The 60,948-nt window shown below is 35.7% G+C and overlaps 3 protein-coding genes and 1 pseudogene across 3 annotated transcripts; all 4 read left to right on the plus strand.

The window, feature by feature from the left end:
• Window positions 1-14,145: 14,145 nt before the first annotated feature.
• Window positions 14,146-15,159, plus strand: LOC116640739 (olfactory receptor 4L1-like). The gene is made up of 2 exons (XM_032417938.1): window positions 14,146-14,391; window positions 14,467-15,159. The coding sequence occupies exons 1-2, from the start codon at window positions 14,146-14,148 to the stop codon at window positions 15,157-15,159; spliced, it is 939 nt and encodes a 312-aa protein (XP_032273829.1).
• Window positions 15,160-34,382: 19,223 nt separating this feature from the next.
• On the plus strand, window positions 34,383-35,309 carry LOC116640802 (olfactory receptor 4N5). Its single transcript, XM_032418049.1, has one exon. It carries the CDS (start codon window positions 34,383-34,385, stop codon window positions 35,307-35,309), a length of 927 nt encoding a protein of 308 aa, XP_032273940.1.
• Window positions 35,310-44,481: 9,172 nt separating this feature from the next.
• LOC116640471 (olfactory receptor 4K13-like) lies at window positions 44,482-45,423 on the plus strand. The gene has a single exon (XM_032417519.1). The coding sequence runs from the start codon at window positions 44,482-44,484 to the stop codon at window positions 45,421-45,423; it is 942 nt and encodes a 313-aa protein (XP_032273410.1).
• Window positions 45,424-52,183: 6,760 nt separating this feature from the next.
• Window positions 52,184-53,116, plus strand: LOC116640515 (annotated as a pseudogene).
• Window positions 53,117-60,948: the final 7,832 nt, after the last annotated feature.

The following is a 60,948-nucleotide window of genomic DNA, read 5'->3' on the forward strand; positions in this document are numbered from 1 at the left end:
AACATTAATGGTGACTAGGGGTGACTACATATATTGTGTGAGCACTGACTAATGTATAGAACTGCTGAATCAATATATTGTACACCTGAAATGAATATAATATTGTATGTTTATTGTATTTCAATAAGAAAAGTAAATGAGAAGGGCATGAACCAATAAAATTTTAAATTTAATTCACTCTACCAAGTAAGGAGTCATCATTATTGGAGATATTAGATGTAGACAAAAGAAGAAAGCAATTGGAAGTAAAAGAAAACAACCGAGGACAACTGAGTCTCGTGACCCATTAGTAGGAAAACGATGATTATAGTAACTAAGGATATTTTCCTCCTGAATTGTGTATTATGGTAAAATTGTGTATTTATGGTATTTATTAAGAAATTTCAAAATCCTTTTTTTCTTTTATTTTTCCTCACCAAGGAGATGTTGGTGATTAATTTTACTATTTAGTCTCTAGGTTATAGAATATTCCTGTGGGATTATGACTAAACTAGAGGAGATCCCAACACTACACTGAGATGGATATAGTAATTTATGAGAATATTTAGCTTTATGCTTGGAGGAAAAAGGGGAGAATGTCTTAATTTGTATGTACGATAAATGAATCTTTAGGTTGAAGCAACTGTCATTGACTGGAAGTTTAAGTAAAGGTGGATTGATGTGCATGGATGCTGAGCAACCAAGTGGGAAGATGATTCTGAATATTTCTCTTTTGACTCTCAGCCCCTTATTAGCTCCTCTGTAGTCCTCTCTCTATAGGAGATAGCTACAAGCCTGAAAATTACATTTCCTGAACTCCCTTGCAAACTTATTCTTATCAGGTTCTATCAGTGGGAGATATTAACATGATACTGGACAGCAGGAAAAAGGGAGAAGCTTTACATTCCTCTGCTTTGGGCTCAGGCAGCAGCAGTATTGGGCAACTGTGGACTCCAGAATTATTTTGGGGGGTTCAGCAGCATCAGTAAGGTTGAAGGATCCAAGGCTCCTCTAAAGCTTCATCAAGTGCATAGCTCTTATCTTCTTAGTCAGTAATAGGATAGAGGTTTCAACATCACTAATGGTGACACTGATCCAGCAGCATTTAGGGATTCTGGGTAATGTCTCTTCCTCTTTTGCTCATCTAGCCTTCAAGGTGGTAGTTGTTTATACTTACCCTCAGTAATATCATTTTCTCCTATCTGCTCCTCATTTCTGAGCTGCAAATTTTTATTTTCAACTTTCTACTGAGCCATTCCCTGTGCATCTTGAAGACATATCAAGCCCAAAACGTAAAAACTAAATACGTTACCTACCTTCCCAAACCTGTTATTTTTCCTGCACTCCCTATTTGAATTAATAAGATCTTGATCAGATTAATGGTCCAATCCAGAAGCCAAAATTTACATCCTATTACATATATATATTGGTGCACTTAATGGTGTCATCATTCTTCTGAGGATCTGTTCACTTTTCCTCACTTTCTGTTTTACATCTGTTCTTGAGATTGCATAATTGCTACAGATATATCTTCAAGTTCACTGGTTCTTTCTTCTGACTGCTCACATCAACTGGTGAGCTCCTCTAGTGACTTCTACATTTGAGTGAGTTATTGTACTTTTCAACTCCAGAATCTCCACTCCAAAAAAATAATTTCTGGGGCACCTGGATGGCTCAGTCATCAAGCATCTGCCTTCGGCTCAGGTCATGATCCCAGGGTCCTGGGATTGAGCCCCGCATCGGGCTCCCTGCTCAGTGGGGAGCCTGCTTCTCCCTCTCCCTCTGCCCCTGCTTGTATTCCATCTCTCGCTGTCTGTCTCTCTAATAAATAAATAAAATCTTTAAAAAAATAAAAAAATAATTTCTATCTATTTTGATACTCTCTACTTAGTGAGATATTGTCATACCTTCCTCTACCTCTCTAGGCATGCTTTCCTTTAGTTCTCAGGATATATTTATAATAGCTACTTTGAAGTTTTCTTTTTCTGCTAAGTGCAATATTGGAGTCCCCACAAAAGCAGTTCCTATTGACCTTTTATTTCATGTATGGGATATAGTTTTGTGTTTCTTCACATGTCTCATCAGCTTTGGTTAAAACTGGACTATTTTTTTTTTTAAAGATTTTATTTATTTATTTGAGAGAGAGAGAATGAGAGACAGAGAGCATGAGAGGGAGGAGGGTCCGAGGGAGAAGCAGATTCCCTGCTGAGCAGGGAGCCTGATGCGGGACTCAATCCCGGGACTCCAGGATCATGACCTGAGCCGAAGGCAGTCGCTTAACCAACTTGAGACCCAGGCACCCAAAGCTGGACTATTTTTTAATTTCTTATTTTTTAAAGATTTTATTTATGAGTGAGAGAGAGAATGCACGAGCAGGGGGGAGCAGCAGAGGGAGAAGGACAAACAAACTTCCTACTGAGCAGGGAGCCCTACATGATGTTCAATCCCAGGTCCCTGGAATCATGACCTGAGCTGAAGGAAGACACTTAATTGACTGAGCCACCCAGGCACCCCAAAACTGGAAATTTTTTATAATGTATTGTAGCAATTCTGGTTACTGATCCCTCTCCTTTCCAATACTGATGTTATTAGAATTGTTTGATTGGTTGGTTGTTTAGTTCCTTGGCTGAATTAACTCTGAAGTATATTGCCTCTGCAGTGTAGCCTATGTCCCTTCTCAGATTTCTTTCTTGTTTTTAATCTTCAGCTTGGTTACCTTTGGGGCATGATAAGACACTTACTGGTCGGTGGTTTTGCTTAAGTCTCCTAGGTCAGGTAGAATTTTATCCTTAACTAGTAGACATGTGTGTGGCTTAGAGGCTGCTATCACAGTTCAGAGTTTACATTTTTGCCCCACATTTATTCAGAGACTAATAGCTCAATGCTCTGTCTCCACTGTTTCCTGAGAAGTGCACAGACTTGGGCACTCACACTGTCTTCCAGACTAACAGGAATTTGTGTGGCTTTTTTTTTAAAGCTTGGCTTCCTAGGAGTTGCTCTTGGTTTGGTGTTGCTTATTTTTCAGACAGTATTTAGTTAGAGGGTGTTCTTAATCTTTTTGTGTCACTGAGGCTTCCACCCTTTGTTGGTAAAACTATGTGTGGCTTGGAGAATCTTTTCATTTCTGCCCCTTGCTTTTGTCTGATTTCTCTTAAGTGGGTACAGCCACTGAGTGCACACAGTCTCCCTTATCCCCAGGGTTGATTGTGATCCCAGTAGGGTTTTTCTTGTGCCTGTCACTGTTTCTATTTTAAACTTCAGTTTGCTATGCAATTTGGTTTGTTGATACCAGTGCTTTCTTAACTGCTCTTCACCAAGAGCTCCACTGTTTCTGACATTGCACTGTTACGTGGAACTCTCCAAGCTCTCTTCCAAATAAAGCCAGGCCCCCTCAGATAGAGCTATGGAGTTTTTCATCCTTATGGCATGCCTGTCCTTCTGTGCAGAGCCTGAGTACCACCGCACAGGAGCTGAGGGCAGAGGTAGCAGCCCAATGCTCCTTAAGTGACATCCTCCTGTGTGAGTGGGCACTAGGGGAGCAAAGGTCCTGGTCACCTCAACTTGCCCCTTCTGCATGAACTTCCACTCTAAGTAAGCTGGAGGGTAGGGGTACTAAGGGGGGCCCTGGTGTTCTTATCCTGCCATGTCTAGAATAGATTTGTTGTTGTTGTTATTATTATTTATTGCTGTACTAAGAACATTTTTTTAAATGATTGGTATTTTTACATTTTATTTTATTTTTAAAATATTTTATTTATTTATTTGAGAGAGAGAGCGAGAGCATGAGAAGGGGGAGGGGCAGAGGGAGAGGGAGAAGCAGACTCCCTGCTGAACAGGGAGCCTGATACGGGACTCGATCCCAGGACCCTGGGATCATGACCTGAACCGAAGGCAGATGCTTAACCAACTGAGCCACCCAGGTGCCCCTGTGCTAAGAATATTTAATATGAGAACCACCCTCCTACAAATTTTTAAGTGCACAATATAGTATTGTTACTTTTAGGGACACTGTTGTACAGCAGCAATTCCAGAAATAATTGATCTTGCATAGCTGAAACTATACCCATTGAGCAGCAACTCCCCGTTTACTCCTCTGTCCAGCTTCTGGCCACCACCATTCTACTTCTGTTTCCATGAGTCTGACTGCTTTAAATACCTTATATAAGTGGAATCTCTGTTGTACAAGTAGGTGCAGAATGGGGAAAGATAGCCTCATCATTTCCTTGGTACTCACCTGGAATAGAACATCTTCAACACTTAAGTCCTTACCATTCCAGGGTAAAACCTAAGAACACAGTGCTAGCCTGGATCGTGCAGAGAGGGAATCCCTATTTTCTTCACCACACGTGCCTAGAGCAGATTACCCAGAGTAGAGCAGAAAAGGGCTTCTACAATATGGAGCTCGGAAAGGAGACATGATGTGGGGGGAGGCTTAAATGCTAGACTGCTATTCTTAAGATTTAGTAGATTTTCTTATATGATCATTTATCTATTTTATATGATTTGGACAATTTCTGGAGACTATACAGTATTGTTCTCTATAAGTTTCACGAGTGAAGTGTTTGTTTTGTTGGCGAGAAAGTCCACTAGGCTCCTCACTCTGCCAGTCCAAAAGTTCCTAATTTATTTGATTCTGATGTAGAACATCTGCAGACAGTATTATGGAACTCACCACTTACTCTTCAATGTGTCATCATTTGTGCACGCTCCGTTACCAAATTTTCACGATTCCACCTGATACTTTAATCAGAACCTCTTCTCCATTACCCTCCATGGCCTTATGTCAGACTTTCATCATTTTTTACCTAGATTATTAAAATAACACGGTAATTACTTCACAGTGCTACTACCACACCTTGTGAAAGCTCAATTCTTTTCAGTCTCTATTTTAGCATTTCAAGCACTCCTCACTAATTACAGAATATATTCCAAACTACCTTGATTGATATTCAAGACCCTTCAGAGTTCTTATTCTAACCTAACTTTCTGTCCTCACCAAAAACTCTCCCTTCTTCACCACCCAAGTTATCACATACTTCAAACATACTAGCTATTTTCTCTTCATTCAATATATCAGAATACTCTATGTGTCCATACCTCCCTACATATAATTATCTCTGCCTAGAATTTTCTTCTTGCTTCTTTGTGCAGCCAATCAATGCCTACCATTAAAAACAAAGTTGCCTTTTTGGGGAAAGATAGCCTCTTTTAGGAGAAATTTGCAAACTCCATAAAACAAGGTTTGCTTTTTGCCGGCCAACAGACACATGAAAAAGTGTTCAATATCGCTCGGCATCAGGGAAATCCAAATCAAAACCTCAATGAGATACCACCTCACACCAGTCAGAATGGCTAAAATTAACAAGTCAGGAAATGACAGATGTTGGCGGGGATGCGGAGAAAGGGGAACCCTCCTACACTGTTGGTGGGAATGCAAGCTGGTGCAGCCACTCTGGAAAACAGTATGGAGGTTCCTCAAAAAGTTGAAAATAGAGCTACCATATGATCCAGCAATTGCACTCCTGGGTATTTACCCCAAAGATACAAAAGTAGGAACCCGAAAGGGTACGTGCACCCCGATGTTTATAGCAGCAATGTCCACAATAGCTAAACTGTGGAAAGAGCCAAGATGTCCATCAACAGATAAATGGATAAAGAAGATGTGGTATATATACACAATGGAATATTATGCGGCCATCAAAAGGAATGAGATCTTGCCATTTGCAACGACGTGGATGGAACTGGAGGGTATTATGCTGAGCGAAATAAGTCAAACAGAGAAAGACATGTATCATATGACCTCACTGATATGAGGAATTCTTAATCTCAGGAAACAAACTGAGGGTTGCTGGAGTGGGGGGTGGGGTGGGAGGGATGGGGTGACTGGGTGATGGACACTGGGGAGGGTATGTGTTCTGGTAAGCGCTGTGAATTGTGCAAGACTGTTGAATCTCAGATCTGTACCTCTGAAACAAATAATGCAATATATGTTAAGAAAGAAAAAAAGAAGAAGAAGAATGTAGCAGGAGGGGAAGAATGAAGGGGGGGAAATCGGAGGGGGAGAAGAACCATGAGAGACGATGGACTCTGAAAAACAAACTGAGGGTTCTAGAGGGGAGGGGGGTGGGAGGATGGGTTAGCCTGGTGATGGGTATTGAGGAGGGCACGTTCTGCATGGAGCACTGGGTGTTATGCACAAACAATGAATCATGGAACACTATGTCTAAAACTAATGATGTAATGTATGGGGATTAACATAACAATAAAAAAATTTAAAAAAAAACAACAAGGTTTGCTTTTTGCATACCTGTATCATCACATTTAGCAATGGGTTATTTGGGTTCTGTATTGAATAATAAGATTCTGAGATCCTTGAGGACAGGTTCCTGACATACAGTATGGGCCCAAGAAAGTCTGAGACTTGCTGAGTTCAGTACCTATTTCAAGGCCTCACTTTAGCCACTTGAGAACTAGTTGTAAAGAGTTTCCTTATATCTTAGATATCTGCACTAGGAACTTACACTGCTAGAAAACAAATTTAAAGTTAGAGCACCAAAATTTTGTCCCCAGAATTTTCCTTAGAGGAAATCAAAGGACAGTATATTCAACACTAGAGAGTTGAAGGATATTAGAGAACAGAAAGCAAATTCACTCAATAAATTAGCCAAAAGTAAGAAATTAAATTCAGGGTCAATGCTAAATATAATCCCTACCACCAAGGAATATGCAGTAATGCAGTAGAAATTGGGACTATTAAACATTTGAGGACAGGAAAGGAATACTTGAGGAATCACAGAATTTTACCCTGGCCAGTAATAGAGGGTGAATATTCATTCAAGAAGTAAAGAACTATTACTGTGGAAAGTATGGGACCTGGAGGAGTAGTAATTGGGTCAATATCCACTGTTGAACCGAAAGAGAAGATTGAATTAAACAGTCATTACAATTTACTTAAACCCATTGTCCCAAAGGAGGGTGAATACATTTTTAGCTGGCTGTAACCAATTCATCAAGTATACAGAAAAAATGTGAACATCTATTGATGTGTCTTAACTTGAAAAGATAAGTAAGCTTCATTAATATTTAATATTCAGATTATTTTTGGTACTCAAAATTAATCTGTATAATACCTGGTCACATTACTTATTATACTTAAGTTTGTCTGAAAAAGAATTAGTTAACCAAAAGACAGAGGGATTTAGAGCAGTTCTCTTTGCAGTTATTTGCTTTGAACATATTTCTATGTCTTACAGATTAGGTGTGCCAAAACTGGGAGAAGGGGATACCGAAGGATTATGTTATTTTATTTTAATTTGATTTGTTCTCCAAAACTTTATAAGGAACTTAAATAGATTTGTGTCAATAAGCCTTGCATTGAAGATAATTCTAGTTATTAAAACTCACATAAACGATTATAAAATTATAGGGTTGACAATTTCACCCATAATATGAACTCTTTGTCAGCTAAATCACAAAGTAAAAGAACAAGAAGCTATGAGAACTGACAATAAACTGGCTAAAAACATTCCAAATTATTAAGAAACATTAATTTACAATATGGATTTACTTCCATTATTAATAATGAACTTGACAATCTATACTGTACCTTGATATATTAGCTAGTGATCATGACAAGCAAAACATTTAAAAAGTAAATATAAAATACATAAAATTCTATAAATTTTTTGCAGTATTAATACTCACCAGCTAATAAATGAAGGGTTTAAATTTTTCACTAAAAGTGTTCTTGAATGTTTCTTACTAATAGCAAAAGGACAAAAGCCACATTCTACTGAGAAAATACTTGTTTTCAGCTACTGTAAAAATGGCTTACATAAGCAGTATGACAATAAATAAAATGCATTTCTTATCAGCAAAGAGTATCAAAAAGTAAACAGAAAACTACTTCTAATGATTTCAAAATAAATGATTTTTTTAAATGATTAAATGTGGTAGAATCAGATTTGTCTTATGGGAAGGAATTTTGCGTTATACAAAAGTATGGATGATTTTAACATCTGTATCTAATAATCTTTCATCAACTGTAATGACTCCTATAATAAACACAATGTCTATGACAAAAACCACATTAAGCCATGGGTTAAGTGGTGAATTTGACTGGAATTAAATATGAACTTCCATAGAAGTGACAGCAATATCAACCAATTTGAAGGTTATTCATGACAATCTTTGTTGGCAAGTTATTGAAACAAACATGGAAGCCTGTGGTACAAAGTACACCAAGATCATCAATTATGATTAGTTTTATAAAAGCAATACCTCATAGAACAAGATTTTATGGTAATATTTTATAGTGAAAGGGGCAATGATTATGGAACTATTTTGTGCCATATAGATATTCTTTGAAAATCATATAATTTTTAAATGTTAATGAGCATAAAACAGTTGTATCATCAATGTATCATTTCAAATTTTAAATTAGCATAATTTATTTGAACTTTGTCTTTTAAAATTTCTACTTCCTGAATATATTAATGTTGTACATAATATATGCTGTCAGTAAATCTATAACATGTAGAGATCTATTTTTATGTTGAGGACGTTATGTTCAGAGAAGCATTGAGATTATTCATCTAAACATTTACCCAAAGTTGTTAGAAGGAAGGTAAGAGGATAGCTTGGAGTAATATGAGGGAAAACAAGCATCCATTAATTCAAAGATGTCTAGAATTCCTGTAGTACAACCAATCAACCAACACTCTCCCACCCAGTGTAATCAAGCCAATGCTCAGAGAGAACCACAGCATATTGCAGGGCCAGAAATTAAGTGTAAACATCTCTCCTGGTCTTGCTAGGACAGTAGCCTCAGTGCCCTAACAACTCCCACTGAAATATAGATTCCCAGAGCCCCAACACATCTGTCTCCAAAGCGATTCACATCTTTATAAACGAAGTAGAAGATAGTATATACATTCATATACAGAGCATTGCAGAGAGTGAAAAGCAGATTTATAATTTTGATTATCCCCTTGAACATATAATTCTTCATACTGTGTCTTTAGAACAAGTAAGTAGAAACATCACACAGAGCTAATTTGTTAGAGGTTTAATATACTGAAGATGGTATTTTAATTAATTTTGTGTTGGCTGGAAGGAAAATGCCATGGCTTTTGAGACATGAAATCCTCTCTCACTGGAAGATCACATTACTATTTCACAGTGACCGACAGCCAAGAATTTTTATACAAATTTAAAGAATATATGGTCTCAACATGATATTGACGAGTAAAACTTGGCAGTAGATGGTTAGTGATTAAAAATGATGATGAAAATTAAGAAAAGCAAATTGTGAGCATCTAGTTAACTCATACTAGCAATGAAATCAATGTAATAGTTAGAAACTCAATTTTTTCTTTTAATCATTTCAGGTGCTGATAGGACATGTAATGAGAGAGCTGGAGAAGGAGCAGGCGAGGGAGAATTAATGACCAGAACTAGATACGTATAGAACTGACCTTCTGTATAGAACTGACCATTACACCACAAATACAAATGAAATCTTAAAGAAATAAAAAGGGAGAAGTCCTGGGGCACCTGGATGGCTTAGTTGGTTAAGCATCCAACTCTTGATTTCAGCTCAGGATCTCCAGGTTGTGAGATTGAGCCCCACATTAAGCCCCACATTGGGCTCCGTGCTAGGTGGGGAGTCTGCTTTGGACTCTCCCTCTGCCCCCCCCTCCGCCCCCTGCTCTCTCTCTCACAAATAAATAAAAATAAATAAATAAATATTTTTTTAAAAAAGGGAGAGGTCCCTACAAAATGTTCATATGCAAGGGAATGAACAAAAATGTGAATAATTCAGGAAACTCAATTATGAGTACTTAAAATAGTATGGAAAATATCAACAAACTTCTTTAACAAAATCAGAGAATGGCAAGCTTCCAAATACATAAGATAGTCAAAAATATAAATCAAATAGGGGACATTAAGAAATTTAAACCTGGGGTACCTGGATGGCTCAGTCAGTTAAGCGTCTGCCTTCGGCTCAGATCATGATTCTGGGGTCCTGGGATTGTGCTCTGTGGGGGGCCTATTTCTCCCTCTCCCTCTGCCTCCGGCTCTCCCTGATTGTGCTCACTCTCTCTGTCAAATAAATAAATAAATTCTTTAAAAAAAAATCTAAACTTAAGTTGGATCAGATATGATATATGTCATCAACTATCTGGTAATGAAATATATTTGGGTAAAAGCAGCTGGATAGTACTAGAAAACTGTTTAAAAAAATGAAACTAACATATTAACAATAATTTTAACTTAATAATAAAAGCAAAAAATGTAGAGTAGTTTGAGTTTCATTGACTATAATTCATATACTCTGAAATTTACCAATTTTAAATACACATTTCAGTGATTATTATTATATTCACATAGTTATGCATCCATCACCACAATCTTATTTTAGGACATTTCATCACCACAGAAAGAAAACTCTGCCAACTTAAACTCACTCCCCAGTTCAAGGTGACCACTAATGTACCTTCTGTCTCTATAGATTTGTGTTCACCAGACATTTCATATAAATAAAATCATACATGCGGCCTTTTGAGTCTTGCTTCTTTTACTTAGCATAATGTTTTTGAGATCCTTCAGTACTTTAGCATAAGTATGCATAAATTTTGAAAAACATAAAACCTGTCAAAATTGAAATTTTTCTTTTTTCTTAAAGTGCCAACAATGAAAGAAAAAATATTTACTTGATTCAATTATATATTTTTTAAGTTTTTATTTAAATTCCAGTTAGTTAACATACAGTGTAATATTACTCTCAGGTGTAAACATAGCAATTCCAACACTTCCACACAACATCAGGTACTCATCAAGACAAGTGTATGCCTTAATCTCCATCACCAGTTTAACTCATCCCCCCACCCACCTCCTCTCTGGTAACCCTCAGTTTGCTATACTTAAATGACTCAATTATTTTTAGATTAAGTAATATATATTGTATACACATGAGCAAGAGCAGAAATGCTCATATCCAACTACTTAATAAAATAAGTCTTGGCTTGTTCCTTTCCTAATGGGGATTTATATGGAAAATTCTCTGGATTGTAATCTTGGATTTACATGAATGATTCAGATTCAGTGCATACCATCTTGGTGCTCATTCTGTGCCTGGCCAGAATCTTACACATACACCCTCTCACCTAATACCACATCTCTTTAGGGTGGTCCTACAACTAATATATGGGAAATTTACTTAATTATGTGGACCTAGACTTTTCATTTGCTAAATAATATGTAAGAAATAAATGACTACAAAGTCCCTCCTAGTCTAATATATAATTATTTTTCCTTCAATTTCCTCAAAAGCACATCATAAATTGAGTAAAAGTATAATAAAATGTGCAATTGCTTATTGAAGAGGAAGAAAATTTTCTTCACTAATAGAATTTTTGTCTAAACTATATCATTTCTTTCCCTTCATTTATGTTGCTTTTATTCACTCATCATATAAGAACAGGTATATTAAGTGGAGAACTAAAGGAATAGTTTTAGAAATTTGCTTGGGAAAGGAAAGAGAGGAGTGAGAGAAAAAAATGCTGGGAAAGCTATCAACATAAATGAATGCCAGTTTTCTCTCTAAAATAAAATGAAAGGGCAAAATAAAGCTATAAAGTAGGTTTTATTCATATTAATTGCATTACACTTAACTGTATTAATTTTTTTTAAGATTTTATTTATTTATTTGACAGAGAGAGACACAGCGAGAGAGGGAACACAAGCAGGGGGAGTGGAGAGGGAGAAGCAGGCTTCCCACAGAGCAGGGAGCCCGACGTGGGGCTCGATCCCAGGACCCTGGAATCATGACCTGAGCTGAAGGCAGACGCTTAACGACTGAGCTACCCAGGTGCCCCATTAACTGTATTCATTTTATATCCAAGTTTTTCTGTTGTCATTGTTTCATAGGGCATGAAATTCCATGTATCAAATGTATTCGTTCCCAAATTGTAGCTGGCATATTCATTTCATCTAATAATCATCAAGACTTGCATTTCTCCAAAGTGCACCTAATTATTAAAATTACCGTCACAAAGGTCTCCAAAGCAAAATTCCTGCTCACTCACCCAATAATCATGAAACACAGCCGTTCAAAGAGGGTGTGCTGAGTAGCTGTCCTCTGTGTGCTCTTCCAGACCCACTGTCATCATTCAACATCTACTCTGTCTACTCCTGGAGGTTGACTGACAAGAACATCACTTTCATCTTTATTCTCCCTAATTTGTACGCATTATCCAGTTCTTAATAATATCTTAGACAGGAAAGCAGTGGAGGGAATTAAGGCTGGAAAATGGTGGTAGGACATTTTGACAAGGGCCTGAGTAGAAATAAAAAGAAGGAGAAAGTTACAGTTCATTGGGGAAAAGAGAACAGACATTCCCATGCACCTTCCTATCCGCATTCAGTCCCTTTTCTAAATGTACCACTCCTCCTACCCACAGCTCTTAATGTTTTCTTCCTATAAATCCTCACATATGCCCTAAGCCTTGTCCTTTTTGTTTACTGACCATGAGGATGATGTTTATTTTTTAAGCATTTTGAAGACAACAACAAGTGAGCCTGAAGATGTAGCTGGAAGTGTCACTTGGAATTGGTCTCCATCGTTTTAAAATTCTTAATGATATGTCACATACACCATGTACTCACTTAAATACTTTTATTTGGTTTATTGTTATTTTTTTGTCTGATAATTATGTATCTCTAGATTGTCTCTAGAGGTGGAGCAGTGATTCATTCCGTATAAGAAAATACAGTATAATTAACTGTAACATAGAAGGATTCCAACATACCTGTTGAAGCATATCTCCTAAGGAATTCACATGGAACATATGAATTCAATCAATACTTGATAACTTGACCATAAATATACATTCCTTTAATTGTGGAGGCAACATGTATATTAGTATGGACCCAATTCATGACTAGACTGACAGGGCTTGAATATCAGCTGACCCTTATTAGCTGTGTTCCTGTAAGTCATTAAAGACTTCTATACTATAGTTTCCTTATATGCAAAATGAGGATGATAATAATGTTGCCCTCATGGGATTGTTATGAGCATTGAATGCGTTAATGCATGTGAAACACTTAGAACAGAGTTTAGCACATAGTCATCACTTAATAGTTATTGATCATTTAATCACTCTAGATCCAATGAACAATGTCTAAAAAGCCGAGTAAAGACACTTTAGTATAATACGTTACAACCAAAGTAAAATCTATATGTTAGGGTTGAATCATTTCACTGTTTACTTCTTAACCACCACATACATACATTTACACACAATGCACGCACTTCTCACTGTGAACAATAGTAATACTGGAATTGAGAAAATAAGTTCATAAAGATCTGAGGATGAGTCCATATTTTGTGAAATTCTCAGTACACTATAAAACAGAAACTAAAAAGCCAATTATTTTTAATGAATTAAAAGACTTTCTTTCATATACAAATTAACCCCTACATTGTGTGTGTGTGTGTGTGTGTGTGTGTGTGTATGTGCATGTACATTTTCTTTATTTTAGAAACATTGAATAATCTTAATAAATGACTTCAGTGATGCAGGACAATACAATTTCCTAACCTTCCAAATTCTATGTTCTTTATATATTGTTGTAAAATGATCTCAAGAGGTGACAGCAATTGTGATAATAAAAGGCAAAAAATACTAATGTAACTACTTATCTAATTTTTCTACATGAACAAATTAGTGAGTCAAGACCAACTGATAAAAGTATCATTTGATAGAATAAACAATAGAAAATAAAACCTCCACTCCATCAAATGCTTTTTAATTGCTGCATAACTATAAGAACATTGTTTCAAAGTGATGTGACCCATAGAATAATTTCAAATTATAGATGGTGATGCTGATATATTTAAAATTATATATTCTCATATCATCAAATAGAAATAGGAAAACATCCATGCTAATGGTGGCTTTATTTTTTTTTTCATTCTTTTTTTTTTCCTTAAATGTAGCCTAACACAGGGATTGAACTCACAACCCTGAGATCAAGACCTGAACTGAGATCAAGACTTGAGCTGAAATCAAGAGTTGACACTTAACCAACTGAGCCACCCAGGTACCTCTTTATTTTATTTGTATAAAAGAACTTCTGGAGCCTTTCTGAATCAAGTAAATGGATCTTAAAAATGGATCTGTAGTGACTGAGTTTATTTTACTAGGATTTTCTGGACAATGGGAACCTCAGATTTTCTTCTTTGTAACATTCTACTTGATCTACAGTACTACTGTGTTGGGAAATATTCTCCTTATGGTCATAGTGACATTTAGCTCCACTCTTCATTCTCCCATGTACTTCCTCCTTGGAAACCTCTCTTTTCTGGATATGTGTCTCTCCACTGTCACCACACCCAAAATGATCAATGAACACAAGACCATCTCCATATGGGGCTGCATGACCCAGATGTTCTTTATGCACTTCTTTGGAGGTGCTGAGGCAGACTTGCTCAATGAACACAAGACCATCTCCATATGGGGCTGCATGACCCAGATGTTCTTTATGCACTTCTTTGGGGGTGCTGAGGCGACTCTTTTGATAGCCATGGCCTTTGACGGATATGTAGCCATATGCAAACCCCTGCACTACAGGACAATCGTGAGCCACAGGCTGCTGAGTGGGTTTGTGATACTTTCATGGACAATTGGGTTTGTACACACCATGAGCCAGATGGTATTAACAGTAAACTTGCCTTTCTGTGGCCCCGATGTCATAGACAATATATTTTGTGACCTTCCCCTTGTGATTAAGCTTGCTTGCATGGACACATATACCCTGGAATTCTTTGTCATTGCTGACAGTGGGCTGCTCTCATTCATCAGTTTCATCCTCCTGCTTGTCTCCTACACTGTCATCCTGATCACTGTACAACAAGGATCACCTGGAGGGCCCTCCAAGGCTCTGTCCACACTGTCTGCATACATCATTGTGGTCACTCTGTTCTTTGGACCTTGTATCTTTATCTATACCTGGCCATTCAGTAGTTTTGCAGGCAATAAAGTCCTTGCTGTATTTTACACTGTTATCGCACCCTTACTGAATCCTATTATTTACACCCTGAGAAATCAGAAAATGCAAGGGGCCATGAGAAAATTACGGTTCCAACATGTTATCTCTACACAGAACTTCTAGATTTGAGCACTATATAATTAACACAACTTCCAAATACTGTGCTAATAGAAGTTGAATAGATTATATATAATACATGGTTTCACTCTTCTTATGTTAGAGTGACCAGTGCAGAACCATAACCTGTGCAGAAAACCATAAAATATTTTAATTCACATTTACTGCTGCTAAAGCACATAATGATAATGAGTGACCTACAGCAAAATAGACATTTGAAATCATTGAGCACTTTTCCATAGATATTCAATATATATTTATTAGTGAAGAAATAAATAATAAAAAATATGGAATACTAATAGGGATAATTTTAATAGATATGAATTGTTAATGACATTCATAAATTTATATATCTTTAAATGAGGTACCAGTACAAATCATGAGTGAAATAATATGAACAACAATCGGAAAGATACCATTCTAATCTCTTGATCCAATGAGACAAAAAATAAGAATTAATTAAATTTGAGAGTAGAGTGAATATAAATAATGCCAGAGATAATGTTAAGATACCAGACGGAAGGAACCAATACAAAAACAATTTCAGTAGAACTACAAAAAGTAGCCTTGAAACCAAATGCTCCAAGAAATATCATAAGGATGCACAGTTGCCTTTCAAACCTCAATAAATAAAAGAAGAAGCATATTTCTTAATTTTAGGTACTATATCATGTAACTTTTTCTTTCCGAATGCTTTACATAAAACTGCACTTAAATTTGCCTCTGGTAAGCTTGTAATCCTTATTTTAATTATCAGCGAAATTTGATTTGTTTATGAGTGTTGAGGAGGGACCAGTGCATGCTAAATTGGGAATCCCATACTCATTGATGGTAATCTTAAGTATTCTCTCCTAATTCAAGACACCAACATTTCTTGTTTCCTCTAGGCAACAGCTTTCTAACTGTTCCTTAAGCACTGTATAAATTCCTTCCTCCATTGAATGCATTCTCTACAAGCACCCAGAGTGATGTGATTAAAATGCAATTCTCAATGTTTCTTCCCTAGCTAAAACTATTTTGTGGCATTAAGACGTAGGTTCATATCCTTCACTGGCTGTCAAAATCCATCCTCCCTCTGAAATTTAGCTCTAATGTAATTTTTTTTCCATAATGTTACATCACACTGACTTTCTTTCAAATTCTCTGAAGTATCAGGCATCTTAATTTAGGACTATTTCCAGGCTATTCCCTTCACATGGAATGACTTTCCTTCACTTCTATACCCAGCTAACTTCCTCCTAGAGTATAGAACCTGAAAAAGTACTACATTTTTTAAAAAAATATTTTTAAAGATTTATTTATTTATTTGAGCGGGTGAGGGTTAAGGGAGAGGAAGAGAGAGAATCCCAAGCAGACTCCCTGATGAGCACAGAGCCCAACGCAGGGTTCAATCCCATGACCCTGAGATCATGACCTGAGCCAAAATCAAGAGTTGGAAGCTTAATGACAGACCCAGCCACGTGCCCTTCACAATATTACATTTTAGAACACTTTTCCTGTATGTTCTTGGCCAGTTTAGATTTTTTTATTTTACTCATTTATAGCATGCTGTGATTTCCATCCTTTGCATAAATTATTACAATAATTATTTATATACTTATAGGTTAATGTCAGTTTTGTCTTTAGGCTATAAATTCTATGTATCTCCAGTATTTAGCTACATATTGGCACCCCCAGCAGTTCATACATATTTACTGAATGAAGAAAGAAAAATGAAATAACTATATTCTAGCAGAATATTATTTAATTTGACCTACAACTAAGGAATACATGCACTTTACTGTGAGATATTATCTGTTAAAAGATTAGACTACATCAGGGCATATATTGCTCATATATTTTAGTAATTGAATTACTAAAAGAAAAATTTGTTCCTTAAAGAAAAGGAACAAATACCATATGATTTCACTCATATGTGGAATTTAAGAAACAAAATGGATGAACATAGGGAAGGGAAAAAAAGAGAAGGAAGCAAACCATAAGAGACTCTTAACTATAGAAAACAAACTGAGGGCTGATGAAGGGAGGTGGGTGAGATATGGGCTAAATGTGTGATGGGTATTAAGGAAGGCACTGGGTGCTATATGTAAGTGATGAATCACTAAATTCTACACACCTGAAACCAATTTTGCCATTTTTGTTAGCTAACTATAATTTAAATAAAAACTTGAAAAGAAAAAAATATAGAAAAAAGGAACATGGAATACATGAAAAATTTCAGGAAAATGGAAGAGAAAAATAAAGCAAGTTCAGAATATTTGCTCTGAAAATTGTATTCAATTCTAACACAGTAAAATCAAAATTTCAGTCTTACATTATATAACACCCTATATTAAATAAATCATAACCATTTATGAGGGAAAATATACATCCAGTGGTGGATGGGATTATACTCCAACTGATAAAATATTACGTAAGATTTTTGTGTCTGTAGTATACTCAAAACCCTGAACCCCTCTGGTTACAAAACATCTAAGACTGCTAAAATCATCTAAAATAAACATTAAAATCAATTAAACATTTTAAAAGAAGGTAAAAAAAAATCACATTTGAGTCCAGTATGAAGCTTCAGCTCCATTCCAGGAGGGTAAACCAGCACTGAACCAGTGTCCACTCTAAGAACATCTACAGAACACTGTTGCCTAGAGATCCTACAAATTTGGGAGAGCACTGTGGTTTGGGCTCTGTGCCCTAACAGGGATGGAGATTGACTGGAGGCCATGCTGAGTGCACAGATTCTGAGGAAAAAAAAGAGAGAAAGAGAGAGATTATTAGAAGAAAGCCTGCCTAGCAGAAGCAGACAGCAAGAAAAAAAAATGTTATCCAAACTTGATTCTGGATATAGATGAAAATAAATGGGTCCTTCACAAAGGTTGGACTTATCATCATATTCTTTGTATGTTCCCACACATCAGTGTGAGAATTTTCTTTTAACTTGCTACTTAAGGGTATAAGCTCAGGCATTTGGCAAAAGTAAACACAAATACTCAGTGAAAAAAAATGTTCCTTGAAAACAAGTTACACTGAACTCTCAGAGAAAGATTTTGCAAATAAAAACTCCCACAATCAAAAATCATAAGACAAACAAAAACATCCCAGCAAATATGACAGTCAGGAGAAAGTGAAAAGACAATGCATGAAATGGGAGAAAAATATTTATAAGTCATAGATCTCATAAGGGACATGAGTCCAGAATATATACAGAACTATTACAATTCCAGAATTGAAAGACAAATAATTAGAAAATGGGCAAAGGATCTAAGTAAAAAAGTCTCCAGAGAAGATATACAAATACGCAAAAAGCACATGAAAAGATGCTAAACATCATTAGTCACTAGGGCTATACAAATGAAAATCGCAGTAAGATACCACTTCATATCCACTAGGATGGCTATAATCAAAAAAGATAGACAAGAACACAGAGCAGTTGGAACCCTCATACATTGCTGGTGGAAAATGAGAATGGTGCAACAATTTTGGAGAAAATTCTAGCAGTTCCTCAAAGTGTTAAACATACAGTTACCATGTGACCTAGCAATTTCACTCTAAATATGTATGCAACAGAAATGAAAACACATGCCCACACAAAAGACTGAACATGAATGGTTACAGCAGCTTTATTCACAAAAGTAAAAAATTAAAAAAAACCCAGCATTCATCAGTTGATGAATGGATAAACCAAAGGTGGTGTATCTATACAATGGAATATTTGGCAATAAAAAGGAATCAAGTACTGACAGATGCTATAACATGCATGACTCTTGAAAAATTAGGCAATGTACAAGAAAGGAGGCACAAAAGACCACATATTGCATGACTCCATTTGTATAAAGTGGCCACAATAAGCAAATCTTTAGAGGCACAAAGTAGATTAATGGTTACCTAGGTGTGGGGGGAGGGGAATAAGGATGTGGTCTTTTGTGACTGACTTCTCTCCTTTAGTCTAATGTTTTCAAGATTCAACCACATAGCAGCATGCATCAATACTTAATGCTAGGAGCCACATCAGCAATGTGGCAGAGTAGGAAATCCCTCCTTACCCCCCACAAACACACCAATTCATCCACAATTCATGGGAAAATTCCTTTTGAGAAAAATCAAAAACTAACTGAATGTCTCCTGCACCCCTGAAGAATGCTAGACCAGGCCCACTGAAGCATTTAAGGAAATTTAGGACACCCTCTCACTGGAGATCCTGCCAGATTTTAGAGTCCTAGATATTTCCCTCCAGTGCCTTGACCTTACCATAACACACATGCCTTGCCTGAGTATTTATATTTTGTTGGAGCTGTGTAACTCTGTGAGATCTTCAGTCTACTCCTGTCTCTAGTACTTCTACTATAGGAGATAAGGACGTCTTTGTAAACTATAAAAGAGTTCCTTAGGTCTCTACGCTTAGCCTATAACTGCTTGTCATAGTCTTCTGTTTCTTATTCCAAGGCATCAATACAACTTAGCACTAAGCAAACAACTCCACTATTTATAAGAATTTTTCTCCCCTTATCTTTCAAATAACTGGACCATTCACTTACAATAGCAATCCTTTTCCCCAAGATGTTTCCCCAGGTCACCACCACTGAAATCTTTAGGGTTTTTGTTTTTTGTTTTTAAGCAGGTTCCACTCCTAACGTGGGGCTTGAACTCATGACCCTAAGATCAAGAGTCGCATGCTCCACTGACTGAGCCAGCCAGGCACCCCACCATCACCGAAGTCTTAAGCAATCAGGCATTTATATTATGGCAGGACTTGTCTGTGTCCCATCTACCACTTCTAATGGAGTCCTATTCCCACACCAGGTAGTGAGTAAACCAACCACAACCCCATTTATCACCTGTTTTCTCAGATCACTCCCAGTACCACTTATGTTAGTTTAGGTCATCTGAGAAGACACATAGACAGGATTAGAGTACATTCACAGTGGAATACTACTCAGTAATAAAATTTAAAAACATTTTTTAAACTAGTACATGCAACAACATACATAGATCCATCTCTAAAATATTTTATTAGAAGACACTCAAAACAAAAGAATATATATTGTGACATTTTATTTAAATGAAATTTAAAAATAGACAAAACTGATAGTTTGTGATAGAAATGAAAATAGTCATTAGCCCTAATGGTGAATATTTACTGAGAACGGGCCCAAGGGAAATTTTTGTGTGATAAATGTTTTGTAAGTTGTAAGTGTAGTAGCTTCATAGATGCATGTATAGGAAAAAATTTCAATCTATACATTAAGATTAGTTCATCTTAATATCTGTAAGATATTTCTCATCATAAAGGAAATTGAAAACAGGTTAGTAAAAAAAAGAACAACAAAAGCAATAAATAAAGTGGTTTAAAGTAGGATTTGGGATGGTAACATTTCAACAGTACTGGCAATAAAAGAAAATGTTTTGATACATTGTGGAAATAATATTAATTATTTTAGAACAATATCTTGCTTTGTTTCTTTATCAGAAACCTCTTTTTTTTTTTCTCTCTCTCCTTGAGGGGTATCTAGCTAGCTGTAAGTTCTTATAGCCAATTTCTAATTACATGCTCCAAGGTAAAAGTAGGCCCAGGGGAAAGGAATTCTAGGTTGGCTGGGCTTAATAGATATCTTGCTTTTTGTTTGCTTTTTTAATTTCAAATTGGTTTGTCTTTTGAATTTTTGTAGCTTTATTTCTAATTTTACCTCATGTGTTAAAATTAAACTGGCAGTACACTATAATTAATAGTATCTTCCAATTTGTATGTTCCTTCCAGCAAAATAATCTGATTTATTAATACATTATTTATTACCTAATCTCTTTTCCCCTAACAGTAACACCTGAATAGGCAATTATGTTTTACCAATTAAAATGTAATTTAGAACATTTGACTTTTAGTTCACATTTTTTTATAAGTGTATATATCAACTTCTCAGTTCAAACTGAGAAACACAGTCATCAAAAGTTATAGATCATTTCACATGACTAGATAGAGCTTTAGTCTTCTTATTTGACAAGGTAATGTGTCAAAATTTTGAGGAAGATAGATTCTTGTCACAATTTCATTGTAAATAAAAATGGATAACTAAAAAGAAGAATCTCAGAGGTTCTACTCATCTAAAAACATTCTAATTTTTAATTGAGAAGTTAGTTTGCCTCTCAAGGTGCAATGTGGAATGCAAAGCGTTCTTCCTTTTATATTGAATTATCTCCTATGATGATCTGTTCCTTTCCTTAATAGTAATGTGGCTTTTGTTTTAAGAACTTGAAGGCTAGTTTTGAGTTATGACTTCTGAATTTTGAATTGACTCCTCTTTGCCTAGAAATAATAAAACAATTGACTTCTCCATAGGATCAAACATCCATCTAATAAAAAGGAAAGAAAGAAGAGTGAGAGGGAGAAAGAAGAAAAAAATATATATATATACATAAATAATAAAATGGTGGTATCTATTTTTGTCCTGTTACCTTAACATCAAATCTCTGTATCAAAGCAAGCTCGACTTCTACTTACTTTGTCACCCTATATTTCACATAACTTGGGTTAATGTTATTAGAAAGAGACCACTATCTGATATGATCTTCAAAAGCAGTGCACTGCTATTACACAGGGATATTTTTTTAAAATTTTTCATCGTGGACAAGAACAAACATAATTGTAGAGTTATGAAGTATTAAGTTCAAAATAACATGGATTTAGGACCTAAAATAGATGAAAGAGAAGAAAACTTCTGCAATGGTAGAAAGTAGAAAGCAAGCTTGAATCATGGAGACATGGCTGGAGTAGAAGTATTGATAATAGGGTAGTCTAGGGGAAAGAGGTATCAGAGAACAACCTCACAGCTATTCCTGTAACTGGTACTGCTGCCTCCAACTCAGCCACTAAACCTGCCAGTGAAACACCAAACTTACCACACAACTCACCTGGCTCCTGTGTCACCTCTTTAAATCTTTTTGGATTTCTTCTCTCCCTCTCTCTTTCTCTTTTTTCCAAGCTATTGATTTCTTCTGCTTTCAGTATCAGCAATTTATGATTAAAGAAAAAAAGACTGTAAGTCACAGGTTGTGTTACACTAACAAGACCTCTATGGCTTGCCTAAAATATTAAAATCTCATTGTTACCTAGTCATCCCTTCTTTGCTAATCTGAATATAAAAGATAGACTGTTTGCTATTACATCTTGTAAAAATGGAGATCGTTTATTTTTCAAAATTGAGATACTGTTTTTTTTTATTTCAAACTAAAATAACTCATTTTATTAAAGTTGAATACATGAAAAAAGGTAAAGAAGAAAAAAACCCTCCTAGAGGAAGGGGTTTTTCATTATTCGGATGTGGAGAGGTGTAACCTATACAGTTCCCAGCGGGTAGCAATCTAGTTGGTCACTCATGCATTGCTCCAGAAACGTTGGAGGATGGAAAAGAGAAGTGCCTCACATATCACAGTGACTTGTTTGGTGAAGTGTCTTCAGAATAAATATAGAATATGGAAAATGTATAAATTTCCTTAAAGATATGGCTCAAGAGGGCGCCTGGGTGGCTCAGTTGGTTAAGCGACTGCCTTCGGCTCAGGTCATGATCCTGGAGTCCCTGGATCGAGTCCCGCATCGGGCTCCCTGCTCGGCAGGGAGTCTGCTTCTCCCTCTCCCACTCCCCCCTCTTGTGCTCTCTCTCTCTCACTCTCTCTCTCAAATAAAAAAAAAACAAAAAAAACAAAACAAACAAACAAACAAACAAAAAGATATGGCTCAAGAATATTGTAGACAGGATGTTGACAGCACTAGATGATTATTTTAATCCTGTGTGTGATAAAGTACAGGAACAGAGAGATCCTAAGAAGAAATACTTTTATCAGTTTTCAAAAGATTTTAGAGAAAATATGGAAGGCCCAGGACAGTCTCTCCAACTGGCAAAAGCAAACAGAAAAAAAAAACTTCATGAAAGAGATAACTTCAGAATAAAGAATAAATCAGTGATGTGGCTCTGAGTCCCTTTGATAAGCTTCAGAAACACTAGAGACAGTGCCTAGTAGAATCTTAGCTGGAAAATAGTATCTCCAAGAATCTTACAGGTTTTGTCCACATTAGCTAAGAACACTTAAAGTAGAAAAACATTTGTCTCAGAAAGAACTATGGATGTGGCTTTTGGAGCATGAAGTATACACAAAAACGATTCCTAAGATATGCACGAGGCTTTTAAGACAAATATTCTGGCAAAGCAAAAGCCAAATTGGACTAAAAAGGACAAAGAGTGCAAAATAGAGTCCTCTTGGCAAAAGGCTTGAAAGGACACTACAAAGAAGATGACATTCAAGTAGCAGACTTTGACAAGTTGCTCACTATCATTCCTCATCAAGGACATGTAGATCAAAACCACAAGGAGATGCACTACATGCTAACTTGAACTGCTAAATTTAGAAGACTAAAAATACAAATTGTGAAGATAAAAAAAAAAAAACAAACCACAGTTGTTTCTCTCATATACTGACACCAGGGGTGTAAAATGTTATAGTCACTATAGAAAGCAGGGTCTTTTCTCAAGCATTAAAAATATCCTGACCCTATGTTCCAGCAACCCAACTCCTAAGTATACACACAAGAGAAATGAGAGCAAATGTCCAAGAAAGATTTACCCAAGAATGCTCTTGTTAGCTTTATTTATGTTTCTCCCAAATTCAGGGAAAAAAGACTTCTTCAGTTGTTATATATTTAGAAAATGGAATATTTATCAGCAATAAACATGGATCAGGCTCAAAAGAAATATATTGAATTTAAAAAGCCAGACACAAAATGATACATATTCTATGGTTCCATTTATATTATTTTCAAAAACATATAAAACTAACCCATGTTGATAAAAATAAGAATAGTGGTTATTTCCGGGGATGTCATCGGCTGAAAAGGATCTCAAGGGAATTTCCTGATGTGTTGGAAACACTCTATATCTTATTCTTTGTAATGGTCAGAAGGTACATACATGCTCAAAAATTCATCTAACTGTATACTGAAGGTCTGTTCATTTTATTGTACATAAATTACAACTCAGTAAACTACAGAAAAAAAACAGCATGTACATGCGTGCACACACTAATATTGACCCTCTACTTATATTTTTGAGAATTTTTCCTTTGTGTATTCAAAAAATGACACGTTTAGGTTTAATTATTACAGAACACATTGGGATAGCCAAAAAATTTATAAATACCTTATATTTTCCTCATTAGGGGAAAAATTAAAGTTATATATTAATGAACTGAATAATAATAGTCAGCCATATAAAGAGTTTGGAAACTCTTTAAGCATTGACAAGAAAAATTCCCCAAAATATATTTTAAGTAAAAAGTAAGGTACAATATATTGTGTGATATGTTTCAAATATATGTTCAAAAAAGAAAAAAAAAGAATGTACATAAATATTACTTACACAGTCACAATTTTGACAATTTACACAAGAAATCGATCATTTCCTCACTTGTAGCATGGGTTATGGATGGGGGACCGTGATGGGAAGATTTCTCACTGAACATATTTTTTTATTTTAAAAACGTGTAACTATGCAAACATATTTCCTATGCAAAAAATTAATGTATGTTAAAACAGCATGTTTTTTCCTATTACCAAACTCATCTTGTCTGAGTCATTTCCATGTTGTTAAATTGCAATGCTATTCATGGTTAATCCACCTAGATCCTTCAGTTATTCCTGATTCCTCTTGTCAGATATCATGTCTATCACCAAGTCCAAATGACCCTACCTTAAAAATATAAGTCGAGTTCTCTTTATTCTTTCTGCTACCTACTTCATTCTTCCATCTTCCCCCAGGCTAAGTCCCCAAACTCTCCTGTGTATAGTACTGCAACATCTTCAAAACATTCTCCTTTCTTTTACACTTGCCTCCTTCAAATTTGTTTTCCACAGTAGCCAGAGTGGCCTTGAGATTACAAACACCCTATTGTAATTACGCAGATAGAATAATGATTAAATGCCACATCCTGTGCAACTGCTGCCTACCTCTCAGACATGATCTTACACTTTTCTCCCATTTGCCCACCACTTAGTCACCACTATGATCTCCTTTTTGTTCCTCAATGCACCAGTTTTTTCGCCTTCATGGTCTTTGTTCTTGCTCTTTCCATTGCCTGTTATGCCCTTCTCTCAGACCTCCTCAGAGCTAGATTTAGCTAGTTATTCAGCTTAAATGTCACCTCCTCAAAAAAGACTTTTCTAACACCTAACTAAAAGAACACCCCACTTGTCTGCATTCGTTCTCCAACATATCACTCTCTTATATTCTTTCATTTTTGACATTTTTAAAATTTAAATTCAATTAGCCAACATATAGAACATCATTAGTTTTTGATGTAGTGTTCAATGATTCATTAGTTGCGTATAACACCCAGTGCTCATCACATCACGTGCCTTCCTTAATGCCCATCACCCAGCTACCCCATCCCCCCACCCCCCTCCCTTCTGTAACCCTCAGTTTGTTTCCCAGAGTCCAGAGTCTCTCATGGTTTGTCTCCCTTTCTGATTTCTTCCCATTCAGTTTTCCCTCCCTTCCCCTATCATCCTCTGTGCTATTTTTTATATTCCACACATTTTTTAAACCTATCTTCTTTGCTCTTTGACTGACTCCCTCCACTGGCATGTTAAATGCCTGACACCAAGGCCCTTGGGTACCAGAACCACTGCTGAAATGTGGACCCGCCCATACAATAAGCCTTCCATATGACAGACACTCAAAACATTTTGTGAAAGAAAGAAATGCCTTTCCACAGTTTCTGATTGGGAAGTATCTGAGGAATCTGTGACAGTTTCCCAAGAACAGCCATCATGGGTGGAGCCAGGACTACAGTCTTATCTTCTGAATTCCAGTCTTGTATTTTTATCACTGCTGGATGCCTTGTGTAGTAAACTACTTCAGGTCATCATGAGATACACCTCTTAAAACACATACATGGATGGACACACACACACACACACACACACATCTTTCTTTTGATACTAAAAAATTGCCAAAGATGAAAAAGCTTTCTCAGCTGAGAGGAGAGGCCTACTGTAGATTAGTTAAGATTGCCATATTACTTTTTTTTATTATTATTATGTTATGTTAATCATCATACGTTACATCATTAGTTTTTTTTTTTTTTTTTTTTTTTAAAGATTTTATTTATTTATTTGACAGAGAGAGAGACAGCGAGAGAGGGAACACAAGCAGGGGGAGTGGGAGAGGGAGAAGCAGGCTTCCTGCTGAGCAGGGAGCCCGATGCGGGGCCTCGATCCCAGGACCCTGGGATCATGACCTGAGCCGAAGGCAGACGCTTAACGACTGAGCCACCCAGGTGCCCCACATCATTAGTTTTTGATGTAGTGTTCCATGATTCATTGTTTTCGTATAACATCCAGTGCTCCATTCAGTACGTGCCCTCTTTAATACCCATCACCAGGCTACCACATCCCCCCACCCCCTCCCCTCTAGAATCCTCAGTTTGTTTCTCAGAGTCCATAGTCTCTCATGGTTCGTCTCCCCCTCCGATTCCCCCCCTTCATTTTTCCCTTCCTGCTATATTCTTTTTCTTTTTTTTAACATATAATGTATTATTTGTTTCAGAGATACAGGTCTGTGATTCATCAGTCTTACACAATTCACAGCGCTCACCATAGCACATACCCTCCCCAATGTCTATCACCCAGCCACCCCATGCCTCCCACCCCCCCCACTCCAGCAACCCTCAGTTTGTTTCCTGAGATTAAGAATTCCTCATATCAGTGAGATCATATGATACATGTCTTTCTCTGATTGACTTATTTCGCTCAGCCTATTACTTTTAATTACTTCTAAAGCATTGTGGTAAATTCTGAGAAGTGAGATCCTGGGAAGTCTGTAATTAGATGAAACCACAACAACAACAACAACAAAAAAAAAACAAAAACAAAAGATTTTGTGTTTCCAAAGATCTCTCCTTCCTCCACCCTCTAGTTCTCTACTCCCCCCCCCCCCACCCATGTTTTGGTATCTGCACATGTGGTTTTGTGGTATAGCTTCTCTGTAGGCATGGTTCCTCTGTCCCTTCATCTTTCTCCCTGTTTTTTTTTCATATATGTCTTGTCATTTCTTTCCTTCTGCTCTTCTCTTTTCCAATTATCTTATATTTCTAGCTTTCTAACCTTTCAAGAAGTAAATTACTTATTTGCAGCACAAATTTAATAGGAAAAAACTGCAAACAATATTATCTCCATCTCTTTATCTCTTTTCTCCACTTTTCATCATCTCCCACTGCACCTCTGGCTGAACTGGACATAAATTTGAATGGAAGTATACTTGACTGTATATTGTATTTATTTTATAAAAGTTAAGTTTGTTGCTAATTTTAATATGACTCAGATTTATTGCATCTTCCCTTTTAATGTATAACAAAGAAACTAAAATAAACGGATTTTTGTATGATCAAATATTTTTTCTTTAGGTAATATTCTTTAGTTGAAAAAGACAAAGACCTTCATTTGCTATGGCAGAACATAGGAACTACATATTCAAAAAAGTGAATTACTATAAATACCAAGATCACAATAGAGTAATTCTTCTTTGGGAGGGCATATTCCTAGAAGAACTAGTGTATGAGGGTGCCTGGGTGACTCAGTCAGTTAAGCATCTGCCTTCAGCTCAGTTCATGATCCTGGAGCCCCGCTATGGAGCCCTATGATGGAGCCCAGTGTGGAGTTCCCTGCTCTGTAGGGAGTCTGCTTCTCCCTCTCCTTCTGCCCCTCCCCCTGCTCCTGCTCTCTCTCATTCACTCTCTCTCTCAAATAAATAAAATAATTAAATAAATTTAAAAAAAAAACTAGTGTATAAGACACCATCAAGTTCTCTCATTTAAGCGGAATTAGTCCTGAAAAATCTTTTTGGAGCATAATATACTTTCTCTCTACCTAACTTTTTTGCACCCAAAATATGCAGATACTAACATACTTACCATTAACTTAGTGTCACTACTAACCTCTTATTAAACACTATTGCCTTCTCATCACTTATATGAATTATATAAAAAGATCTAAAATAACCTCCCCAGGCTTGCTACTTTCATTATGCTTAATAAACACGTGTGCCATTCCATTATCACTGTCACTATTAAAATGTCAATTTTTTTTTCAAAGATTTTATTTATTTATTTGACAGAGAGAGACACAGCAAGAGAGGGAACACAAGCAGGACGAGTGGGAGAGGGAGAAGCAGGCCTCCCGTTGAGCAAGGAGCCCGAGGTGGGGCTCCATCCCAGGACCCTGGGATCATGACCTGAGCCAAAGGCAGACACTTAATGACTGAGCCACCCAGGCACCCCAAAACGTCAAATTTAAAATGCTGACACAATCCACTGGGGTCTTAGCTGGCACATGATTTGCATATTTTTAATCCTTAAAATATTCTTGTCTTTTTCTTCTTCAAATTCTACTTGACATTCTAATAATTCCCATTGGAAGCACTCTGCATGCTTCTTAAGGTAGCTGTAAAACCCCAAAGCATATTCCCTATTGCATCACAAATTAGACAGCAGATTTCAAAATTTACAAAGTCCCACCATGAGGACATATATTTGATGCAAATTTCAGAAATGATCAGGTAATCTCCTTTTCATCAGAAGGAAGAGGATAGCCCCTTGTTTGAGAGTAGCACTGGAGCCCTAACGAGGTGAAATTTTTGGTCATTCTTCGTATTTAAAAGAAATTGAGAGGAAGAATAGAAAGAAAGTCATACTATTTGTCTGAGACATTTGCTGCCTTAAAATGCATGAGAATGGAATAATCCTGCAGAAACAGGAAAAGGGTAAGTTCTAAATTCAGACATATAGCATTTTCTACCTTGTCCCTCACATATACCTCCTGCATGTCCTCCTGATGCTTAGTATTATATTAAAGGGTTAAAAATCTTTAATTGCACTATTATAAAGAATTGAAAATGCCAATAGCCTTGGGAGATTCACCACTTGGATTTACATTTGAGTATCACACAAATGACTAGGTTTTTCCTATTGTAAATCAGAGATAAGGGGGAGAAGAAAATTGGGAATCACAAGTTACAAGGGGTAGGCTAAGTCCAGAGACAAACTTCACTGATTTCATAAGTTTATAAATCTCTTGGCTACCACACTCAGCTGACCTGAGTTTCTTCTCTTGCATATGGTCCTAACATATACAAATATAAGGCTCAGAGTTAGGGATATTAAAACAAGAAAGACTTGATTCACAAATCCTAGCTGAATTATATAAAAAGATCTAAAATAACCTCCTCAGGCTTACTATATTCATTATGCTTAAAAAACAATACAAATAAACAACTTACACTCTTCCTTGAAACAACAGAAGTTTTTACCTTGAAATGACTCAGATTTAAGCAGTCACTATCTCTGGGATTAACTCCAGCACAATGACAAAAAAATCTACTGACACAGGGTCCACTTAGCATTTTTTACTAGAATTTGTCTAATCACTGAGTGCTTTCTTAGTTCAGTTTGTGTAGATGTGATGTGGCTACTAACCCTCTCATTTGATTCTCATGTCAACCCTATGCAGTAGAAAGAGTAGAAATATTATTTCTCCCTTATAGGTTAAAAAAATTCAGACTTTAAAAGACTAAATGATTGGCTAAGGTTATATGCTTACCAAATTGCAGAAATAGTAACTTAAATAAGATAGAATAATTCCCAAAGCAGAGTTCTTCCTGTGACATTTATGATACTGTCTAAAACCACAAAATATTAAAGGATGATAGAGGTTTCCATCATCCAATTTAGCTATCCCATTGAATTGATAAGTAGTTGTCTGGGTGAAGATTTGTGCAATTGAATAAACTTTTATATAATCCCCAAGTTTAGTATCAATTAAATATTTTTGATGTTCTTCAGCTTGATCCACATTTTTCAAAATTCGTAGAAATGGGTAAGAGTGTATTTTAATAACTTAAAAAAGGGTATGAAGGGATGCTGGGTGGCTCAGTCGGTTAAGCCAACTGCCTTTGGCTCAGGTCATGATCCCAGGGTCCTGGAATCAAGTCTTACATTGGGCTCCTTGCTTCTCCCTTTTCCTGCTACTCCCCCCTGCTTGTGCTCTCTGTCAAATAAATAAATAAAATTTAAAAAAATAAAAAAGGAAAAAAAATTAAAAAGGGTATGAAGACAGAGTCAGAAAACACACTGTCATTTTCTTTTATTTTTTGAAAAGAGTTATTTATTTATTTATTTATTTATTTATTTATTTATTTATTTATTTTAGAGTGAGAGAACACTCGCCCAGGGGAGGGGCAGAGGAAGAGGGAGAGAATCTCAAGCAGACTCGCCGCTGAGCCCGGAGCCCTACTCAGGGCTCAATCCCATGTCCCTGAGATCATGACCTGAGCTGAAATCAAGAACCTGCCACTCAACCAACTGAGCCACCCAGATGCCCCAGGAACCACCCTGTCATTTTCAAACATTCATTAAATGGATTCATGTTGGCAGGGGTGGTTCTAAGGATATCTACTTTAGAGAACAAAAATAAATCAATTTATTTTTGTCAGAATGAGTTAGACAAAATATTTGAGAGAATGTGAAGTAATTAATGAGTGGGTGAGACTAAGTAAATTTCAAAAAGGATAATGTTCAGGAACAAAGTCGTAGCAGTGAAGAGCAAGTCAAGGTTTCTTATCTATAGAAAAATCTATTGGAATGGAAGACTTAGGAAACACGTACCATGCTCCTTTTACCTTTGAGAAAAATAATCTCTTGTCTCAGAATTAGTGGAAAGACAGGCATTGAATATAATGAAGTAGAATACAAAACAGAATGAAAGTGAATTAAGACTCAAAGAATCTGGGCAAATGAGAGAAAGAAAGAGAATGACAAGAAAGAAAGCAATGAGGAAGGAAAAGTGAAAGGTCAATGTAGAGAAATTGCAAGAAAAATAAAGAAATAAAAGAAGGTAAGGCAAATGTAAAAAGAATAACTGAGGAGCGTCTGGGTGGCTCAGTCATTAAGTGTCTGCCTTCAGCTCAAGTCAGGATCCCAGGGTCCTGGGATCGAGCCCTGCATCGGGCTCCCTGCTCCAAGGGAAGCCTGCTTCTCCCTCTCCCACTCCCCCTGCTTGTGTTCCCTCTCTTGCTGTGTCTCTCTCTGTCAAATAAATAAATAAAACCTTTAAAAAAAAAAAGAATAACTGAGAAAATGAGTGTGTAAAATAGAATTAGCAGGAAGAGAATAGGCAAATAGGAAAAACAAAAAAGGGAGCAAGAGAAAATGAATGGGGAGAGATGAAGGAGGACATGTTAGGAAGGTGATCAGTCCCCAAACACCTGGTTCCAGAAGCTGATCTGATAGCAGTTGGAATCTAGGCATGCTCAGTGTGGCCTGTGGATGCTGTATGTCTGCACTCTGAAAAAGAGGGGAGGATATGAGCATCTTCAATGCCAGATGTGTTTGTGTATCAGTTGAAATAACAAGGAGAGTTAGGGATGATGAAAACATTCATACACTAGCCTACACTGACAATACTTCTTTGCTCTATCTGACTAGAGCAAAACACTGGTCTCTGTGAGAATCATTGTTTTGGGCTTCTTTTCCCCAGGAATTCATTTTATGCAGAGTAATGTTCATCTGATGCAGGTCTGTCCTCAGTCTCTGTGATGAGCACAATTTTAGAATCACAGGAACAGAAGGTATGTAAATGGGAGGGAGAAGAAAGTGGATTAAAGAGGGGAGGTGGTATGTAATTCCATCCATTAGTAACAGGGAATAGAGGTGGATCTGGAAAAACAAAGCAGAGGAAGAGTGGGAGACTGTAACTCAGAATGCTTCCTGTGCCTTGGAATTGTCAACCCAGAGAAGCATGAAATAACTGTCAGTGAGCACCTGGAAAGCATAAAACCTAAGAATAGGCAGAAGGAGCTATTGACTTACTTTCCTAAGAGCAGGTTTCTATAGACAGAATAAGAAATGAATGTGGAGGCATTCTGTGTAAAAGACAGAAGGAAGCTCCTAAACTAATTTCAAAGACACCAAAGATATTTTTTTCATATCTTTTGTTTTTAGTTTTTTTTTTTTAAATTCCAGTTAGTTAACATACAGTGTGGTATTAGTTTCAGGTGTACAATATAATGATTGAACACTTCCATATAAGGGCTGGTGCTCATCACAACAAGAGCACACCTTAATCCCCATCATCTATTTAACCCATCCCCTACCCACCTCCCCTGTGGTAAACATCAGTTTCTTCTCTATAGTTAAGAGTTTGTTTCTTGGTTTGCCTCTCTTTTTTTTTTTCCTTTGCTCATTTGTTTCTTAGACTCACTATGTGTGTGTTTATACATATGTAAATAAGTATCTCTATGCACAGATATGTGCCCATGTGTTATAAATGCATTTTCTATAACATTTAGCTGCTAGTTACAAATGTTACTAATCACATAGAACATATGTTTTGATGTTTCCTAGTAAATGTGCCCTAAAATACCAGCATATTGCCTAAATTTCCCATGAATTTTTTAATGGACTTTTTAAGGCTGATTTTTCTTTAGTCTTTTTCTTTTTTCCTCTCTGCTTACATTTTCTTTCTAGGAATGCTATCAAAAATTTCTGTCAAATTTCAAGTGAGACTTTTTCCTTCTCCAGTTTTCCCTTCCACACATAATGGCACTTAAAAAAAAAAAAAAGATTTATTGAGGGCCATCTGGGTGATGCAGTCGGTTAAGTGTCCAACTCTTGGTTTCAGCTCAGGTTGTGATCTCGGGCTCCTGGGACAGAGCCCTGAGTCCAGCTCCATGCTCAGCAGGGAGTCTGCTTAAAGATTCTCTCTCCCTCTCCGTCTGCCCCTCCCACCCTGGTACGTTTTCTCTCTCTTTCAAATAATTCTTTAAAAAAAAGATTTATTGAGATATAATCAACATAGCACAAAATTTACAATTTAAGATGTATAATTCAATCGTTTTAAGTGTTATTTACAGAGTTATGCAAGTACCACCATGATAAATTTTAGAGCATTTTAATCACCCCAAAAAGAAAACTCATATTAGCAGTCACTCCTCATTCCACCCACAGCCCTAGGCAACCACTCTTGTACTTCCTATCTCTATTAATTTGCCTTGTCTACAGATTTTCAAAAAATGAATTGAACAATATGTGGTCCTTTGTGACTTTCACATAGCATAATGTTTTTTAGTTCATCCATGTTGTAGCATATTACAATATGTCATTCCTCTTTACTGCCAAACTGTGTTCCATTGTATTCATAGTACTTTTGAAAAACAACTATTGCATGTAATTCAAAATCAAGAGAAATATAGTTATATGTCACATTACAGTATTGTGTTGCAATTAGCAATTTTTCATTTTTTAAATCATTCATGCCAATAAACACATACAGATATCACAATATTTGAGTATTTACAAAATGTTTCTACAATTATAGTAATATACAAATTAGAAAATAACCACAAATATAATTCTAAATGGAATTCTTATTTCTGAGGTCTGAGGGTAAAGTAGGTTATGGATACATGGTGAGCAAATAAAACTGGATTAACATTCATTAGGATTTAAGAACAAGGTATGTAGCAGACTCAGAATTGGGATCCAACCAAGAGTGTACCTAAGGGAATACTTCTATGTTAGGAGAATGTAGGATTCTTGTTTGAGACCCTAAACCAGTTTGGAACAAAGGTGCACAAGGGCACCAAAGCAGAACAATGTGATAGGAACAAGTAAGGCACACATTTAGAAAACAAGACATAGAGATATCAACCAAGAACTAGGGCTTCTACAGGACCAAAGGAAAGAAGCACTAGCAAAAGCGCTTTGCTCTGTGGGAATAAAGAGAAGCGATGAAAACCCAGCAACAAATCTGAACATTAGAGACAGTGCACCACAGCTAACTGAGAAAACAACACACCTGACAAATTTAATAATGGTTAAGTTTTGTTTTAATCAGGAAATTTTGACTATTCTTCAAGCAAAGTAGCCCAGACTCCTAGAGGAGCACAATTATATAGAAGCACATGGTTAAATGGGAATGAGAGTGTGGTTATGAGAACAATGTCTTAGGGAGGGATCAAGAAATGGAGGGTAAAAGGGTCAACTCAAAACATAAGACACTTATGGGACATGCATTTTTTTTTCAGCTAGGCAAGTTTTGGATGTGGTAAATAAATGTTTTTATCTGGAGAAGAGCTATGGAGATGATAAAAAGGTGGTTATAACAGATAATACTTTGTTATTCTGCAGACAGAGGAGAGATGGAGAGGGAGAACAGAACAGTGGTGACAGAATTCATCCTCCTTGGTCTAACCCAGTCTCAACATGCTCAACTCCTGGTCTTTGTGCTAGTCTTAGTTTTCTATCTCATCATCCTCCCTGGAAATTTCCTTATCATCCTCACCATCAGATCAGACCCTGGCCTCACAGCCCCCCTCTACTTCTTTCTGGGCAACTTGGCTTTCCTAGATGCATCCTATTCCTTCATTGTGGCTCCCAGGATGCTGGTGGACTTCCTCTCTGAGAAGAAAATAATCTCCTACAGAGGCTGCATCACTCAGCTCTTTTTCTTGCACTTCCTGGGGGCAGGGGAGATGTTTCTTCTTGTTGTGATGGCCTTTGACCGCTACATCGCCATCTGTCATCCTTTGCACTATTCCACTGTCATGAACCCTAGAGTCTGCTACACCTTGCTGTTGGCTCTGTGGCTTGGGGGCTTTACTCATTCCATTGTACAAGCAGCCCTTATTCTCCGCTTGCCCTTCTGTGGCCCAAACCAGCTAGATAACTTCTTCTGTGATGTGCCACAGGTCATCAAGCTGGCCTGCACAGACACTTTCGTGGTGGAGCTCCTGATGGTCTCTAACAGTGGCCTGCTCACCCTGCTGTGCTTCCTGGGACTTCTGGCCTCCTATGCAGTCATCCTCTGCCGTGTGAAGGGACATTCCTCTGAAGGGAAGAATAAGGCTCTTTCCACATGTACCACACACATTATCATTGTGTTTCTGATGTTTGGACCTGCCATCTTCATCTATACTCGCCCATTCAGAGCCTTCCCAGCTGACAAAGTGGTTTCTCTCTTTCACACAGTCATCTTTCCTTTGATGAACCCTGTGATTTATACCCTTCGCAACCAGGAAGTGAAAGCTTCCATGAAGAAGTTACTGAATCGTCACATGGTTTGCTGAATGAAATAGAAGAATGAGACAAGCAACAAAGGAGAAAATACAGTTGGAATTAATTAAACCACTTATTCATTAATGCACTGAATCATTCAGTCATTTTAGCAAATACTACATTTATTAAGTATTTGCAATTTTCAGGCGCTATTCTAGCTATGTGAATAAGGCAGGTAAGATTCCAGGTCTCTTGGGGTCATATACAGGTAGATAAACACAGATTAAACTATTAAATTGAAAACAACCCATAATATCCAAAAGAGATAGTGCTCTGAAGCAAATAAAAAATAGTGTTATGATAGAGTTTGACTGGGAGATGGTAGTTACTTTGCTTTTGGTTGTTAAGCAAGGTTTTTTAGAGTGGTGATTAGCTGATATCCAGACAACCTGAAAGAAACACCCATGGAATTACATGGGGACAGGAAATTCTAGAAAGAGAGGATGACCAGTACAAGGGTACAAAGATCTTATGAATTGGTACATTTCAAGACCACAAAAAGGAATGTAGTAGCTTGCCAAAATGTTGATATATGTAAATAAGTATGTACAAAATACTGACTGTACAAAAAATAGTATGATGTATTGTTGGGGTTGTGTGTGTGTATATATATATGTGTGTGTATACATATATATATATGTATATATATGTAAATGCATGACAATAGTCCTGTAAAATGAATGACATGTAATAGGATTATTATTAATATGGTTGGATTAAAATTTGATTTCTTTTTTTTTTTAAGATTTTATTTATTTATTTGATAGAGAGCACAAGTAGGCAGAGCAGTAGACAGAGGGAGAGGGAGAAGCAGACTCCCCGCCGAGCAGGGAGCCCGATGTGGGGCTTGATCCCAGGACTCCGGGATCATGACCTGAGCTGAAGGCAGACACTTAATCGACTGAGCCACCCAGGCACCCTAAAATTTGCTTTCTTGTCAGATGTTTTATATTTATATTTTTCACATTTTCTGCTTCATTTTGGTTAATTGGAAAAGGCAAGGAAACAGATTCTTTCATAGAGTCTCCAGAAAGAAATGCAACTCTGCCAACACTCTGAGTGTAGCCCAGTGAGACTTGGATCAGACTTCTGACTTAAAGAATTGTAAGATAATAAATTTTTGCTGGGGCGCCTGGATGGCTCAGTCATTAAGCGTCTGCCTTCAGCTCAGGTCATGATCCCAGGGTCCTGGGATCGAGCCCCGCATCGAGCTCCCTGCTCAGCGGGAATCCTGCTTCTCCCGCTCCCACCCCCCCTGCTTGTGTTCCCTCTCTCTCGCTGTGTCTCTCTCTGTCAAATAAATAAATAAAATCTTTAAAAAATTTTTTTCTTGCTATTTTAAGTCACTAAGTTTGTGGTAATTTGTTAACAGTTAAAGAGTAAATTGATATAACACAGTCTGGTTAACTAGGAACATATTAAAGTAGTTTTTCTTTCACTATCCTTTTACTTTTCATCTATGTAGGTCTTTATTATTAATGGTGGTTTCTTGTATGCAACATATATCTATCTAATACAATAATCTCTGCCTTTAAATAGGTTATTAGTTCCTTTATATATATCATTATAGACACGTTTCAGTTAAAATTGACAATGTTTTTATTTTATATTTGTTTCATTTGTTTTTTGTTCAGTTTTGTCTTTTTTATGTATTTTATTGGATACTTGAGTGTTACTTATATTTTCTTTCTACTTATTATTTAGTTAAATTTTTTCATATTAATAATCTTGACCTCTTAGCTATCTTTTTCTTGAGGTTTTTAGTGTTTATTTTAGGGTTACAAATACATACTGAACATTTTACTGTATCACAGTCTAACATCAATATTATATCTTTCCCGGTATCATATAAGAAAGTTACAACAGTATACTTCCATTCACTTTCTCTTGGCCCTGGTGTTTGTGTTGTTTTATATTAATGTCTACTATTATCTATTGAGATAATATATTCAACAATATATTGTTATTACTTTTGCTGTGTATGGTCATTTACCTTTTAAAGAGATGTATATAATAAAAATTATTTTTATTCTCCTCATGCTTCATTTTGTATAGTGCTATTGCTATGTCTTCATGTTCACTAATCTTTTCTTCTTCAATGTCATCTCTGTAAGTAATACCATCCAATGGATTTTTTTCACCTCAGAAATAGGATAGTTCAACTCCACATTACAATTTGGATTAAAAAAAAATCTTCCATGATCCTACTTAAACATTGTATAGTAGAAGTACTACCTCTTCAGGTGATCAAGGTAAATTACCCTTTATAAGATGGTAACACCTTTCTTTGCCTTTATGTCTCTGGGAAAGAAAATTGAAAAGTGATTGAGCCTGAGGTTAATAGAAATCTTACTGCATCACTGGTGAAAACATATTCCAGAATTTCTGGAACTAGAGAGCCTGAAGCTGTGGAAAAAGAAAGCATAAATTCTACATGTGTTTTACAGGGAATGAAGAATGGGGAATATCCTATAAAAACCTGCAGATTGTTCTATTGGGAACAAATTACATATAATGTCATTAAATAAGAGTGTACACTACATCCTAGAGGATGCCATCCCAAGATAGCAGGATATAATTTTAAAATTGTGATGCGCTATAGTCAGTCTTAGTATGAAAGAACACAAACATGAAGAACAGCTCCATCTCGACAGTCAGTTGAAGTTCTATGGTCACATGATCCATTCCTATGTGGGCATAGCAGAACGGCAGGAGCTGATTTCCAATTCATGTATAGTTCTCTGCTGCACATGGCATAGCCATGCTACATAATCTTATGAAACTACATTATGATTCTCCTATTAGGATATGGAAAACCTTATAAATGGTCTATTTCCCAGCATAGGTAACTTTAATACTGTAAAATTTGCCTGGACATATGGCCCTAGTGGTAAGTAAGGCTCCTTTCACTCTGTACTGTATCTGCTAACATGCCTTTCCTGAACTAAGTTCACAAAAACTAGAACCCTCATGTCAATCAATAAATAAGTAATATATACACGTTGGAATATACTGCCTCTAGAACTTGGAGAGGACTACCAGACATTATGTTTTTTTCTTAGTGGTATAATGACTGAGGTACAAGATGCAATACTTTAACTTTTAAGCTGATGTCTCAGCATACTTGCCCTATATAAACTCCCCTAAAAATTCGCAAATGTGGCAGGACCCTGCCATCTTCAATGAATGAGGTTTTCGTCCTCACACTTTATCCTTCACAGTGACTTAATCTGGGAGGAGAAAATGTTGTTTTCCTTATGCCCTATCTTAGGAATATTGAAAATTTCACTTAACATCCCTATAAGTAACTGTATATCACATGTCCTTGACTAAAATTGTTGGTCTGCTAGTAATCAACCATGATTACGGTGTTATAGTTAAATTAGATAGAGGTTTATTTTCTAGTGTAAAATAAATCATAGTATCTTAGTCCAATGTTTGTATAGTAGTACCACAGTATCACCAGAAACTCCAAAACCTCCTGTGTGTGTGGTCTTTTTAAAATAATTTGTCACAAAATGTCTGTAAAAATTCCACACACCACACTTCTATTCCAGAAAGACTGAATAATAAAAGGATGTGTGCCATTATAGGTCCATTTTCCTTCCAATCCATTCTTTTTATTTCTATAAATTTGCTTTGTATTATAGGCAGCCCTTATCCATGAAGACTGAATTTCCAGGACCCTAAGTCACTTGACCTCCACAGAGTTACAAATGAGTGTCACTGTTAGATTAACATAGGGTGGGAGGAAAGGACAACAAAGAACACACACACATGCACACACACACTCTCACACTGCCTTAGCCCAAACATCTGCAGTACTTCTGTGGCTCACTCTGGAACTCAGCAACACTTCCATGGCTCTAGCTCTCCTAGTGAAATGGGCCACAACACTTCTGACTTCTGTATATAAGCTGTTTTAACCAGAATAATGGTCTCCCAAAGAATTCCACACCCTAATCATGGAACTTGTGAATATGTTACCTTACATGGCAAAAAGAACTTTGCAGATATGATTGTTTATAAACGTTGAGATGGGGAGATTTTCCTGGATAATCTGGGTGGACTCAATCTAATGCATGAGTATTTAAAAGCATTGAAACTTTCATGGATCCAGAGAAAGAAAAAAGAATCCAGGAAGGATGAAACTTGAGGAGGCTTCAATGCACTCTTTCTGGCTTTGAAGAGGAAGAAGACATGACCAAGGAATATAGGCAATGCATAGAAAGTGAGAATAATCCCTAACTAAAAATCAGCAAGGAAATGGAGATGATATTCTACAACCACCTGGAACTAAAGTTGGCCCATAGCCAGCATGAGTCTGGGAGCAGTTTCACCCTCAAAGCTTCCAGTAAGGAATACTGTCCTGCCAACAACTTGATTGTATTTCAGTGAGACCAATGTTGGATTTTGGACATACACAGCTATGAGATAATAAATTTGGTTGGATGAGGCCTCCATGTTTATGGAAGTTTTTCAAGGGAGAAGAAGAAAATGAATACATGACCACACCCTTGGACTATGGTACGACTGCATCTTCTTTTACCCCTCCAGCTTAGATTTGGTGGGAACTTACAGCTGATGCTCATCTTTGCTTTCCCTGAACATTTCCTGTTAGCAACTCAGATATTTTGTCACTTGAGTAATTGCTTAACATCCTTCTGTTTGTACAATACAACATTTAACTGATAGCATTAAACTATAAGCATTTATAGTACTTAATATTAATATAAAAACTCACACTTTTCCAATTAGACCTGAAAAAATATGGAGTTGGGGAGAGGGAAAGACATAACCCTCCCAGGAGTCAGCCCCTATAAAGAATTTTCACCAAGTAGCTGCCAGATAATACTGTTTACTTTCATGGTATTGGCCACTTTTACTTGCAAGGAAGGCTGCACAATGTCATTTAATGAATTCAGGTGTCTGTTACTAATGAAGAATGGGAGAAGGCTACTCAGCAGTCTCTGGTACATGGTCTGGACTCATTGCTAAACTGGTGAGGAAAATGAAGAACTGTGATTGGCTCAGGGTAGTGAGATGCAGCTTTGTGGATAGGTCTGGAGACTCCATGGAAGTGCACAGACACCTGATCCCAAGAAAATGAGCTTTCTTTTTCAAGAAAGAAGGAAAGGTCATGGTTGGGAAACTAACAAGTTCTGCCATAGCCAGTTATCATCACTGTTATGCAACATGCTCTAAAATTCTAGTTAATGCAATAAGGCACAAGAAATGTATTAGAAAAAAATATGTTATTAATGTTTGTAGATTATTTTATAAGTAACCTAAAACAAAGAAGACAATGAACTGGGAAAAAATTACAAATGATACCATTTACCACTTAAATATGTAAAAAATGCAAACAAGAGCATTAAAATCAATTATGATAAAGAAAAAGATCACATTAGGTAAAGCATCAAGGTAGAAAATAGGCAAAATTACTTATAAGAAGGTGGCGCCTGGGTGGCTCAGTCGTTAAGCGTCTGCCTTCGGCTCAGGTCATGATCCCGGAGTCCTGGGATCGAGCCCCGCATCGGGCTCCCTGCTCTGCGGGAAGCCTGCTTCTCCCTCTCCCACTCCCCCTGCTTGTGTTCTCTCTCTCGCTGTGTATCTCTCTCTGTCAAATAAATAAACAAAATCTTTAAAAAAAAAAATTACTTATAACAAAAAATGAGTTACAAAAAAATGTGTTGATAATGAAGATGAGAAAATTTTATGGTGTCATAAGTAGGCAGACAAATATTTAGAGGGAAATTTTTGGATGAAAGACTCAATTTTGTAATTCTGTTCATTTTTTCTACATTTCTTACAAGTTTAATACTGTGATATTGAAATGTCAGTGGAACTTGCTTTAACTTTAGAAAATAAATCTAACTTAGAATAAAAGCATATGAAACTAGCCAAGAAAACTGTGAATGAATAAAGCAGTGAGAGCAGACTTGCTCTTCCATACATTAAATATACTGTAAACATAATGAGTGGTAAAATACATAATACCTCCTCAAAAATTATCAGGGAAGAAAAAGAGTAAATGAGCACACCTGAAAAAGAGCCTGATCTATCAGCAAACTTAAAAGTTACAAAGAACGCATAACAAATTCTTAGTGGAAAGAATTATTATTTAATTGCAAAGATGAAAAATTATCTCACATTATCAATAAATTCTAGACAGATTAGAGTTTAAATGTGAAAATTTCAGCCTTAACACAATTTAGAATTAAAATAATCTAGAATATTTATATTTTCCTACATTTCATATTTATCAATGCTTACTGTAGAAATCAAACTACAACAAAAGAATGAACATCATACAAAATTCTCATAATTCAACTCTAGTCCTCTTTCCACTGACCACCTGAGTACTGAAAATTGTCTTTAAAGTATTATCAATTTTATGGATGAAAAATGGTGTCTCATTTCTGTAAAGTCAAAAGTGTATTTTAACATCCTAATTACTTTTTTTTACTACTAGTCTCTCAGGAATTTAAAACAATCAAATGAGTTTCCTCCTTTGGGCCTTCTACCAAGGGATACATTGATATACTGCTGTCTTTTGAAGTTCAGAGCAGAAAATAAAATCACTGGATGATGAAGATTAAGCATCCATTTCATACTGATGTTACTTCTGAAGTCCAAGTGCAAACTGGTAGGTTACATAATCCTGACCTGTTACTCTACCTTACATACCACATCTATCTCATTATTTTCATTAATAACCTTAAATGTGTCCATAAGTGATAAGTACAAATGCCAAAAAGATAACTAAAGGGAGGGCTGAAAGGGGAAAATTAAACTGGAATATACCTGATTTTGTCACAACTGGAAAAAAAATACAAAAATCAGAAACACTATACAAATGATTACTAGAAATTAAGATAATAGTGCAGCAATCCAGGCCAAGTAAATTATTCTTAGAGAAAAGAAATCTAGGTATGTTCAAATTGTTTGGCTATCCTTATCAGGTTGAATGATTTTATTCTTTGAATTATATGTAACAGAAAGAGAAAATTCCTTTGTTATTTTTAGCAATGTAATATTTTAAGAGAGATAAATGATAGAAATGCAAGGATAAAGTGCCTGATTCATGACTTTGAAAATCATAGAATATCACCACTCATAAAATATTTATGCTATCATTATATTCGTTAGGAATTATTAGAAAAACATAAGAGAAAATTCAACTTTCCTATGGCAACAGTCTGAAAATGGCCAAGTAGTTAAACACTTTTAAGCTGAAAACAAATATAGAGATAGCATCTTGTCTAGGACTCTCTCTGCCAGACCCATGTGCACCTGCAAATGTACTTATTGCATACTTCAGACAAATACAGAAGGTCCAGGAGCTATATCTTAGGTAAAATCATTGTCTTACAGCAAGGGTATGAAGCACAAAGAAGAAATACACATTCACATCTGTGAATGAGAACTAACAAAGATTTCCATTTTCAGTTCTATTTCCTTGTGAAAGAAGGAAGTTTTTATGCTACTCTGAATGATGGTGTCAAACATAATGGGAGATTATGGGCCATTTTCAATAACTGTGTGTCTTAGTGATAATAACTATATATAGAAAAGAGAATATGACTAAATGCTTATTATAGTTATCAAAATATACTATATTTTTTTAAAAATTTGAACTGTGTAACTAAAAGTTTAAAATGTACCCTGAAACCATGTATATTCTATTTTCTTTTCTGACAATCTGCATTAGGCCTGGGTCTATGCTCTCATAAAAGCAAGGAAAGGACTGGACATGAACAACAAGCCTGGAATAAGACTGGAATAAGAGCTAAAATCAGACAAATAATGAACAGCTTAAATAGGTGGATTTATATAGATTGAGCACTGACCTATTCCCTTTAAATGTGTGCATTTTTTAATAGTCCATTTCGCTTAGCAGAATCCACCTAAGGCAGTAACATAATATCCATGACTTTTTTCCATCCTTGACAAAGTTAAAGGTTAAAGGAACTTCAAGGAAAATAATTGTTGAGGGTGGATAGGCCCAAGGAAGCTAAGTAACCCAAGATGGTACTCTGTTCAAACAGTACATCATATTTAAAAATTTTTTAAGTCATGTTTACAAAGGTAAATGATTCACCTTACTCTTTACCCCCCACTAATGGAGGAAAGAGGAACAAGACTACAATGGTAAAGTTCACTAGTCTTAATAATAGTGATTTAGGTGTGTCTATATTCATGTATATGAAAATATACAACTTAAAAACAAATAGATAAAAATGGTTTTTTGATCCAATTTTGCAACAACTGGATAAGAATGCACAGATGGGATACACTTGATGTCTGATCAAATGAACTGAAGGGATAAGCAATATGTAGATGAGCATCTATGTAGTTTTGAGAATCAATCTGGGTCATTCAATTCTAAAAACCTTAATCTTTCTTCAGTAATAGGCTTTAATCTCAGTTAATAATATAACTGTCTCCATACTCAACCTTCTAACAACAATATGCTCATGGTCTGTAATCAGTTCTATTTAAGAAGCATAATGCAGATTATGTGATTTCAGCAATATTTAATATGGAAAACTTTTTAAAGATTTTATTTATTTGAGAGAGAGAGAGTAAGCAGAGGGAGAGGGAGAAAGAATTGGAAGATGTCTCCATGGGCTCAGCGCAAGCCTCCAGGGGGCTCAATCCCACCATTCATGAGATCATGACCTGAGCTGAAACCAAGAGCTGGATGCTTAACTGACTGAGCCACCCAGGTGCCCCTAACATGGCAAACTTTTTACTGCATACTGAGAATGTCACAAAAATGTGTCAGTAAATGCACTTCCTGAAAAAGATAAAAATCTATTTTGCTGATGCCTTCCAAAACTCTTTTCTATCTTTCTAATAAGTGTTCACACACAGTCTGATCTGCAGCTGAACAAGAAGGGAGAGGTTTTCTCAAATGTCCAACTGACCTTGCCCCTACTAACCAACACACACATTTCATTTAGTTGGCTCCATTCCCTCCACACTGTCTACTGCCATGTGGTCCTGTGAAATATCTCCTGCAAAATACCTATAAACAGTCATATTACCAACAGGGTTGTTGCCTGCATATGAGACAGGATGTAAGTAAAGATCAGGTTTACTGATTTGTCAGTCCCTATGACATCCTGTTTCTTCCGTCTTCTAGGCAATGTCTGACAAACTCATACAAAAGGATGAATGGATCTCCTGAACAACAGATCAAGTGTTTCTGAGTTCATCTTGCTGGGACTTTCCAATTCTCAAGAAATTCAAATATTCTTTTTTGCAATCTTCTTTCTTGTCTATGTAGCCATCATAGTAGGAAACCTCCTCATTGTGATCTCCGTGATAGTTGACAACCATCTTCACTCCCCCATGTATTTCTTTCTGGCAAATTTATCATTTTTTGACTTATGTCTTTCTTCTGCTGCAACTCCCAAAGTGATTGCAGACTTCCTTAGAAAACGCAAGACCATCTCCTTGTGGGGCTGCATGGCCCAGATGTTTTTTATGCACTTCTTTGGGGGTGGAGAGATGTCTCTTCTGATAGCTATGGCCATGGATAGGTATGTTGCCATATGCAAACCCTTGCACTATAAGACCATCATGAATCGCAGGGCACTCATTGTGTTTCTTCTGCTCTCGTGGGCAACTGGGTTCATACATACCACCAGCCAGATGGTTTTCACTGTAGGTTTACCTTTCTGTGGTCCTAATGCTGTGGACAGCATTTTCTGTGACTTTCCCCTGATCATCAAGCTTGCCTGCACTGACACCTATATCCTAGAACTGTTCATAATTGCAAACAGTGGACTCCTGTCCCTAGTCTGCTTCATTCTCTTGCTCATATCCTATATTGTCATGCTGGTCACCATCTGGCAGCACTCCTCCACTGCATCCTCCAAAGCAGTGTCCACACTATCTGCTCACATCACTGTGGTCACTCTCTTCTTTGGCCCTGCTATCTTCATCTATGCTTTCCCATTCAATAGTTACTCTGTAGATAAGTTTCTTTCTGTGTTTTACTCTATAATCACCCCCCTCCTTAATCCAATTATTTATACTCTGAGGAATCAGGAAATGAAAGCAGCCATTAAGAGACTCAGCAGCCAGTATCTTGGTTCCTGGCTCACTTCCTAAGTAATGTCTATAACAACTGATTTTTTTGTGTTCTCTGCCTTTTGGGGATTTTGAGTCTTACATATTTATTGGAATAATTAAAATGAAAATATTAATACTATCTATTTGCTTCTCTCAAAATTCACACAATTACTAAGGTCAGTTTTATTAAAAATCTAATGGAAAATGTTCATAGCACAGGTCCAATATGTAAATAAGTGTGCATTCATTACTTCCTTGTCTTAGAATTTAGAGGAAAAGGGGAGCCCGGGTGGCTCAGTTGGTTAAGCGACTGCCTTCGGCTCAGGTCATGATCCTGGAGTCCCGGGATCGAGTCCCACATCGGGCTCCCTGCTCAGCAGGGAGTCTGCTTCTCCCTCTGACCCTCCCCCCTCTCATGTGCTCTCTCTCTCTCTCTCTCTCTCATTCTCTCTCTCAAATAAATAAATAAAACCAAAAAAAAAATATGCCTAAAAATAAATATTTCCAACATATCTTTGAGTACTCAAATAGTTTTCTAAGAATCAATATCAACTGAAATATTAAAGATTAAAACCATGAACTGCTTAGTGTAGCTTGCTCTATCAGATCGCATGGACACTCAATGCTTTTTCAACTGAATTTCATCATTCATGAAACATTAAAAAAATATTACTGAATGGAGCACTGGGTGTTATACGCAAACAATGAATCATGGAACACTACATCAAAAACTAATGATGTAATGTATGGTGATTAACATAACATAATAAAAAAAAGAAAAAATATTACTAGGTACCAATCATTTCTAAATCAATACAGATAACATGGTTATAGATACAGACCTGGTCCCTGTTCCAGAGAGAGTAACTAAGGGGAGAGATCTATGTTAGGCGTGGTGGTCTAGAAGACCACGTTAAGGGGAGACATTTATATGAACACATTAAGAAAGCTCTAGAATTAGACATTTAAGCAGGGAAAAGAGCATTCCAGGCAAAAGGCCAGTGTACCTAGACATTGTTAAGTGAGAAAGATTTTGTATAAGTATTAAAGAGAGACCTTGGTGAAGGAGATTGAAGAATAAAAGGGAGAAGATCTATGCTGAGATTTTACAGAAAGGAAAAGACCAGAGTTTTCAGGCTAGTGGATTCCTCTTTATTATCAATATAAAGCTATTAATGTGTTTTGATAAAGGTAAAGATGGGATCCCATATATATTACGGTTTGATATATCTCTGTCCTTTTAAGTAGAGAATATAATGTAGCAAAAGTAAAAGCAGAGGGAATAGTTAGTGGACTACTTCAGATAGTAAGCCTGAGTTTATTAAATAATACAATAATATTACATAAAATAATATTTAAATATTAAATAAATAATAATACATGCGTTTGTGGAAACTGTAAAGACTTCCCAAGGCAAATAGAAAACCTAAAATTATTCGAACATCTTGGGGACCATCTCTTTTGATATCTTTTTAAAATTTTTTAAATGTCTCAGTTTTAAAAACATTTTAATATTTTTTGGGTTTTTTATTATGAAACTTTTTATTTGAGCATAGTTGAAATACATATTACATTAGTTTCAGGTGTACAACATTGTGATTTGACAAATTTATACATTATGCTATGCTCACCAGAAGTGTAGCTCCATCTGTCACCATACAAAAGTATTATAATACTACTGACTATATTCCTGATGCTGTGCCTCTTATTCCTGTGACTTGTTCTTTCCCTAACTATATGCCTGTATCTCCCATTCACCTTCACCTATTTTGCCCATCTCCTCACCTGCCTCACCTCTGGCAACCATCAGTTTTTTCTCTGTATTTATATGTCTAATTCTGCTTTTTATTTTTTAAATTCATTTGTTTTGTTTTTTAGATTCCACGTATGAGTGAAATTATATGGTATTTGTCTCTCTCTGGCTCATTTCACTTAACATAATACCCTCTAAGTCAATCCATGCTGTCGCAAATGGCAAGACTTCATTCTCTTTTACGGCTGAGTAATATTCCATTGTGTATATATACCATATCCTCCTTATCCATTCATCTAGTGATGGACACTTTGGTTGCTTCCATATCTTGACTGTTGTAAATAATGTTGCAATAAATGTAGTGGTGCATATATCTTCTCAAATTAGTGTTTTTGTTTTCTTTGGTTAAATACCCAGCAGGGGAATTACTGGATCATATTGTAATTTTTTTAAATTTTTTGAGGAATCTCCATACTGTTTTCCTCAGTGGCTGTACCAATTGCATTCTCACCAACAGAGCACAACTTTAAGTCCTCACCAACACTTGCTATGTCTTGTCTTTTTGATTCTAGCCATTCTGACATGTGTAAGGTTAAGATATGTCATTTTGGTTTTGATTTGCATTTCCCTGGTGATTAGTCATTTCAGGCATCTTTGCATGAGTCTGTTGACCATCTGTATGGCTTCTTTGGAAAAATGTCTATTCAGGTCGTCTGCCTATTTTTAATTCGATTGTTTTTTTGGTGTTGAGCTGTATAAATTTTTTACATATGTTGGATATTAACCCCTTCTTGGATATATCACTCCCAAATATTCAGTAGGTTACCTTTTTGTATTGCTGATGGTGTCCTTTGCTGTGCAAAAGCTTTACAATGTACCTTGAATATCAAACTTACATATTTTCCCTTTTTATCCCCTTCTTTATCCTTTTTAAGTATATTTGTCCTACTTTGATTTGGCCTTAGACCATGTGTTCCTAACAGTTCAACTTTCTAGGGCGCTTGGGTGGCTTAGTCGTTTCGCATCTGCCTTCGGCTCAGGTCATGATCCCAGGGTCCTGGGATTGAGCCCTGCATCAGGCTCCTGCTCCACAGGGAGCCTGCTTCTCCCTCTCCCACTCCCCCTGCTTGTGTTCCTGCTCTCGCTATCTCTCTCTCTGTCCAATAAGTAAATAAAATCTTTAAAAAAAAAAAAAACAGTTCAACTTTCTTCTGAAAAATTCTATGTGTACATTCCTTACCAACTGGTTTGGGTAATCGAGTCAGAGCACCCAATATTGTTCTAATATTATCCTTCTGATTTCTATATTTAAGAATCTTCTTGCAAACATCTCCTTAAATGCCACATTAAACCATGGCATATATTTCCTCACCATAAATATTTTTTTAAAGATTTTATTTTTTTTTATTTGATGGAGAGAGTGTGCAGGAGAGAGGCCGCAGGAGAGGAAAAAGCAGACTCCCCACTGAGTGGGGAGCCCAACGTGGGGCTGGGTCCTAGGACCCTGGCATCATGACCTGAGTTGAAGACAGACACTTAACTGCCTGAGCCACCCAAGCACCTCATCCATAAATATTTTTAAAAGGTTTATTTTTCATGGCAATTCTAATTGCTAGTGGCTATATAAGGAACTAAATTTTTAAAAAATTCTGGGGTTCAATTAAAACGTATGAGAACTCTATTAACAATGTTTGCTATGGGCTTTGGAAATGAATGTGGCACCACATTTATCATATATCTACTACCCTCACTTTCTTGTAACCTTTTCATGAGGATTTTAATCAGAGCAACATGGAATATTTATATATAAGAATAAATACAAAAAAATTTCTGTAGCATATGAACTCATCTGCAATCACATATTGTTACGGCTGTTAGCCTTTAGAATCTTACTTGCTTAATTGCATTGTTTTATAAAGGTTTTGCTACAGATCTTTCTTAATACTTTTGAGTCATCATGAAGTTCTATATAATTATAAAGGGCTAGCAAAATTCTGTATCTTTAGAATGATTGATTGCAAAAATCCACTAAGTAATCATTTATTGATTACCCTTACTCATTTATTGATTACCATGGTGAAAGAATCCTCTGCTTGCTTGCTCAAGCTCTCTCCTCTCTCTCCCTTTACATGGTAAAAGGAGATTTGTCTCTGTTAAGAACCGTTCTATGCCATGAATTTCCTTATATGCCTTGTTCAATGTGGGCACTATTCTAATTTTACTTGAATAAATGCATTCAATTACCAAATTAATCATAAATATTCAGACTGATGTAATCAAATTGATAGAATTATAATTTCCTTAAGTCTATCATCTGTAATAGATCCATTTTCTATAAATGTGCTCATCCTGGCCCAACCAAAACACTTGAGTTAGTGCAAAGCACTTACTAGAGAAAGTTCACATGGCTGATAGACTTGGGTGAATTCATAATCCACTTAAATAATAAGAGAGTAAGTCCTTGTTCTGAACTCTAGGGAACACTAGCATGTTTATTTTAATAATTCCCTTTGGGGGTGGATCACCAGTCAGCACCTTATGTATATGATTTTGTCTTTCTTTTTTACCTGCAAATAACTGTCATATATATTCATGGGGTAAAAAGATAAACAATATATATACAGGATCTCACAGTGTCTGCATGTCTTTGAAGAGACCACTCCTCAGCTAGAACTGGTAGGTTTAAATATCAGTATTAATAACAAACTGCAACTGTACACTTTAATAAAAGAAATGTGAAGTTATCATAATACATGATTTCACCTATCATAACAGAACTGAATCCATCTATATGCTGGATATATTTTATGAAAGGGCTTATAAATCTTCAAAAAAAGGCTAAATTAATAAATATAAATGTTTGCTTTTAATTTTCCAATTTTCCAAATTAAACTAAAAAATTACTTTTATAATTCTCAAGATTTTCTTCTGTTAGTTTTTTGAGACTGAGGACTACATAGTTTCAAAGCTATGTATAACTAGTATGTAGGCTCAATTACTGCATGAAATATATACCAATGATGATATTAAATCTTTATAATGAAGACAACTAGGTAATTATATCATTTATATTTCATAGAGAAAAATGCTTTCATTAACACTGTCTTGTTTACCAAGTCTTCCATAGTAAAATTCTTCTGTGGTTCTTACTGATTTGAGTATCCTTACATCATCAGAAAATGAGATAATGCTAAAGATAGAATTATGTGAATGCATATACATAGGACCTATATGTATTCAATGAAATATACAAATATATTCCATATATGTTACCCTGGGTCTCATAACAATCTGTGAGGTAGTAGTGTAGGTATCACTTCATTTTTATGGAAAAAAAATCAATGTTCAAAAGTTAAGAGTATATTCCTCTAGTAAATGCTGAGGCCAGGACTAGAATTTAAATCTTCATTCTTGATTCAGTTTTTTTTTAAACTCTGATAGTTAAGCTAAATATTTCATGAACTATTAAACCAAAAAAATGGAAATTCAGAGTAGATTTTCCACATTCTGTTTTGGTGCTCCAGGACTAGAACGTGGTGTAAGTATGTGCTTTTATGACTGTATGTATGAGTCTAGTTCTGTGTGTTTGGTGTACATAACTAATAGTTTTGTGTTTTTTTTTTTAAGGAAGAAAAGAAAGGGGGGGAAAAAGCTGGGAGCAAAAGATCTAAATCATAATGAAAAGTAGATAAAAGTGAGCCAACAGTATCAGGTCAATCTGGAAATATATACAGAGTTCAAGTGTATGAGCCAAGGTAAGAGTCAAGTCAGTCTGCACACAAGTGTGATACTGTGTCAGAGGAAAGCACTAGATAAAAAGATGATAAGCATTTAGGAGCCAAGGAAACATAAAAACTATTTGTCAAACGTTTGTTGGTTGTTCAGAGACCATCTATACACACAGTGTAAAGGGACAAGAAAGAAAACTCCAGTCAAGAACCCAGCAACAATAGATTCAGGAGAACAGGCAAAAAGGCTCAGCAGTGGAGGTCATGAGTTTTGTTCAGAAATCAAAGTATTAGATACACAGCACTATTCAGAAGAAGGAGGAAGAGGAGGAGGGCAACAATGACGAGGACAGAGGAGGGTGAGGGGAGGAAGGAAGAAAGAAGAATAAAAGAAATAAGGAAGGAAGAAAGAATAAAAGAAAGAAGGGAAGGAGTGAGGAAGGAAAGAAGGGAGGGGGAGAGAAAAAGAGAGAAAGAAGTAAAGAAAGAAACTTGGACACTGAGAAACATTTATGGTCTTGTCCGAAAACTTCCTAGGAAGGTTGCTTTATTATAACTTTGGGGACAATAAGGAATAAGTGAAATCATTGGTACTACTCTTTGGGATAAAAGAGAGGGGAGGGACACCTGGGTGGCTCATTTGGTTAAGCGTCTGCCTTCGGCTCAGGGTCCTGGGATCGAGTCCTGCATCAGGCTCCTTGCTGAGCAGGGAGCCCACTTCTCCCTCTACCTGCCACTCCCCTTGCTTGTACTCACTCTTTCTCTCTCTCTCCCCCTCTGACTAATAAAAAGTAAAATCTTAAAAAGAGAGAGAGAGAGAGGGGTGATAATACAGTATAGCTGATAGAGAAATTACCCTAAAGCAATTTGCTGAAAAGTATATCAACTTCCATGCACCTGAGTATTTTAAATTAGGGAGGGGGAAAGAGGCAAAAGATCAAATCATTTGACTAATGGTCATTTGGCTTTTTTACTCATTGGCCTATTGAACTCATGGTTTATAAACTCATAAACTCATCATAGAAACAACAAATCACTGTGGAGATGCACTCTATGCCTGCAAACTCTGTTTACAAATTTTTACAATGAATTTCTTATCTTTTGTGCCTTTCTGGCTGAAAATAAATTTGTTAATGTGAATGAATGTTGCTTTAATTAATAAATTAAATGTATTTTTCAGAAATGTTCATCTTTTCTCTTTCTATAGGAATCAAATACTTTCTCTATGTCTATATCTTCAAAACTCTCAGTTTAAATTATCACTTTTTCCAGATTTTCTACATTTTAATGACTTTCTGAAAACCCCTACATAGACTAGATGGATATGATGAATAGCTCAATATCTGAGTTTGTATTGTTAGGACTCACCAACACTTGGCAACTTGAGATTTTCTTTTTTTCGTATTTTCGTTGGCCTATGCAGCAATTGTGGCAGGAAACCTTCTCATCGTGGTCACTGTAACCTTTGACTCACTTCTGTACTCCACACCAATGTACTTCCTCCTTGGAAATCTCTCCTTCCTGGATATGTCTATTTCCACAATCACAACCCCTAAGATGGTCACAGATTTCCTCAGGGAGAATAAAACTATTTCTTTGTGGGGCTGTATGGCTCAGATGTTCTTCCTCCACTTTTTAGGTGGCAGTGAGATGACTCTTCTCATAGTTATGGCTGTTGATCGGTATATTGCAATATGCAAACCTCTTCACTACACATCCATCATGAATCGCCGGGTCCTCGTGGGCTCTGTGCTGCTATCATGGGCATTTTGTGCATACGATGAGCCAGATGATTTTTACTATCACCTTGTCCTTCTGTGGCCACAATATAGGGGACAATATTTTTTGTGACCTTCCTCTAGTTCTAAAACTTGCCTGCACTGAGACCTATGTTCTGGAGTTACTGGTAATTGCTGACAGTGGTCTGTTGTCTTTCATCTGCTTCATACTCCTGCTCATTTCCTGTACTGTCATTCTGGTAACTGTCCAACGTCAATCCTCTGGTGGACTCTCCAAGGCTCTGTCCACATTGTCTGCTCACATTACGGTGGTCACTCTGTTTTTTGGGCCATGTATCTTCATTTATGCTTGGCCATTCAGTAGTTTTTCAGGGGATAAATTTCTTTCTGTGTTTTATTCGGTTATCACACCCTTACTGAACCCCATTATCTACACTCTGAGGAACCAGGAAATGAAAGCAGCCATGAATAGACTGAGGACCCAACACATCAGATCCAGACAGGCCTTCTAGGTAACAATCATGATGATGAAGCTTTTTAGTGCAAAACCCATGTACAATACATCTCAGAATAAGTTGATATTAATTTATTTTGTAGATTTTTTTAAATATTCATAATATATATTGAAATTATCAAACGTTCCATCATTACATTTCTATAACATGTTTGGTGTTATTGGAAGAATGATTATTTTAATTAGCATTCAATTCACTTAGGGTTAATACTTTTTAATGTAATAAAGAATTAAATAGAAAAAAACTGACTCACAAACTATAGCTGGAAACCGAGAAATGTCCAAGACTAAATTTCATTAAATAAAGAGGGATCAAAAAGGAATTTATTTATCTATTTTTAATTCGGGATTAGGGAACTTTCAACTAAATTATCTAGCTGACTAAGTGTGCATATAATTATATGAACTCTTGTAAATTCCTAAACACATACACATAAACTCACAGTTTAGTGGATCCTAATATGTGTAAGGATTATTTTTTAACAAGGCAAACAGACTAGTTTCTATGAGTAGATAGATCTAAGTGTCATTTACTCAAAAGAAACACATATTTCTTTCTTAAAAAAATAAAAATTCCACCTGACATGTATATTACACACAGCTCATTTTACCTTATTCCTTCCTTCATGTTTGTATACATATTTGTTCTCATGTATCTCTCAAGAATCAAGTAAGAGCATTACTATTATGTTAATCCCCATGGAAAAGGGAAAATGAAGAAGCCCCTATATATTCCAGGTAATCACATCACAACAAAACAGGAAGTATTCAAGCTGCCTACCTTGTATAAAGTGTATTAAATTAAAATGTTTCATCTATGGTTCATAGGTATTAGAATAAAAAGACATTGTATGGCCTCTTTGATATCAAATTCAAATGCCCTGTTCTCTCCCAAACACTCAGGAACCTTTTTAAAGGCTTTTATTCAATACTTTTTCATCATTGCCTCTTAAGCGATATGTGTAATATAGTAATTATAGACTAAAGGGTACTTTAAAGATGTATTCTTAGCCATATGTGCATGATATATTTTAGACTAAAATTTTATTTTAAAAAACACATTGAAGAGGATAGGAACTGGGTCCCTAAGGATCACTGGGCATATATATATTTGTGTCTATTTCTTATGAATTAATTCAATCATAGAATTAAGGGTAGACATTGATATAACATGTAGCTTTATCAAATTTCTAACATTTTGCCACATTTATTTCATTCTTTTACTAGAAAATGGATTATTAGCGATAATAAAGACTCCTAAGCAACCATCTACACCTAGTTATTTTATTGTAGCAAAGATCATCAACTCCAGTATCATTCCTTTGTATGTTTTTAAAAATTATTTCCCTCGTTTTTCATATATTGTATATAAAAACATCTTGTGTGTTTTTAACTTGATATAAATGGAATCCATATAAATGTTATTATTCTAAAATTTATTTTTTTACTCAGTTTAATGTTTTAATGACTTATCTGTTTAAATATGTGCTTCTCTGGTTCATTTTTTATTGTGGTTAAAACCATAAAACATTTTAAATATTTTTAAGTGTACAGTATTGTTAAGTGTACACCTTATTGTGCAACAGATTTCTAGAATTTTTCATCTTGCAAAACTAAAACTCTACCCTCGTTTACAAAAAACTCCCCCTTCCACCTCTTGTTAGTTCCTGCCAATCACCATTCCACCTTCTGTTTCTAAGAGTTTGACTACTTTAGATTTATATAACTGAATCATGCAGTATTTGTCATTTTGTGACTGGTTTATTTCACTTAGCATAATGTCTTCAAATTTTAACCATATGGTAGCATGTAACAGGATTTTTTTCTCTTTCAAGGCTGAATACTAGTCCATTGTAGGTCTATGCCACATTTTCTTTATCCATTCATCCACTGATGGACATTTAGGTTGCTTCCTCCTCTTAGCTATTGTGAATAATGCTGCAACGAACATGAGTGTGTAAATATGTCTTCAAGATCCTGTTTTCAATTCTTTTAGATATATACCCAGAAGCCAGATTGCTATATCATATGGCAATTCTGTTTTTAATTTTTTGAGAAACCTCCATAGTTTTCCAGAGCAGCTCCACCATTTACATTCCTACTAACAGTGCAAAAGTTTCCAATTCTTCCACATCTCCACATCCCTGCCAGCACTTGTTAGTTTCTGGATTCTTTTTGGTTTTGTTTTGATAGTGGCCACCCTAACAGGTGTGGTTTTGATTTGCATTTCCCTGATAATGAGTGATGTTGGGCATTTTTTCATACGCTTGTGGGCTATTTGTATATTTTTCTTCGATAAATGTCTATTCAAGTCCTTTGCCCATTAAACTGTTTGGTTTTTGTTGTTAAATTGTAGAAGTTCTTTACAGATTCTGGATATTAACTCTTCTTATTATAATTTATTTGAATACAGTTGACACTCAGTGTTAAATTAATTTCAGGTGTATAATATAGTAATTCAACAAGTCTGTACATTATGCTATGCTCACCACAAGTGTAGCTGCTGTCACCACACAGCACTATCACAATACCACTGACTATATTCCCTATGCTGTACCTTTCATTCTTGTGACTTACTCATTCCATAACTGAAGGCCTGTATCTCCCACTCCCCTTCATCCATTTTGCCCAACCCTCCAATACCCTTCCCTCTGGCAAATATTGGTTTGTTCTCTGGATTTATAGGTCTAATTCTGCTTTTTGTTTGTTTATTCATTTATTTTTCAATATTAACTGTTCATCAGATGATTTGCAAATACTTTCTTCCATTCTATAGCTTGCCTTTATACTATATTTATTATATGAATTGAAAATACCTTCACTCTTACAGATTATATTAATCTTTGTGCAGTTTATAAATACACAAAATTGAAAATAGTTACATTTAATTACCTTTTCCTTTAGGTTTGTGATTTTATCTCTTATGTAATACATCTTTACAACTGATTGCCCAAAATATTGTCTTCTCTTTTTTATAATTTTAAATCTTTTCTTTTATCGCATTTAGTTATTTAATCCAACTGGAAGTTAAATTTTGTATTGGTATCTGATAGGAATCTAATTCATTTTTATACGGCTATAAACAGACATCCAAATACCATCTACTGAAAAGTTTTTCCCTACTGATTGAAATGTCACCTTTGCCATATATCCAGAATCCATTGTATGCTTGGGTCTGTTTCTGGCCTCTGTCTATACTTTCATTGGTCATTTTGTTTGTCAGTGACAACACTACACTATCTTAAACATAGCTGTTATTTGTCATAGTGAATCTGCACTCTCAAATGCTGTACTTTAAATATATCCCGGTTCCTGCCAACCAACTCTTCCAGATGATTTTAGGATAATTTGTCAAATTCTACAAAAATGATTTTAGAACAGCAATTTAAATCAGAATTTATAGATTAATTTATAAATGAAAAACTTTATGATTTGATTATTCTAATTCATCAATGTAGCACATCTTTTTATTTTGTTACATTTTATTTTATAATATTTAGTGATTTTTAGTAGGTTGTATTGCTTTTGGCTGAAGCCAAATGCTGAAGGGAAGGCATTTTTCCCCTGAATTTATAGTGTTTGTTTCTAAAATAATATCATTTAAAATTAAGATATGTTTATTAATTTCTAATCTTTTTTTAGTTTTATTTTATTTTATTATGTTATGTTAATCACCATTCATCATTAGTTTTTGATGTAGTGTTCCATGATTCATTGTTTGCGTGTAACACCCAGTGCTCCATTCAATACGTGCCCTCTTTAATACTCATCATCTAATCTTTTTTATGCACACTTTGAGATAATTTTATCTTTTTCATTTAATCTGTTATACTAGCGGATTGACTTAATATTGTCAACATTTCCTTGAATTTGTGGTTTAAACTCCAGTTTATAATAATATGGCTTTTCTTTTGCCTTTCATCTTTCTGATTTACTAGTTGTTTTCGTTTTGGTTTGTTTTAGAGTTGTTCACTGTATAACTTTCTCTCTTTTTCTATTGTCTAAAGCAGTTTAAAATGCAGTCATGATAGCTTATTTTTAAAAATTGAGTATCCACCTATCACCATCTTTTCTACACTGAAGCCTGCTCACTTTTCAGGGAAAGCTTCAACATCATCTTCTGAGAGAAGACTTCCCTAACCCTCCAAACTTGACTAGGACTCTCGGTTGTATGATTCCAAAGCAGCCTAGCTTGCTGTTTCGTAGTGGTTGTCAGACCATAAATTATTTAATCAAATGCTTGCATCTATCTATATGTCCCATTAAGACATAAAGAAATCATGAAGTCAAGGACCATGTCTATCTTATTCACTAGAATATCCCTAGTGGGTGTCTGCCATAAAGTAGTTACTTAATAAACACTGCTTGACTGAGTGATTAGATTCAGGCATCGCTGACATACCCTGTCAGATACATAAGCTCATTCTTCTCTGTAATTTTTAAGAGAAATTATTAGCCGAAAATTTGAGAGACACTCTTCTTCATGACAGGACTTAATTAATTAATCGTTTCTTTATATCATGCAGGCAAGAAAAGATTTAGAACACCACACAACATATACCATTTCCCCCTATCTTTTCTATTGTAACTGTTTTTAGCATAGAGATAAAAACAATGCCTCAGTTTATTGAACATTAGAGTCTATTTATTTTCATCTCTTCTTCCTAAATTAATTCTTGACTGCAGTTCTCTCATTCTAAATGTATTTATCTCCCTTTAAATATGCCAATTTCTTTATAAAATAGGAACTGTTATTTTATGAATCTATGTGCCTTAATTTACAAAAATGCCATTCTAATTTCTTTCCCTCTGAATACAATTCATATTATTTTATACAAAGAGAGCTCATTACTTCAAAGCATTGCTATTATTCAATAGTATGAATAAACTCACTTCACTACCTATTCACCAAGTGATGGACAGCTAAACTGCTTATGATTTCTTATTACCATAAATGATTTCATGATTACTATTTGTCCAACAGCTCTATGTAGGTATAAGAATTTCTCTAAGATAAACACCCAGAAGAAAAAAAACTGGATAATAAAGCATTTACCCACATAATTTCACTAAATATTACAGACTGCTTTCCAGAATGACTCTAACTCCAACTACACAGCAAGAGTTCCTATTGCTCATGTCTCCACTACAAAATTTAACATAATTTGCCTTTCCAAATTTTTGTTTCCACATAAAATATCTTGTTGCTTTAATTTGCCATTTTTTCTGATTATCAGTGAATTTGGTGCCCCTCTCATACCTATTAGCTATTCAAGCTTTTCTATGAACTACTCTTTTAAGACTTGGCCCACTTAAAATAAGTTTTCTGTGCTTTTCTTGGTGATTTTCATGCTGTACTTCTGTTCTGTTCAATACAGTAGCTAGTAACATATATGTCTGTTTAAATGCTAGTTTGAATAAACTAAAATAAATAAAATTAAAATAAAATTGAAGACTCACTCAGATTCAGGTTTTTAATAGCTCTCTCTATATATAGTGGCTACCATACGGGACCAGATATAAACCATTTTCATCATCATAGAAAGATCTATTGGGCAGCAGTGATCTAGATATTAATCCTTGTCAATTTAATATTACAAATATTTCTTTTGAATTTGTTATTTATTACTTTTGTCTTAGTTTCCATGACTGAACAAAAATTTGTGTTCTGAAATTTATTAAAGGTTTGCCTTTTTATTCATTTTAAAAGATCAGATTATAAAATATTCTTCTTCAACCATATGCTATACAGACGTCCCTCAATATTTTCTTCTATTATTATCATACCATATTTTTCACATTTTGTGGTTAAATATTCCTGGAGTCCACCTTTGTATATTTGAAAGGTAGGGACCCAACTTTATTCTTCTTCTCTTAGTTAATCACTAGTCTCAGCAGCAACTACAAATTAATCTGTCCTTTCTCCACTGTTCCACTTGGTTATCACATAAGTGTGTTCGTATATATGTATAAAAATTTACATATGTATATCATATATATATAATCACATATAAATACCTTATATAAGCATATACTTACATGTGTGCATGTATTTCAGAACATATATGTATGCATATACACATACATGATCGGAGTTTTCTACTCAGTTCCATTTATTTCTTTTTTATTTTACCATTACCTTATTATTTTTCATGCTACCACTTCATATATGGTTTAATACCTAGTTGATGTGTTCACCTGTTTTGTTATTCTATTGAAAGTTCACTTAGCAAAACATGCACCTTTACTCATGTATGTTTCACTGTCAGTTTTTTTTAAAAACCAGCCAAATTTTTAGTAGAATATATATATTTAGGACAACATTGATGTCTTTGCTATGTTATGTCATTTCATTCATAAGCATGATATGTACTTCCATTTAATCAAATTGTAACTCGTATCTTCTAACACAGGTTTTAAATTTTCTCCACAATATCATTATTTTCAACTTGCAAATATCACTTTGTTTCATTTACTTGTTGTAGGTAAACTTGTTTGTGCTATAATATTAATAATATTTAGTACTGGTTTTATATGTACCTATAAAGATAATAATACAGGTATGCAAAATAATAAATATATTTGTGTAAATACATGTATACATAAGGTATATAGATATGTACATATATTAAATTATATGTGTTATAGACATAATTATATATGCATACATATTCATATGTATATAATATATAGGTAAGATATGTATTATATATATATACACATAAAATTTTATTTCTGAACTTTGAATAAGTTATAGACATAATGCTCTTCTACCTCAGTGTGTATTTTCTAAAACAATGTAATTTTTAAATTTGGAAATCAACATTAATATGATATGGATATCTAATCTATCAACCTTATCAATTGTTTGCCAATTATGTGAATAATATCCTTTTAGAAAAGAAAGTCTCTGGTCCAGGACCAATCCAGGATCACAAGTTGTATTTCATTACCATGACTCTTTTTATTTTTTATTTAATCTTCGACAATTCTTCAATCTTTCTTTAATTTTCATGCTACTCACTTCTTATAGGTAACCAATCTCATTGTTTAGTGATTTGTTTCCTATGTTTCATTTTGCACAAATGTGCAGATATGTGCTTCCCACCTCTCTTATTTTCCTTTTTGCTTGCTTCCTGTAGACATTATTCTGGTTTTTTCATTTAATAATGTATCCTGGAAATATCAGATCATATGACTGCCATATACGGTCATAAAGATCTTTCCCATTCTTCATCAAAGCTGTGTGTCTCAAACGTTCTAATAAGTATATGAAAAAAGTAGAAAAGGAACACAATTCAAATGCTCTCTGGCAGCTTATCATACACCCTAACAAGCCCTTATCTGCCTGGGACTAAAGTATTCATTTCAGATCAGTGCAACTATATGCTTGACCAGAATTGTCTCATAAATTTTATTCTAGTTTCTCTGAGGGTTGCTGGAGTGGGGGGTGGGGTGGGAGGGATGGGGTGACTGGGTGATGGACACTGGGGAGGGTATGTGCTCTGGTAAGCGCTGTGAATTGTGCAAGACTGTTGAATCTCAGATCTGTACTTCTGAAACAAATAATGCAATATATGTTAAGAAAGAAAAAAAGAAGAAGAAGAAGGTAGCAGGAGGGGAAGAACGAAGGGGGGGAATCGGAGGGGGAGAAGAACTATGAGAGACGATGGACTATGAAAAACAAACTGAGGGTTCTAGAGGGGAGGGGGGTGGGAGGATGGGTTAGCCTGGTGATGGGTATTGAGGAGGGCACGTTCTGCATGGAGCACTGGGTGTTATGCACAAACAATGAATCATGGAACACTATATCTAAAACTAATGATGTAA

The sequence above is a fragment of the Phoca vitulina genome, unplaced genomic scaffold, assembly GCF_004348235.1.
Source record: "Phoca vitulina isolate PV1807 unplaced genomic scaffold, GSC_HSeal_1.0 scaffold20, whole genome shotgun sequence".
Classification (NCBI taxonomy): domain Eukaryota; kingdom Metazoa; phylum Chordata; class Mammalia; order Carnivora; family Phocidae; genus Phoca; species Phoca vitulina.

Coding starts and splice junctions, on each gene's coding strand:
- LOC116640471 (XM_032417519.1), top strand. CDS start 44,482: ATGGATCTCCTGAACAACAGATCAAGTGTTTCTGAGTTCATCTTGCTG.
- LOC116640802 (XM_032418049.1), top strand. CDS start 34,383: ATGGAGAGGGAGAACAGAACAGTGGTGACAGAATTCATCCTCCTTGGT.
- LOC116640739 (XM_032417938.1), top strand. CDS start 14,146: ATGGATCTTAAAAATGGATCTGTAGTGACTGAGTTTATTTTACTAGGA. Junction 14,392..14,466: donor TCACCACACCCAAAATGATC/AATGAACACAAG, acceptor GGAGGTGCTGAG/GCAGACTTGCTCAATGAACA.